Below are 72,089 nucleotides of genomic sequence, written 5' to 3'. Positions count from 1 at the left end.
TGGCAACAACCACATGCATGCAATATACTAAAGCAATAAGTGCTCACCTCGTACTCCAAGGCAAGCCAAAAGAAACAAAAGAGTTAGAAAAAATGCATGATCTTACGGATGCAAAATGACTAATGCAACGCATGCAAAGATGCAACTAATAGGCTCGGCTACTAGCATGTGGTTTAAGCATGTTTTCAAAGAAGTAATAAATAACAATGTTTGTTAGAATGATGCGCCGAGCGTATGCATGCAAGACAAATGAATGTTTTAAACATGGGAAATAATAAACGAAATACGATGCTCTAAACTATCCATCATAAGAGGGTAAATAAAAGGGAGAAAGATATGAAGTTAGAAGACATACACGTATTATTACATATTTGCCCACAAGAGGGTTCGAATGAATGAATTAGCTAAGCTAGCTAATTACCTTGATTTTAATTAACTATTCTAGCTAATTAAATAATTTACAACACAAAATTAATTAATCTAATTAATTACAACACCAAGTTAATTAGCTATTTTAACTAAGTATTTAAATATTACAAGTCTACAAGTTCATGCGCCCCGAGAAATGAGGGAATGGCTTATGCATGCACATGATTTGCTCCCCCAAAAATGCCTCTGCACTGTTTTGCGCCTCAGCGTATGCTCTGCTCTGTGAAAAAAGTGGCACTGCCTGGCTAAAAAAGGTAGCCGGTAGGCCAGAAGTGGTGGACAGCCATACACTAATAGTGGCATGCCGTACAATAAAGGTAGCCTGCCGGCCACTAATTTGTGGTACTGCCTTGCTGCAACAGAGCATAAACAGAGCATTTTCAGGGGACTTCTATCCACCCTGCCTCTCCTCATCATTAGATATCTCAAAGGAGTGGTAAGCTTGATTCGCAAACCATCAATCGATGCGAATTCATTGCATGATGGCCTAAGAATCAAGGGATACAATCTCAATAAATGAAACTAAAGACAAACACGAACCTTTCCCTGTCATGGAATTGATCAAGGGAAGTAGTTGACATTGACTCTTGAACTGTTTTCATCACCAACAAGTATGAAACATGTCAAGACTGAACGGGTTCAATCAACGTTTGATTGAACCCAAGCCATTTTATTATCTTGCTCCATTTTATTCCAATTTTAATACCTCTTTTAATTACCTTTCCATTCCTTAAACCTATTAGTTCAATAATGAAAATTAAGTCCACTAATGGAAAGAAATGTCAAATAACGAGTTATTTTGGGCATGAGAGAGATGTCATGTCGTTGGTAATGAACCTCCGAAGAGATTAAACTATTAAGCACAACAATCTCTATCTCAAGCTTAAACAAACAATCCGTTTGAAATGACTCTCAAAGCAAAGAAGAAGCCAAGAAATGAGAGAAGTAAAGAGATAATTAGAGATGAACACAAGTATGGAAAGCTTGAAATAAATGCTATCAACTCAAATCGATTGGTGTCTAATGCCTAAAACACCAAACCCATGAGGATCGTTACACTACAAGCATGTAATACAAAGCATAAATGACATGAACAATTTAAAACAATCCTAAAATAGGCTAAAACAACACTAAAATTAAGGTAAAAACGTCTACAAAAACAAGCTAAAATAATGGAGCAATTAAGCTGGCAAACAAACCAAAGGAGATGAGGCTAACCCCTCAATTTTTGGGACTTCAAAACCACATTTTAGCCTCTGAAAAACCTCTGAAAATCAGTGGTAAAAGCCTAGAAAGAGTAAATGAAAATGTGGGAAGCACAAGGGTAAAAGCCTAGAAGACAAGGGTCAAAGAGGGGTGGTCCACTCCTTTACCCTTAATGGCTTTAAACGACAAGTTTCAGCCCACAAATATAGGTGAAAAATAGCCCAAAAACTGTAAGAAAAGATAGGAAACAAATGGTATAAAAGAGTTAAGATGTATACCTCTTGAAGAGGAGTGATCCTTTGAATTACAAACCACCAATTTCACACCCTCAAGAGCTAAAATGCAAGCTCAAACACCTCAGCAAAGAACCCTCAAGGTTTGGTTTAGAGTGTCTAGGCAAAAGGTATAGAAGTTACAAGGGAGAGAGAGAAATGTAGAGAGAAATATTTTCTAAAACTTTGCTCCACAAATTTTTCTAACCCTAATTTTTTAGAGGGAGTCATCTATATATAGAAATATATGAGACTATCTCAAAAATATCTATACAAACACAGCTGGTGCAGTGTATGCATCTGTGGAGACAGTTGGCACAGCTGGCAAAAAAATCTGCGTTTTTACACAAGTGGCCAGCAGGCCACTAATAAGGGTCGACCGGCCACTACTAGTGGGTCTGCAGGTCCCTAGATGGTCAGGCTTGAAAAACTACTGCTTTGATTCAAAAACAAGACGCAAGGTTTGTAGATTTTTGAGGCTCAAAACTAAAGTTTCCTGCTGAGGAAATCGAGCATTCGGACAAGCGTATAAATTCATCATTGGGTGATCAATCGGTGGCGCCCAAGTCTTAAGAGTGGTAAAAAATGGGATGTCTACACATGCGCGGTTTCCCACCCTTTATTCAACTCCTTTAGATTAACCGCTCTGAAATTTATATATGTAATAATTAGTTAATTCATTTGGGGATGTAATAATTCGTTAATTAGGCCATTTTGACCCTCTTGTAAAGAGGGCAAATTATAACACTTAATGTATGTCTTCCAACCTCTTTTTTTTTCTCCATTTTATTTACGCTTACCGCAGTTATATAAAGCATTATGTTTTACTTTATCATTTCCATGCTTTGTATCCATTTTTGCATGCATTAAGGTTCGGCTCATCATACTTGATGTCGTTATCATTTCCTACTTGATTATGTGCTCTACCTTTTGCTTTGAGTTGATTCACATATCATGTTAAAAGCCGAATCTAGTAGTTGCATTTTGTATGTGTTGCATTAGCCATGTGGATTTTTAGGATCATGCATTTTTGAAATTATTTTCTTTTCTTTGGCTTGCTGCGGATGAGAACTAGGTGAGCATTTTTTGCTTTAGCATATCATATGTGTGTTTTTGTGCTACAATGTTGAGCATACTACCATGAGGCTACTTGCTTACTTGAAATAACTCTACAATTGCCTGTGGATGAAGACTATTTTCGCTTAAGTTGGAATGACTTTGACTGTTGTATATATGAGCTCATTTTTCCTTTGAGTTACATATTCAAAACTCTTTCAAAATCGCACAAGATTGGAACATTCTAAAGTAAGTGATGTAGTCTATACTTATTTGCTGCACATAGTAATGTTAGCATTATTAATAAATCAGAATATGAGCATATAATGTCTATAAGATTCACATTATGACTTAATCGAGGTCGATCTTTGGTCGAGTGAGTGGAATGTGCAATTCATGACCTTCCCCTCTCATACCTAAGTTCCCAAACCAAGACACTTTGGTTGTGACGAACAAGTGGCTTTTGGCACGAGTCACCAGTTTCTAATTTTTTCAAAAATATTAAGTGGTGACTCTGAAATTTGGCAATGTAGTCTATTTTTGGCATGACTTGTGATTAATGGATTTTTCTAAGATTTGTCAGATCTGGACTCTTATTCATTTTTCTGTTTCACATGGCACTTGTGAAATTAGATTCAAACTCATGGGAGTCTAAATTATAGGGAATCGTACCTAAGGAGACTAAACCCCTCCGAAGAGCACAAAAAACCAGCTATAGTTACTGGCGACTCTGCTAGGGAGTTAGAGAACTTGACTTGAATTTCATGATGTGAAATTTTATCTATATATATATATATGTTCATTGCATTGCATTTGCATAATACTCTTAAGTCACTGTGTTTACCATCTAATATCCTGGACGGGTTGTTAAAGGCTTGCAAAAGGCTAGTCGAACATAGGCAATGTCACGTTGGGAACACAACCCTTGGATCTGGATTATTGCCGTACCACTTGATCCTCTTTTTATTTTTTGGTGTTAGATGTGAGAGATATATTAAATAATCTTCCTGAGGTACCCATTTTGACCAATTGGCCTAGTGCATATAGTAAGCTCTAGTAACCTTTTCAAATTAGGACATGATGCTCTCTCACATTAAGGATGTTGTGATACCGCTTGTTTAAAGTTGTGAAACTCTAGATTGTTCCAAAGCTAGGACAGGATAACCCTACCCCTCATAGGGGTGTTTTGCTTTCTTTACCTGCTATGTGCTATGCATTGGATCTATACAGAGGTTCTTGAATTCACATCAGTGGTTCAGTTATATCAGTTTGCGGGGCAGAATTTAGTAAGGAGTACAATCATTCAGCAATGATCATATCTATTCTGGTGAAATTGGGCTGAGGTGCTGTCTGATTTTTTATTTTTACTTTTCTTTTATTTCTTTTACTAGGTATTCCTGTAATCATAGCTTCGAAAAGACCTAATATCCCCCAAGTTTTGTGGACTCGCACCAGTAGGCTTTGCAAGATCAGAGATTTGGTTAAAGGCCAGCCAGTGTTAGATGGAGAGTAAGATAGAGAGAGAGAGAAAAAAAAAAGTGAGTGAGTGAGTATGGATTGTTTGTATTGGTCTGTGGATGATATATATAGGGGTATTTTGATCATTTTGCCTAAACTTGTCATTTTGGACAAAGTATTTTACCGCCAAGTGATTCTACTTACACTAGTAGTTTACCTCTTTACACTATCCATCTCATTACACCACTAAAAAAAAATGTGATTCTCATTACACCTATTATACTACCAAAACTAACCCTAAACTAAAAACTCTTCAAAACCCTTTCAGTTTTGTCTCTTTACTTTGATAGCTTTTGGTAATACAATACTAAAAAATTTGAATTACTCTAGTGTCGTGTTGCCAAACAAACTAATTTTTTCCAGCCATTTGTTGCTGTTCAATTAAATGATCTTACTTTACTTTAACAAGAAATTAGTTACTGTGAAGTGCATGTTCGGTGATACATTGCTATACAAATTAGATTACTCTAGTACAGTGTTTTTAAAGGCTCAAGGCGTACTAAGGCGCTGAAGGTCTCTCGGGGCCTAGGCGCAAGGCGAGGCACAGCTTTATTGGAGTAAGGTGCGCAGGCTTTATTGAAGTAAGGTGCACAGTCTTAGTAAAAAATAGAAAAATTAATATAGACTAATCATTCATAGTAATAAGATAATTTTTTTTAAAATAAAAAGTAATCGAGATTCAAGACAACATATAGAATAATTCTCAAAGCCATGAAAGTGCATATTACATAACATTCCAATTTTCAAAGACAAAATAACCCACATTTAATAAAATAAAAATAAAAATAAAAATAAAAACATAAACACTAAACATCCAAAACATAAATATCTAACAAACACTAATATATGTCTTAACACTTAAAAACATCAATATCAAAAGAAATGGTAGATTAGGTCGGTCAGTCAATCATCATCCTCAACATTAGTGGCAAGCAAACTATCATCTTCTTCTCCATTAGTTGATTTATATCCCTTAACATCTTCCTCCTCTGTGTCATCTGAGCCCGTTTCCCTTTCATCTATTAATTGAAGTAGAGTTAATCTTGATGATTTAGATATCCTCGGTTGTGCCTTTGAGCATGAACTTGTTGCTCCACTTGCATGGCTACTTTCTTTTACTCCAGAAGCTCTAGCAACAGTGGCCCATATCAAGCCATCATCATCATCAGACACAAGCTCATTATCTTCATCTGATTCTCCATCCATCCTCCCAAGCAACCACTCATTGCTTTCATCAATATTTTGCAAAGATATGGGATCAAGAGTGTTACGCATGTCATACCTAAATCTCAATGTTCTATTATATTTGACAAACACTAAATCATTAAGACATTGTTGTTCCAATCTATTTCTTTTCTTGCTATGAAGCTGCAAGAATTAAAAAGATATTAAATTCTATATAATGAGAATAAAAAATATTTGAATTGAACAAAAAATTAGTTAGAATGTTAAATACTCACATGTTCAAATACACTCCAATTTCGTTCACAACCTAATGAACTACATGTTAGGATAAGGAATTTTATGGCTAAAGTTTGCAAGTTTGGAGTTTTAGAACCATATGATGCCCACCAACCAGCTGCGATAATCACTAGTTAGAAATAATTGTTACCAAGTATTGAGTTTTACTAAAAGTATTACTAAAAATAAACTCTGAATCTATAACATATTACCTGGTGCCCTTGTATTTCTTTGCCTAATCGCAATAGACTTGCCAAAAAGACTCTCAGCCTTCATATAAATACTCATCTCATTAGTGATCAAATCTTGAACAGTGACATCCGGGACCAACCTTTGCATGCATTCATAAAACCCATGCATCACTTCATGACCTTTTTGCACCTCTAATGCTTTTGGGTAAAAGAATTTTGGGCTAAGAAAGTGCACAGCTGCATGTAAAGGCCGATGCAATTGGACATCTCACCTTTTATCGATGATTTCGAAGATTTCATTATACTTCTCTTCTTTATGATCAAATGAACTTGCAATGCATTCTTTTGCCCTATCCATTGCCTCATAAATGTATCCCATGGGAGGTTTCTTCTTGGTATCAACCAATCTAAGTACTTTGACGAGAGGACCCGAGACCTTAAGGGCAAACACAACAGTATTCCAAAATGAAGGCATCAACAAAGTCTGTGCCATTCTTTTACTTTGTGGCTCCTTTGCCCATTTGCTCGAGGTCCAGTCTTTAGAGGTGACCATCTTTCTCAAATTGTTTTTTGTTGATGCATCCTAGACAGAGCCAGAAAGGCGGTTGCAAATCTAGTTTTTACAAGCTTGATCAAATTCTTTAGATTTGTATAGCGCCTCATCATGTTTAGCAACGTAAGCCGGTTGTAAATGTAACCATGTACTGCAATACCCTTTTCAAATGTCTTTTTCAATCTAGGTATCTTGAAAATGTCTTCTAACATAGAGTCCAAGCAATGAGCAGCACATGGTGTTCAATACAAGTGTTCATACTTGGTTTCCAAAAACCTCCCTATAATGTAACAATAACGAAGAATTATTATTTTCAAGTTTTTAAATTTTAAATACAAAACAAACTATGAGTAAACAATTTCGATGTAAGGAATGAGGAAATATTCTTACCCACCAACACATTAGCCGCAACACTATCAGTGATAACTTACACCACATTCTATTTTCCAACTTTCTCCACAAACTTGTCCAGTAATTCAAATAGCTTTTGCCATCCTTTGAATAGCTAGAAGCATCAGCCGACTCAACAAATATGTTTTCTCTTGAACAATTAACTAAAAAGTTAATCAATGTCCTTCCTCTCTTATCAATCCAGCCATCAGCCATTGTGGAACACCCGTATTTTGCACAATCCTCTTTATGATTCTTCATCAAATCTTCAGTATGCTTCACTTTTTTTTTGAGTTGGGTAACCCACACTTCATGGTAAGTTAGTGGTTTCATACCAGGACCATATTGCCCAATGGGTTTAATCATTGGTTCAAAACTCTAATAATTTACTGCATTAAAAGGGATATCAGCATCATACATCCACCTTACAAATCTTTGCACTGCCCAAGCTCTCATTTCTTTTTTGTAAGGGTCATTTGCATCAATTTTGGTTTGCTTCCCTTTTGCTTGGTCTCTTCTATTTTTCACCATTGATTCAGGATTGGGTGTGAAGTAAACATCCATACGCCCTTTTCTCTTTGGCATTTTTGATTTGGATTTGGATGAACCTTCGTTGCTACTTGTCAACTTATGGCGTTGATTAACATTGATCTCAACAACAACATCATTATCATCATCATCTTCTTCATCTTCCATGTCCATGTCATCAAAATCAGGCAACATGTTCATTTCTTCTTTTTGTGTCTTCTTTTTTTACATGAACTCTCTAATCTCTTCTCTTACATAAGCTGGACACTTCGGGCAAGTAGTGGCATTCCTATAACCTCCCGCGAGGTATTGTTTCACCCGATAAGCACCTCCATTTGATACTTTACCACAAAAATTACACTCAAACTTGTTTAAATTATTTTCCTCTACCAAATGGGCATCTTGCCACGCCGGATCTTTTCTATTACTTTCAGATATCATTTTCTACTTAGTACTTACTACACAACACAAAAAATAAATAACAAAAAAACAATTTCAGTATATTGAATGTAATATACGTGATGAATTAATTATTTGTATTTTTTTTAATAGAGACGAGACTCAAAACAAAGGGAAAAAAGAAAAACGAAAAAGAAGAACAGAGAACTAACTAGTAGAATGAGAAAAAGAAAAGAAGCAGAACAAAAAGAAGGGGAAAAAAAATAGAGAGAAATTTCACCCAACAGCCAGCAACGAAGAAGGGAAATGAGGAGGAGGAGGAGGAAAAGAAGAAGAGGAGGAGAAGAAGAAGAAGAAGAAGAGGAAAAAAATTCACCCAGCAACAAGCACAACCAACGAAGAAGAAGGGGGGAAAAAACCCAGCGAAGCAACAAAGAAGAAGAAGAAGAAGAAGAAATTCACCCAACCTAACCCAGCAACCAACGAGCGAAGAAGAAGAAAACAAAAAACAAAAATCGATAGAGCTTCAAACAGCGAAGAAAAAAAAATGCCAACAGAGGTTCGAAGAAAAAGAAGAAGAAGAGTACCTGGTTAGAGAGAGAGAAGAGCCAAGTCAAAGGAGTCGAAGGAGCCCAGTCGAAGGAGACAACACAGATTACGGATTTGATTTGAGTCGTCTTCTAATTTGGGTTGTATTGTATTGTATATGAGTTGTAATCGTATGCATTGGAGGCTTTTGGAACACAATTTTGAGCCATTAGATATGAATAAAAAATAAACACCAAAGCCCGCCTAGGCGCAAGCCTTGCACCTCTCCCAGTCACATTCAAGGCACACGACTGTTCTATTGCGCCTTGCCTTGGCCTCCTTAAGTCACGCTTGCTGCACCTGGCGCCTAGGTACGCCTTTCACAACACTGCTCTAGTGTCATATTGCCGAACTAAAATAAATTTGTCTAGTTACCTATTGTTTTACATGTGTTGTAGATTGTCTTCTTTATTGTCACATTAAAGGCATCCCTTCATTTCAATGTAATCAATATCTCTTTTGGTCGCAGCATACTCTTTGACATGTCAACTAACAACGATGTTTCCTCCTCAAATAAGCTACCAACAAATGCGTGCCCTTCAAGATGTTCAGTAGCTGGATGATTATATTTTCATTGTTGCAATGAATAGAAACATAATCCTTCCAAGCAAAAAAAATAAAAAAACTGAAACAAAAAATGCATGATAATGAGTAAGTGAACAAATTAAAAACGTTCGGCCTTGGTTTATTGGAAATTAATCTTTTATTCACCGGTCGGTCACCAAACATATATCTTTTGTTCGGCAATGTAATTCCGGACTATTTTATTTTGTTCGATTTTGATACATCAAACAAAAGTTGAAGAACTATTTTAAAAAACGAAATGAAAACCTACCAAACAAATAAAAAAAAAATCACTATTTCACTTTTTGATTATTCTTCACCACCGTTTCTTCATCTATTACCTTATTCTATGATAAAAAACTATGATTCTCACTTTTTGAAAAGAGATATGTAGTAGAGGAAAAAAAAACTAAGAAGGAAAAAAAAGCAGTATGGATTGAAGAGTAATAGGTATACAGAGATAATAAAATATACTTAATTTTAGTCTTTTGTTCTTAAAAGTAATTTTACACATGGATAAAACTGAAAAAACAAAAATCTTATAAAAAAAGTGTAAAGAGATAAAGAAAAATGCTTGGGACTCTTTGTTTAGACCCTATAATCCCTTTTAGATCTCAATCATTGATGCATGTGTGGGGCCCACACCATCAATAATTGAAATTCAAAAGAAGTTGTGGGGTCTCCAAAAAAAGGATCTCAATCATGGTTAAGAGATAAACTAGTGATATCTCAAGGCAAACCACTTCTAAAGGCACACCTATAATAATTTGATAAATAAATATTTTTCTTATCACACACCACAAATTTACACATTTATCCTTACTCACACACCCATCATAACAATACACCCACAAACTTCCATCTTTGCCCTCACTCACTCACACACTCCACATCCACGATATTCATCTCCTCCTCCATTCTCTATTCAAACCGGTGAACACCATTGCTCAAAACACTCATCAAAGACGTCGTCGGTGGTGGTGCTTGTAGACACCCCATTTTTGACCGTCCTCAAGACTTGGACGTCACCGTTTGAACACCCAGTGATCATCTATGTTTGTGTTCGTTTGGAGTTCCCAGAGGTCTCGGCTACGCGCCTTGCCTCAAGATCTCCGAACTCGGCTGTTCCGTGCTTGGTTTTGGCACCAAACACTTCTGTTTTTGCCTTGAAGGGCGGGGAATGGCTTGTTGGCCATCCCCACATTCCACCGGCCTTCCCCTAGCATCACCGGCTGTTTAAGGGTGCCACCGGCCATGATTTCTTAAAATCAATGGCCGGTCGGCACTATATTTGGCCGGCCGGCACTTTATTTTGCCGACGACCCCTTTTGCTGGCCGGTGTGACTCCTTTGCACCCTTGAGGCATGGTGCATGCCAGCTGTGCTAGCTGGAATGCACCATCACTCCTCCCCGTGCGGTTTTTGGCTGGTGTGAACCTTTGAACCCCCTTTCCTTCTAGAAGCTTGAACCCTTTGGCCAAGCTTCCCCAAGAAGCTTGGCCAGCTGTTTTAGCTTCTCCAAGAAGCCAAGGCTCATTTGCACCCTTTGCCCCTTTCCTTTAGCTTCCTTGAGAAGCTTAAGTCTTGGCCCTTTGCCTATATAAGCACTCACCCTCTCCCTTTGTCAAGGGTTGGAGCTTTTGAACCAAAAAACCAGAGCTTCTATATCTATACATCTGATATATCACCCTATCGCTCTATATCTCCCTCTCTCTCATCCTTAGGGTGTGTTTGGAAGCCTAAAAGTGCATTTTGACCTTACTTTTGCACTAAAACACACACCATTACACGTTGCTCCGAGATTGAGAGGCATTGAGGGTTGTTTGTTGAGGTTTTGGACTGATTTTGATCAGTAGAGAGTGGCTGGATCATCTGTTCTTCAAGGCTTCTTCAAGGGTGAGACACTTGCTTTAGTTTCCCCAATCTTGCACTAGTTTTCTACCTATCTTGCATGCTGATTTAGGCTTTGTGTTTAACATGAAAAAGTCTTGTAGTTTTGTGCTTAACATCTTTCATTAAGGCTGTTTTGGCATTGGGGGTCGAACTCCTCCCCTTAGGCCTCTTTTGGCCTATTTTGGTGCCCTTTTCTTTAAGCTTTGTTTACTTTGTTGTGTTGGTCTCCTCACCACTGAAATCCAGTGGATTTTCAGCGGTGATGGAGTGATTTTGAAGTCTTGTGTAGGGGAGGGACACCCCTCTCCCCTTTGTCCTTCTTTTACCTTTGTTTTGGCTTAAAAGGGCAACATGCATGCTTGATTATTTTTGGTCCCATTTCAGAAGTTTTTTGGGTGTTTTGGGTCATATTATATCTCTGTCCAATGGTGGTTTGTTAGCCCTTAGCATGCATTTTATACTTGCTTTGTAATTCTCCATCTTGCCTAGAAGTGTGCTATGTGTTTAGCCTAGCATATCCTCTTGTTTTGACTTAACCTTGTGAAGTATTTGGCCATGTTTTGTCATGCTTAAAGTTTTTTGGCCACTAATTTTGTCATGTTTGGCATGCTTGATATAGTTGTTTTGCATTTTGGCTTGTAAGCCTTGGTTGTATGGGTCACCAACATGCTTAGCATAAGCTTGTTATCATCATTTGGCATCATTTAATATCATGTTTCAGTCCATATAATGTGATCTTACATTATCATTCGTGGCTCATTCATTGCCTTGAAGTGTTGTAGTTTTGCTCCTTAAAGGGTGGTCATTATGTATGCTACCATGCTTAAGCATTTGGGCTGCCACATCATGGGGCCGCGGGGACTCATTTCACATGTTAAAAACCTTCTTTTTGTTGCTTAGTTCATGCCATGAGTGGCCTTGTTAGTGGTAGCAAAGTGCTCCACCCTGTGCCTTAGTCCTTGGGCCTATTGGCATGTTTGTTTGCATTTGGTGTTTGTCCACTTTTTTTTTGGACGTTTTTGGCCACTGTTTATGGCAAGGTTGAGGTCTGCCATTTATGGTTTTAAGTCCACCATTGTATGCTTATCATATGCTTGTTGCTTACTTGGCTCATTACAAGTTGTTCCATGCTAGCCTTAGGGCATACTTGTCCATGTTTGCATTACATTTGCATCTCATATGATTAGCACTTTGCATAATTAACATGATAGGTTGCATCATATTTGACATGTTTTGCATCTTAGCCTCATGTTGCATAACTTGAATCACAAGTGTATACATGCATTACATTGTTTGGTTTGGGGTGTCAAACCAAACTTGAAGGATGAGGGGTGTTTGTACTTCGAGTGACAAAACACACCTCAACCTTCGGTCACCGAGGCCCTTGACTTTGGCATGATAGGATCTTGGTCCTCATTTGTGTATTGCATGCATTTTTACATTGAATTGCAACCTTGGCTCCTTAGGCTATCATGCATCAAATGCATAATTGATAGCCCGAGGGTCAAGGGCCATATTCCCTTGAGTCCGTTACATGATTGGGAGAGTAGCCATGCATATACTTGCTTGAAATTCCATGCCATACTATGTCTGTCCTTGTTGCTGTCAAAAACCAGATTCTGCAGGGATCTTTGGCCGACCGACAGTATAGAGTGCCGACCGGCCATTGGGGGATGGCCGATTACTTCATCAGCAGCCGATGGATATTTTCAATGGCCGGTGGACCTTTCCTCCAGCTGATGGTGTTCCACAGTGTTCATGGGACCTGTCCCAGAACTTTGGCAATTTTCAGAGAAGCAGGGCAGTGCAAACAGAGGCGGCAGTGGTATGGTACGGACTTTCCGGGCGAGACGGGTTCGAGCATGCATCATTCGCGCATCCCAAGGCAGGGGCTGTGGCCACCTTTCTTTTTGCATTCATTCTGTTAATTAATTAGAGATTCTGTAATAATTAATGTATTATTTATTCGGACTGTAATATTTTATTTGGACCCTCCGAGTGAGGGCAATTATGTAATAAGTGTGCGTGAGTGTGTGTATGTCTTCCAACCCCACGTCTTTCTTCCCTTTTATTTACCTGCTTATGATGGTAGACTAGGGCATATTTAAATTAGCATACCTTATGCTATGCATGCGCACATTCATACATTTGTCTCACATGCACCAGGCTCGGCGCATCATTCTAAACTGCATTTGTATTTCAATTCCAAATTGAATACGTGATAGTTGTAGCATTTCGCATGTCATTGTGTATTAGCCGAGCCTATCTTAGTCGCATCTTGCATGTGTTGCATTAGTCATCTTAACATGAACTAGGATCATGCATATGATTACTAACTAGTTTTTTTGTTTTGGCTCGGAGAACTCGGTAAGCATTTATGCTTTAGCATACCGCATGCGTGTGAGTGTTGCCATGATAACATGATTACCATGAGGCTAGCTGCTTATGTGATATAACTGCTTGAATGCCTATGGGTGAAGGTTGGATTGTCTGAGTTGGAATGGCTCATTGAAATCCGTGTTTTAGCCTACTTGCGAGTAGCAAATTTCAAAACATTTTTCCAAAACAAACGGATATGCAATGCTTATTTCCAAATTAGGCAATCTAGTCTATACTTGTTTGCTGTGCGCATAACATAGTAATTCTAGGCTAATAACCGGAACAAGAACAAATAAACGTTTTCAAAAACGGATATTACGGTTAGTAGAGGCCGATCTTCGGATCGGGCGAGAGGGGTGCTCATAGCTGACCTTCCCCAATCGTACCCAAGTTCCCGAGCCGAGGCAACTTTGGTGATGACGGACACGTGGCCTTTGGCACCGAGTCAGGGTTTCCTAAATTCTCCCAAAATAAAATATTTAGGTGGCGAGTTTGTATCTGGTAAAGCAGTCCATGTTTGGCACTTCTTTTTCTAAAAATCTGTTTTCTCAAAATGATTTGGCAGATTTGGACTCTTTGGTTCAGATTAAGAACCGTGACACAAATAGAGTCCGAACTGTAGCGGTGAGGCCCACGGGCGCGCTACAGTGCTCAACACAGTTGGAACTTCACATTGGAGATTTGGTAGGTGAGTTATCATTTATTTTAGGGTTTTATGTACTTATCTCCATTGGCATGAAATGTATTTGAATGAATCTATTTCCTATTCGACACTGGATTTTCGAACCCTAAATTCGTTCGGCACTTGGTTTTCGGACAATATCATTTTGTACGGTTGGTGACTGTTGAACATGTTCGGATGCAAATTACCGAACATTTATAATATGTTCGGACAGATACTGTCGAACATGTTTTTTTTTTTTTTTTGTGAACATTAATGTAGGGAGACAATAATGTAAAAAAAACCTTATATTAAATGAACAAATTTAATAAAAAGCCTTGTAAAGCATTTACAATCGTTTGATTTGCTTCCATTAAATGAATAGATTTCTTGTTCTTAATAAGACTCCTATAATGATTTCGAGAAATTTTCAGGTTTCCATTAGTTAGTGAGTATGGCCTAAGAGCTAATTTGATTGCTTGTAAAAATGTATAATTACTTGCTCATGCTATTTAGTATTCCATTCCATATATATTCCTGTAAAAATAAAGTTAATTTCTTCTATTCAAATTATTAACAAAAATAGTCCAAAACAACATTCAAGGAACACCTACATAATGATCATTGGTAGGTACGTGGATCACTTGACTTGAATGCTATAATATACTTATAATATTCATGCTACCCGACAGAATGACCATTGCTAGAATAAATACTTGCAATAATCCTAAGAAATGACTGCTCATATTACCTTAAACTTGGATCACTTGCTTGTATACTAATTTTTGCATACAATTGAACTTAATGACATTAGCATATTACTCGCAACATTTAAAATGATGTGCTTCGCCTCACGACAAAGGTTCATTTTAGTGATTTGACAAAAGTCTCAAAACACACTTTTTGTTTGAAACTCCATTTCCCATTATAGTCATGACTCCATTTCTTGAAGTTGTGCCTTTTAAATGCTAGGGCAAACAAAACAACATGATTTTACTAGTGTAGGATATTAATCATCATTGAAACATGAAAGATATTGTACCTACAGGTTGCCTACAGCTGGAGATTAAAAAAAATTAAAAAGAAAAAAAAGAACGATATTGTGTTCCAAAATCACAATCAACAGTTCTGTATGATAAAGATAATATTCCTGACAAGAATCCTCAACATTTCTTCATCTTAAGCTCAATACCAATTAGAAGGTCAGCTCTCTTACAAGAAAGAAGGACAAATCTAATTCTTAAAACAAAACAACTAGAGAGATAAGAAGTACTAATACAAATCAAATCACTAGTAAAAGTTTCATTTTAACAGTCACAGGAACCCATATGTTCAATATAGTTGCCCAATAAGAAGCAAAATAGACAGAATGCAGCAGCCCCATGAGAATAAGTAAAGCATTGCAAACTCATTTTCCTAATTTGAATTTTGTACATACAAATGCGTACGTGGAATGATTACCAGACACAAAAAGAACAATTCAACTTCAGTACATTAAGTAACATTTAGATGGAACATATAATCCAAACAAAATGTTTGTTTCAGACCATGTTTCCCTCATCTTAGTTACTGTTTGGGCAATCAACTAACCCTTCAATCAAGCATATATTGTATGGATTACACCAATCTGAAAACATCATGTACTGTTTGTAATAGTGTTACGTATGTTAACTTTATTGTTTTCTATTTCATTTTCAGAAAATGGATGACCATTCCTGTTTTCCACCCACTGCCTCAGAGAGACGACATCGTGCATTAACTAATACTAGTCATGGCCGAGGTCGAGGTCAAGGTCGAGATCAGGGTCGGGGTAGAGGTCGAGATGATGATATTGTGTTGGAGGAAGCAGCTCAAATCTTGGAAGATGATGTGATTGATAATGGTTTAGGGGATGATGATGGTGTTACTGGTGTAGATCAGGCTGAGGAGGTACTCACTGGTCTGTTCCTTGGGGGCCATTAGATCCATCAATACTGAAGAGCTTCAAGGCACATATTGCAGCAGCTATATGGGAGCAAAAGGTAGTATATTTTTTTATCCATGTTTGTTTCATTTAATTATTTATTGAACAAAATTATTTATGTAAATTATTACTTACCTTGTAGGAGAGGAATCCCTTAAGGTGTTATAAGCATGCATCCAAGATTCTTGAGTGGCGGTGGTGGTCAAGAACTGACAATAGAAGGTTTAGAGACATTGTGCAGTTGTCAGGCCTATCTTCTTTAGTCCATTGCACATATTGGTTTGTGAATAAGATTGTCATATTTGCATTTGTTGAGCGATGGCAACCAGAGACAAATACTTTCCATTTGACAGTTGGTGAGATAACAATGACATTGGATGATGTGGGTACCATCTTGGGGATCCCTATCACAGGTAGATCAGTTAGTGCTGCAACTTTAACAGATCAACAAGCACATGCACTTGTGATAGATGCCTTGGGAGTTGATGATGCTGAAGCAACTGAGGAGCTATCATTTGCTACGGGACAATCAGTGAAGCGAGAATGGTTATGAAGCAAATTTAGTGGTTGCAAAGATTCAGACACCGAGGAATCCATAGCTTGTGCCGCCAGAGTGTATTTGCTATTTTTATTGGGATGTACACTGTTTAGCGATAAGAGTGGGACGAGAGTTCCTGTTGTGTACTTGCAGTTGTTGATGGATTTGTCTGATATTCATACATATGCTTGGGGTGCAGTTGTATTGGCATATTTATACCGACAGTTGGGATTTGCCACGAGATCAGCTGTTTGACAAATGGCTGGTTACATAACATTGTTGGAGGCATGGATTTATGAGCATTTCCGGCCATTTAGACCTTACCAAAACATGGAATATACTGTATAATTGCCTCACGTGCATCGATGGACTCCTCGTCGAGAAGCTGGCTCAACAATATCACACCTACAGGCGTTATGGGAGGAGCTTGACAGATTGGCATTTGATGAGTTATACCAATTAATATTAGTTTAATTAAGTTTTCTCATTACATGTCACTCATCAAGATTTCATTTGTGTTTCTCTCTTAGGTTACTTAGGATCCATATCGACATTGTCGTCAATATCACCCCTGTCATGAGATCACATTCTATACTGGCTGTTTGAAGTGTTTGGTTATAGTTGAACCCTATCATCCTGAAAGGGTTCTTAGACAGTTTGGTAGGGTTCAAACCATCCCACCTGCGCCACTCGACCCTGTTCGTGCTGTTAGAGGTGTCACAGTAGGCCGATATAGAGTGATGTATCAGTATCTTGATCAGATATATGAGAGTTGGGATAATCATGTTTTATCTGCTCGGAGGAGGAGTACCCCAGTCAGACGTCCAGCTGATTGTGTTGATGGTTACATGCAGTGGTATATAACCATCACACACTTATATATCCAGAACCCCACACATCGGTCTGGTTTTGACCCACGTGCACAGGATAGTCGATCTGACATGCAGGATGCTGAGGTATGACAATATTGCTCACAGATTGTTTACATTTTTTTTTGAAGATGGCACGTGTTAATTGCAATTGTATTTGTTCTTGATGTAGTGTATTGATCACGCACTACGGATTGCCCATCCTATCATCGAGGCGGGCCATAATGCTAGTGTTCGTGAGCCAGATAGGTTATATGAGGCCATTGAGAGGGTGACACGTGTTCTTCAAGGTCAACAAATTGATGAGGCTGGACCTAGTTCTATTCCACTTCGAACATACAATCGTAGGAGAATAGTAGATGATAGGTAGTTGGTTATGTGGTAATCCTGGTTTGTTATTTTGTAATGGAAAAGAAGTACTCTTTTGATGATTTTGTTGGTTTGTAATGAACAAGAATTACTCTACCAATATTTTGTAATGAACAAGTATTCATGGTTTGTATTTTTGGTAATGAAGAGGAAGTATTATGCCATTGCGTTTGATACACAGCAATGAACAAGTAGTACCATGTGCATTAAATTAACTCAAAGTTTAATCGAACTCAACTATTTAATTGTTAATCATTACAAAGATGTATCGGTAACTTTTTGAATTGCGTAACTACAACTCAACTCAACTCACATACATCATTACTCATCAAGGTTAATACAATCAAATGTCTCTCTAGTAGTTACCCCTGAATGAACAACTTGTTTAAAATGCTCAATTCGGCAACTATATGCAGTATCCCATCCAGCCGCACAAGAATGATGAAACTTGCACCAATTGGTAGCTATCAGTGGAACTGGATGACCCGGTAACATGAACACCTACATTGACAAAGCTTTAAGTATGAAAGCGATGCAGTACAAAATGATAAATGTATTACACAGACTATAATGCTATACCTGGATAAAATGATTCCCATTAACAAACCCAATAGCAATCTCACGCCGTTGAACTTGTGATATTGACATTGATCGTAGGGGGAGGAATGTAAGGCATTATTGTGTAGATAGGTGGTACAATACCACATTATAACAAGATGCAATAAGATGACCCATGTCAGGCATAGTCATCGAACGGTGATAACCTAGATTGGGCTCAAAGTATGATAGAATATGGGTCAGTTTTTCAATCCTGTCATGTGAACCATATAGATGAGTGTAATGGTCTATGTGTGTGTGCAATTCCTGTAGGAGATCACGCCTGACTTGACCTCATTCAGCCTCTGTAAACCCCATCAACCCAACAATGGCTCTAAACCCACAATTGCCATTGGCATCTACATCCTTGATAAGATGTATGTACGGCTTCAATCTAACTGGGAGGGCATCAACATATGAATAAGTCGTATTTATATGAGTCCGATATACCTATTCAACAGGGAAAGCATCAACACATGAACAACAAAACACGTAATTTATCATAAACAAAAATGTAAGTAAAAAATGATTACATGTACCTTCTCTTTGGTAGGCCCTTTTCTATGTACTTTGACAGAATCTTGTATGGGGATATGGGTGCCCATAGGTGAGTGGCTATCATGTCTAGACTGAACCAGCTCAAATTCACATGGGTCTCGATGCGTAGATACATCTATCTTCTTATGTCCCTTACCTCGAGGGTTGGGCTTAACATCCTGCTCAATCAGAAAACTACTTTGCGGATCTACAATCTCTCCTAACTTATGAAGAATTTCCAACTGCATAGTGTAATCAGATGTATTGAATCGCTTAACTTTGGTTGACAACTCAATTCCACTTTATCATTCTTCAACTTTTGTACTACCTCAAGAGTCCTCCAGTGTGGGTTAATGCTATCAAGTGGTATTCGACAACCCTGCCGGATGTAATCCGCAATCTCATGGGCACACGGTAACCCATGTGTTCGTCGAACAACACATCCACATACTGAAGCACCAATGCCAACATCATTCGTTTGCTTACTCTCCGCTAAGACATGATCTAATGCAGTAATAAAGATATTGCCTCGGAGCTCTCTAAAATGGGATGGTTTGAACTGGTGTTGTACAACGGTTAAACTCTTCTCAAACGATGCCTTAATATCAATATGCTGCAACTCAAGCAAACTATGGATCTTGGTCCAAGAACACTCAAAATTTACTTGGTTAGAACCAAGTTGCCGTTTCAGTTTTGCATGTGCACTTTCAGCCCTGTGTACAATGGAAACAATTAACATAATTAAGTTTAAATAATCAAAATCATAATGCCTAATAGTGTAAGGTAGACAAATATATATTACCTGTTGGTTGTAACATTCCCGAAGTGCATGCAACTATTTGTCCATACGGCAAAAAACTTATCCTTATATGGAATTAATCAACTTTGTGACACATATTGCACTGCCTCAGGATATGTATGAAAATCCGCAAGTAGCCTAGCAAGGTGTTCATTGTATTCAAGCTCAGTTGACGAGAGTACTAAGAAGTTCCATAAAGAGATAAACTTGTCCCATTCCTCCTTACTCTTACACATTTTCTTGCATTTCGCTAGTACATTTCTACTAATATGCCATCGGCATAATAAATGTCAAGATGTAGAAACTACCCCGTCAATAGCATTCATCAAAGCAAGCTCCCTGTCCATGACAATCACCTCAGGAATAGCAACGTCATCCAAGAGACTACGCAATGTAGTTAACACCCAAACGTAGTAATCAATCCGCTCAAATTGGAGATATGCAAAGGTTACGGAGAATGACATATCAGTGGATGTCATACCAACTATCTCAAGAAGAGGAAGACGATATCGATTTGTCTTATATGTGTAGTCCATGATCAACACCTTTGAAAATGAACGGAGCAAATCTAAACTGACAGGATGTGCCCAAAACAAGTCTGTGACAATCATCGTGTTGTCGTCACACCTATGCCGCTTAATGTTATGCTTTTCTAACTAACCCAACAAATGTTGCATTTGTGATCTCCCAGCTTTCTCAATAACATTATTCCTATGACGTACATTGTAAATGGTTTTCATAGTGGTTACATTCAAAGCATCATTTCATTTCAATGTAACCAAAATCTCTTTTGGTTTGACCATACTTTTGGACATATCCACTAATAATGATGTTTCCTCCTAGGATAATTTCCCTGCAAATGAATGTCCTTCAAAATGTTTAGCAGGAGCATGGTTATGCATTCCACATGCTACAGCTACCATCCAATCATCATCAGCCATCAACTTACGAGCCCTCAACTCAAAGGGAGACCCACATTTCTTTGTACCGTTATCTTCACAATTTTTTTGTTTGAATCATCTCCTTTTAATTTCTTATGAGCTCTGTATTGACCACTTCTCTCACAGGCAAGATATATCCTTGGTGTCCTATGACCACCACCATAGTCCGATGTCTCGATGACAATCACAAACCCATTTTTCCTTCCAACGTCCCGTACCCAACCGAGCAATTCTTCTTTGCTCTTGAAAACTTACAAGTCAAATTCAACAAAGTCATTAAATATTCGAAAAGAAAAAAAAATATTAATTTTCGACATGAGACTACCTTATTAGTAATAAATTGACTCGTGTAGTCAACAAGGCCCCCATATCCAACATTACTGCATTCCATCGATGCACAGTTTTGAAAAAAAAAAAATTATAATTGTTCGGCAATACAGAGTTGAATTAAATGAAATTATTCGATTTTTTAACCGAATATATGAATTATGTTCGACTCTTATCAACTGATTATTTTTAAAATGTTCGACCGTAGTAATTCGAACAAGTGCAACTTGTTCGGTTGTAGTTAGTCGAATAAATGCAACTTGTTCGATTGTGATTAGTCGAACAAATATAAATTGTTCGATTGTAATAAGTCGAACAATGATCACTTGTTCTCTATAATTATTTAATTTAAAGTTAAAATTATAATAAAAAATAAATTAATTAATAATTTGTCTTTGCAGAGAACGTGGTGGATAAATAGAGCCTCCCCTTATCACTACCAAAACATTTAGCTAAACAAAATTGAGATTTGAATTTACTGTCTGAATGACCAATAATAAAGTGGATATTACTCATTGTAATTATTTTTTTTTGAATTACCCTGATTTTGTGATTTTCCGAAAGGAAAACAGCCACAGTGATTCTCTCTCTCTTCCTCTCTCCCAATGGCTCGCGAGTCTTCAAAATTTCTGGAGCTTTACGGTAAACTAGTTCAAACCTATATTGGTATATACATATATGTGATTCTTTATGTATATATTTGTATATATATATATATATATGGATGGGTAGTGACTTTGATGAGTTTGAAATGGTTTTTGCTAGGTTATGATTTGCTTCTGGGATCGATTGCTGCGTTTTACGTGTTTATGGTACCCTACACTAAGGTTGAAGAAAGCTTCAATGTTCAGGTACTTTCATTTTCTGATCAATTTTGTTTCTCTTTAACTTTCCTGTGTTTTCTCGGTAACCAAACGGAGCTTCTTTATCTGTTAGATTAGGTACAGGAGGGTATATAACAATTAAAGCTGGGAGTGTAAGTAATTGGATAATTGGAATCCAATTTTTGACAATTAACCTAATTGTTTCATGTTTTAGGCAATGCACGATATTTTATATCATCGGCATCACTTGGAGAATGTGAGTTTATCTCTGTTTGGTCAAATCTTTTCATGTGCTATTTTGGATTGAATTGGAAGTGATATTAGACCTAATTCTCTGGTTTTTGATATTTGTTTCCAATATCAGTATGATCATTTGGACTTCCCTGGAGTTGTTCCTCGCACATTCATTGGTAAGTTTGAGCTTTTTGTTATGTTGGGACTTCTTTTTTTTTTTTTTAAATAAAAAAATATGATGTTAATGCATTCTTTTGTAATAGTTTGATTAAGCATTACACGTGAGACGCTCTAGAATAAAGATTTTAATGCATGCCCATCAAATTATATCGATGTGAAGAATGATCTGGTGTGCATATCCATGTTGTTTATCTGATACTAGCGCATTCTTTTGTCATGGTTTGATTAAGATTTACATGGAGAGTTTATAGAATAAAGAAATAAAGATTGCACATGTGCCCATCAAATTATTTATAAGAAAATTGTAGTGACAAAAGTAAGGGAGTCTCTTATGAAAGGACAAACATAAAACCCTATAAGGTCTTGTAATATTGGAATAAACCTAAGCTACGACAAGTGACCTTTAGTGTGTACTGAACTCACTACAATTGGTCATGTTTTATTAGTATTTGGCATTGAGCCCTTTGGTGGTTTGTTTGTTTGTTTGTTTTTTTTTTTTTTTGTGTGTGTGTGTGTGTAAAATAAAATTACTTTGCTTATCAAATAAAAAAGTTAAAGATGGGTGTTCTTTTTTTTTTCCTCCCTTCTTTGGGGAGTAGGGGTGGGGGTGGACGTTGGTTCAGTTTACGTTTTCCATTAGTGGAATTGAAAAGTTGTACTTCAAGCTCTATTTTTTTTTTGATAAATAAAAGGAAATAATAAGTATTGTACTTCAAGCTCCACGAGCACTCTCTAAGTTTTGTTGCTTGTAATATTATTTCATTTGCGTGCCGTTATCAACCATTCTTGTATCCATGTTGTCTTTTTAGTATTCTATTTGACTATGGCCTAATAGGAGTAACATGGTGTACAAATTACAATGCAATGTTCCAATAAGGATGAAGTTTAGTTGATTTATTGAATATGATGCAAATATTGAGTGAAGTTGATTTTACTGATTAAAATGGACTGTTTTAACAGGGATAAAGTCACTTCACTCTGAGTAATGTCTTTTTTGTAGGTGCTGCACTTGTATCAATCTTGGCATCTCCCATTGTGTCAGCAATGAGTTTGCTACACTTTCCAAAGATTTTTAGTCTTTTTGCAGGTTAGTTTAGTAGATGCTTGCCATTTGCCTACCAGTGATTATTTCAAGTGCTGTATCATGTGGTCTGCTCTGCTGAACATAAAGTGTGCTTAGTATGATTATATGACGATACCTTTCATCTATGTTGTGTGGTCTGCTGAACATAATACTCATTGTCTTCATTTTTAGATAGAACTTTTTTGTTTGCTTGCTGTAATATGAGTTTCAGTGTATTTAATAGAAAGCTACGAGTATAAATCATGTAGACTTGAGCCTGAGAACTGCTAGTCTAACGGTGTTGCATGGTTGCTTCCATTTGTGGTGCAGTTTCTTCAAAGTAATACAATAGGCTTAAAATTAACAAAAATATTTAATGTACCTTTTCTTTAATTAGAATTGAAAAGATTAAGTTTGTGACACGGAAAAGAAGAGCTCATAAGGACATTTGCTTAAGGTTTAACTTTCTTCCTTGCTGTTAGCCTGTTATAAAGATGTTGCAATCTAAAAACCGGAGCTTCTATTAATTGAATGAACTGATTAATGTGAGTACTGAGTATGTACGCAAGAAAATAATGGGTTTGTGTTCACAACCAAACTAGAATCTTGAGAAAAATAAAAGCATGGAACATGTGATTGTGATTTGGTACTGTGTATATATATATATTTTCTTCAAAATATGCTCTATTTTTCAAAAAATACTGCGTATAAGCCTGATAAATGTCAGCCTTATGCTGTTGCAAGGTTGCTTCCATTTATGGTTTAGTTTCTTCGGAGTATTTCAAAAGGATTTTTGTCATTGACTGAAACCTCAGGAATAACCTCTTCGCATGTAGGGGTAAGTGATGCGGAATATAAGAAGCTCAAAGAAGACTAAATTTAAAGAAGCGGCAATATTTGGAAATTCGAATGGTTTCAAAGAGAAATCGATAGGAACCATACATAATCATGTTTCTAATATTATTATAGTTTTATTTTATGATTATTTTTATGTTTCTAGGATGTTTAGGTGAGGGGTATTTTGGTAATTTTATATTTGCCTACATGGGCTGAAGGTGTCACCCATGGGTCGTCTTGTGAGTCAAGTTATTTAATTAGTCTTTGTTTTTGTTTCTTATTTAGTCTTAAATTAGTTTTGGAAGTTAAAAGATATTTTGGTAGTTCCCTTTTTTAGTTCTAGTGGGTTTAGGAAGTCTCCTAGTCCTATATAAAGTCATGTAATGCTTATAATTTAATGGAGTTGATATTTTATAAAAAGTTAAAGAGCTTTGAAGCTTCTTTTTGGATTGTGTGATGCAATCAAATCCTAGGTGTGATACCTATGGAATCTAGGTATGATGCCTAGACCTAGCTTCTTCTTCTTCTTCTCCTTTCTTCTTCTTTTATGTTTCAATTTGCTATTCTTGGATTACTATTTACGGCCCTCTAAAAGTGCATTTTTGATCCTCAAAAATCCATCCAATCACCCTCAAATCAACCCTAATCCCTTCCCCTGCATATTAGCCTTCAATTTACTCTTGAAACCATAAATTACACACTGTTTAGGCTATCAAATAACCTATGTTTTGAAAATCCAGCGCCTGTTCCTATTCATCCTGCATCAGTAAGTCTGCGTACATGTACCCTCCCTAGACCTGACAATGTCCGAATCATTGTGTACTGGGACTTTAGAATTAAAGAGATAAAGTTTTTGACCTAGAAAAAGAGTTTGTAAATACATTTGCTTAATCATTTAGCTTTCTTCCTTCCTGTTATAAATATGTTGCCATCTAAAAAGTTGAGCTCCTATTAAGTGAATGAATCAATTAATGTGAGTTAACCAAGAAAATAATGAGTTAGTAATGCTCACAACAAACTTAGAATCTTGAGAAAATATAAGCATTCGACATTTGATTAAGATTTGGTACTACCAAACCATGCCAAGCCGACAATCAATTGATTAACGCACATTTAGTGACATTTTTTTTTTCTATTTTGAAAAATGGAAACAAAAATATATTTGGGATCTATTTTCATATCGAAAAATGGAAATAATTTTTAATATTAGGAATTAAGAAAATGGTGTTTTCACTTATTTTCAAGATAAGTTTTCATTTCTTTCTTCATTTGCTCTACCTTCGGTCACCCCTTCCTCTGACTACCCACCACCTCTAGCCACTTTCTAACCACCTTCACCCTTTATCTGACCACCGTTCCATTTCCATTAGTCACAAACCCAAATAAACAATAGAAGTGAAATGGAAAAAGAAAGAAGTTAAGTTCTAGAAAAAAAAAAAAAAAAACTCCGTTTTTTAATGATCTAATTTTCTTGGAAGAGAAAGAAGTGTGATAAAGATGAATCTCGGTAGAAAAGATCGAATATTCCATCAATTTAGGGTTTTTGACGGAACTCCTAAAATCAAATAAATTGGGAGGAAAAATTTATTAATTCCCTCTCTAAGAAGGGTGGGGTCCTTGGTTGATTTTTATCTTTCTTTTATTCCTTCCTTAGATTATTAGTGTTAGGACATGCAATTTGAATGAAATAGATATTTCAAATTCAAATTTGATGAGAAATGAAGAAGAAAAAAAAAAAAAAAGGATCCCCTGGGGAATGAAATCCTGCCCTTCCCTCTGTCTCACCTTGCACAGAAAGGAGAGTTGAATTAATGTATTTATTGGATCCATCGGGATTGAAGGGGCTTGAACCTGCAACTTCTGCCTTGACAGAGCGGTGCTCTGACCAATTGAACTACAATCCCAGGGAAATAAGGGATATAGCAAAAAATTGGATTCTTTTTTATTCCTTCGTATCAGTATTTCTGAAGGACAAGGGATTATACCATCTCATGGTAGATTGGAAAATTATTGGGCCGAGCAGGATTTGAACCAGCGTAGACATGTTGCCAACGATTTATAGTCCGTTCCCATTAACCGCTCGGGCATCAACCCAGGAAGAATCCTTTTTAGGCTTGTTTTTCTTTTTATATATTTTGAAAGGAAAATGCTATTCCACCAGAATTTTTGCACAAGAATTATGTGACAGTGTCAATTGTGTAATTAAAGACATCTTAATGGGCTCTTTGGTCTAAAGTGATAGACTCAAAACCTAGCCAAGTCATTATGTATAAGGTTTTTTTTTTATTTATTTTTTTATTTTTTAATGGATGTTTTGTTTGTATAGCACCTTCATTTTGAAAACATTTGTGTACCTATGTTACATGGAGTCTGCTAAATTTGTGAAGTATTCGTGTTAGCTCAATGGTTAGGTTGCTCCATTGTGACTTGAGCATCTTGGGTTCAAACCAAGGAAACAACCTCTCCTCATGCCAGGCGAAGGTTCCATATATGTGACTCTCTCTAGACCTTGTGTCAGACACTCTATACTTGAGTAAGGATATGAGATATGTGTCTTGGCATGTTTAGTTGGACCTACACCTATAAAATATGCGTAATTAGTCGTGTTTACATCATAACTATGCATAAAACTCTCATTTTATGCGTAAAATACTCTATATTAGGTTATAAAAACCATTTTACTCTAAAAAAAATAAAACATTTATTTTTAAAAATATGAAATCTAGTCGTGTCTTGATGTCATTGTACATGAGAATTAGATGAATTCAACTCTTAGACACACCAGATACTCATATCCCAGACCATGTAACAAAGATGTGCACCAAAATTGATTTTTGTTTTTGTTTTTGTTTTTTTTTTCTGCACAATAAAAAAGTCTCCTGTTTTGTGTAAACATAAAACATGAAATTGGCAATGTTACCAAATGCCACCTTAAGTTACTACTTCTACATTTTGATTATTCATTTATTTTTTCTACATCATTGTTTTGCATGTAAAATAGGGCAACATTTCCATTTAATTTCCCTAGATCATTAGGAAATTCCATTCCTCCCACTTCTCTGTGCATTTAATGATGTTTTTACTAGTTGGAAGGAGAGAGATTATTGTCATTTATCAGACGAATGAGAATTCATCTAATCGACCCCAAGTAATTGGGAAAAGACTTTATAGTTGTATCAGCCTTATGGACTAGCAGATTATTTATAAATGATGGGCCTCTTCATGTGACCTGGTTGCATATGTATATATACACACACACACACACATATATATATATAATTTTATATTTTTTTTGTTGATTTAAAATAAATTGGGCTTACATATCTTCTTTTCTCATGTTATTTATATCCGTACTTTTCAATTATTTAAGGCTATTACATGGAATTTTATTTTTGCATATAGCTTGATTTATTCAAAATTTTCTCCAGTTCGTTTGGTGTTAGGTAGCATCATATTGTTGACGTTGCGGTTTTTTCGTATTCAGGTACGCATTCACTTTTTCATTTATCGGTCTTCTTTTTCTTTTTCCTCATAATCTTCTTCTTCTTCTTCTTTTATATTTTTTAATAACTTAGAAGTTACATTGTTTTTTATATAGATGTTTACAAACACATTTAGGTCTGCACATACGACATCCTTCCTAGAGTTAAGTTACTAATTTTCCCAAAAGCATAAGTTGTTAGGAATGGGCCCAACAATGTATATCAAGCTATTCAACACCTAGCAACCTAGATTGGTAGGACCATGTATGGGCATATGTATAAGTTGTATTTACTCTATAAACAAGATACCACAATCACTATGTTATGCTTGTTTTCACTTCCAAACCTTTCATGTGTTTATCGTATAGGACAAACAACTTTTTACATCACTTGTTGGAATAGTCTGTTGATTGCTCTGGACGAGAGAACATTATCAAGGGCTTTAAAGGTTTGGTGGACCATGGAAAAGTCAATACTAATGTGATTTTCAAATTAGAAGGCGGGAAAAAATGCTTAGGGTTAGTTTTGATAAAATTGAAAATTAAATACTAAATTTATTATATTTTAAGAACTGAAAAAATAATTAGTGGGGTTTGAAATTTAAGCCCTAAACTCAATTAAACAAGAGTGGTGCTATTAGCACCCCATAAATCATTTTGGACCCCCACTTATAAATTTTGAAATCTTTAAAATTTCTTTTTACTCTCTCAATAATACCAAAATTATCCTCACACATTCCACCCATTGAACACCCCCACACCCCTAAAAAAAACCTCTATTCCAAAAAAAACCCTAACAAAATTCACTGAGAAGTAGAGTTTCATCTTTGTCAAAACCCACAAAGAAGAAGAACCCGCGATGAAGAAGAAGAAGAAGAAAAATATTGTCTCTGCCAATTGAACCATTGTCATAGTTGGTAAGCTGTGTGTGTGTGTGTGTTTGTGTGTCTAATTATCTCTCATTCACAGAGTCTCAATCTCTGTGCCTCCTCTCATTCTAATTTCTCTTTCTTTTCACTCATCCCCTCCTCACTTCCTCCCTAATTTCCTACAGACCTCACTCCTCCATCAACTCAAATCCCATGAAAACCCACACATTTGAAGGCGTTAGCAGTGCTATTGACAAAAGGGGTGGGTCAGATATCCTCGCCTGCTGTGCATCCGAAACTTGTTCTCCAACGATCAAATGAAACACGTCATGTATGAGAGACAATGGCGGTGCTATGGATGAAGTCTTGGTGACTTAATAAGATGCTCCCCTTTCAAAGTGTTAACAAATTTTCATGTTCGGACATGCATTCCTGAACAAATAAGGTATGTTTGGGAATGTGTTCCCGAACAAATAAGTAAATAAGCTATGTTCTGGAATGTGCTCCCGAACAAATAAGTAATGTTCGGGTTTGTATTCCCGAACTTGAAAAAATGAAAACTTCTGGGAGTGTCAAGAATTTTAACCATTGAAATTGTTAAATAAATTGAGGGTGTGTAGGTTTTGAATGTGAGATTTGGAAAAGATGGATGGGTGGTGATGGAGGTGGGTGTTTTCATAAATCCTGATTCATCATGTAGTGGGTGTGTAGGTTTAATTGTGAGTGGGGTGTTCCAAAATTAATAATGTCCTTTGTAGTAATTTTATTTGAAGTTATTATTGTAATAAAATAAAATAAAAAAACTAAAAATTAGGAGGTCCAAAATAATTTATGGGGTGCTAATAGCAGTACACTTAAACAATGATAAGTATGATAAGCTTAAATCTGAAAATTGTTAAGCATACATTGTTGCCCTTATTTCTATTATTCGCATCATTTTAAAGGATAAATTTTAAAAATATTTTTGCTATTTGTTGCTGATCAACAAAAAATGTAAAATATTTTGCACATAGATTGAAAAAAAAAAACTAATTGCCACTTGTACTTGTACATGACCATTAAACTTATTACATATGCCAAGAAAGCAATGCCGCACTTGTGGGCAATTGGTTGACGCATGAAGCTATTCTATGCAACAAGTATTGAGTGCTTGCTGAATGAGGTGGCGGAATGCTACTAACAAGGTACAGATGAAGACATTCCGTTTCTCGGGGGACACGCTAATGCAACGCTATAGGCCCACAATGGCCTACAGTGGAAGGTAACACACACGCATGCACGAGGATTATGCAGTGGGCACGAGAGTGGCCCTTTGTGTTTCATTGGGCTGTGCATGGCCTTATGGCTACTTGAGATGCATGACGTTGGGGTGCATGATCCCCGTGGCTATTCGTTGTGCTTGAACAAGACCCGATATGCAATGGAAACTTGTTAGCTTGATCGGGGCCTTTGTTAGCACATGGTTGGACATTTTGTGTGGTTGCGGTATCAATGACTTTCATGGGTTGTCCAATTGTGGGCAGCAAATTCGGTGGTTATTGTTATGCTTAGTTGTGTGGTTGGGTTCCTTGATGACATGAACCTTAGTTGGACGAGTGACGTGGGAGGAGCTTGGTGCCATGTAGCAACTGGTGTTGTGCTTGGTGCATTTGAGACGTGTTGTCTGCTTGTGGCATCTGGGATGCATAATCCTCTCATTGACAACTTATGGGTTTGTTACAGATTAAACGGGTGCAATCTTTAACACTAAGATGATTGAAGAGTATTGGGAATGGGTTTTTCTACTATGGTGGGGGGTTAGCTCCCTCCTTTTCTTGTTAGGTTTTATGCAAGGGAAAGGGCCTAATTTGTGTAACATCTAAGAGCTCCACATTTGAGAATCCATCTTGTTTGCTTGATGGAAAATTTGATGGCAGTGAGAGATTGGGGAAGAACTTGATCTTTAAAATCTAGGCGTTATGGATCTGAATTGTAGGGTATTAGATTTACTATTTTCATAGTGGCTAAGGTTAAGTGGATTCTCAAATCTTTTTACGGGGAGCTTTCTTTACTGCTCAAGTTTTTTGTACCTGCTTCAAATACTTCTGGAAGGCTTGTTTGACCATCCATGAGTGTTTTGGCTGGATTTGTTACTTTTGTACTTTTTCTTATTTTTTCTTTTCTTCATTTGGTTTCTCTAGCCTTTTTTTGGTTAAGGGTTCCTCATCTTTCAAATGTGCAAATGCAAACATGTTATCTTGCATTATTGAATCAATATATTCTTTGCATTGATTATCTCTTTTCAATCTCCTTAGTTCCGTCTGTTAATCTCTGTATGAGCAGATTAGAAATAAGTTTGGCCGCCAAGTTGAAGCTTTCTTTGTGATTCTGACTGCAATTCAGTTTCATGTGCTCTTCTACTGCACACGTCCTCTTCCAAATATACTGGCACTGGGTTTAGGTAATTACTTCATGCTGATTAACTGTATGGATGCTCATCGACATTGCTATTGCTTTTGGCAGTTATTATTGAGACTGTTGACCAAACAACATGCCATTCAACCATTACTGATGCAATTCTTTGCATGCTTTGATAATGTTTTGTTTGAGCTCATTTTTGAAACAGATACCATGAATATGAAAGATTCAAATGAACACTTGGAAACAAGTCAAGACGCTACGGATATTACTATGTAGAGTAAAATTAATTGTTGGGTTTTTAGTTGTTCAAAGACTCTACGCACATTGTTTGAAGTCAACAATGATATGCAAGTGTTAGGGAACTTTGGGTTCATCTTTTAAGGAATCTTTTCTGGATAGTAAATCTGTATTGACTTTGTTGCCAATCAAGAAAGGAATGATGTGCATAATTTTATTAATTAATCAAGATTTTATGTTTAATGTGGAGAAGGAGGTTCTTTGTTTTTTTTTTTGGGAGAAAATTTAGGACCCGGTGAGATATTAATTATGATTGAGTTTGCTATTTCACCTTGAAAGCAAAAAGATAGGGCCTGTTTGTAAGAAATTTTAAAACCAATTCTCTATTCTCAGAGTTACAGACAACAAAGATTGAAAATTTGTTTGATATACAATTCCCAAATATTGTTTTTGAGAAACTGAGTTAAAAGGGGGCACTTTTAAGAACCCCAAAACATGATGATTTCTTTTTCTTTTTCTTTTTTTCCAGTCAAATGTATTAGAATGATTGAAGACATCAGGTGCTCAAATTTTTCACTATTCTAGAAATTTTAATTTAGAGAACTCTTTTCACAAAACTGTATCAAACTTGTCCATAGTGTTTGCCATTCCTTGCCCCAATCTTGCTGCTGATATAAATAGGGTTTGCGCTGCTTGATTGCATGTCAGTTTTTTTGTTTTTTTTCATTCAAGTGTTCAATGGACTTCTCACTCTCTTCTTCTCCTTAATCTTTCTATTTTTTTTTTTTTTTGGGCTGTGAAATGGGATTTGTCCCTTAGGTTACACCTTTGAATGGTTCCTTTTCTACAAATTATTGGGGTATGTATATGTTATAACTTGTCCCACTAATGTCTTCTTATATTCTTGTAGTCAACTTGGCGTATGGGAATTGGCTCAAGGGGAATTTCTATGCAGCACTAAACTGTCTGGTATGTATCCCATCCACTAATGTTTGTTCATACATTTTATATTGTTAAAATTTATCACCTACTTCACCCACTTAAACCTACTCCACTAAACCTAACCCACTACACCCACTTAAACCTACTCCACTAAACCTAACCCACTACACCACTACCACCTCCACTTCACCTACTTCTTACCTACTACACACTCACCCTCTTCTATATATAGGAATCATGAATCATTGTAATATGTATCAATAAACCAATCAATATATCAATCAATAATAATACATACAATTTATTCTCTCTCTTTCTCTATACATTATTTCTTACATGGTATCAGAGCTGGTTTAAAACCTAGTATTTTCGCTTCCCCGGCGGGCGGCAACTTCACCTTAGCCGCCTGCCGGACCTCAACCTATTCCGCTGATAAAATCAACAAAGATTTGTGCAACTGTAGTCATGTGTGAGGCTGATGGAGAAGAATTCTTCACCTCATATGACGAGACAGTCTGGAACTGGAAACACTGCAACATTCTGCTCTGGAATTCTGCAGCAGCTAGATTATAGCTTGGTTGAGTGCCAAGCTTTGATTCTTCCACCCACTCTTGAACTTGCCCAGCAAAGTGTGAAGGTTCATGCTTGTGTTGGAGGGACTAGTGTGCGCGAAGATCAGCGCATTCTCTCTAGTGGGGTTCATGTTGTTGTTGGTACTCCTGGTCGTGTGTTTGACATGTTGCGGAGACAATCACTTCGCCCTGTTTACATCAAAATGTTTGTCTTGGATGAAGCTGATGAAATGCTGTCACGAGGTTTTTAAAAATCAGATCTATGATATTTTTCAGTTGCTGCCACCCAAAAATCCAGGTTGGGGTGTTCTCTGCCACAATGCCACCAGAGGCTCTTGAAATCACCAGGAAATTCATGAATAAGCCTGGAAAGAGAAAAAGCTCATGCTAGGATTTGCGAAGTGATTCACTGCAGGAATTTTGGCTTTGGATGAAACCCTTACCATACTCCACTCATTCTCTCCAACTGTTCTAACTTTTTATTTTTATTATTATTATTATTATATCAAATAATCAATGCACTCATGTTCCCCACTAACAGTGTCCACTTTTGACCCAAACCATTTTCAATCCATCATTTCTCCTTCACCTTTTGCACCCCACTCACCGACTCTCTCTCCACTTTATCACATGGGTTTGTCCTTCTCTCTCCTCCATTTGATTTCAAAAATCACTTATTTTTATTTATTTTTTCCAAGTCACTTTTCCTCTTTTTTAAATACCCCACTTTATTTTGAAACAATCGCACTGATGTTTTTCATATAATCCATCTATAAATATTTTTTATCTATTTTCCTTCTCCCTTGTTTTCTTTCATTTTATTTTTATTTTTTAAACAAAACACTCCCAAAAAAAAAAAAAAAAAAAAAAAAAAAAAAAAAAAACATTTTACAAACTTGTCATTTCTTCATGCCGGGGATCAACCCCGATCAGCATTTTACACCATAAAAAAAAAATAAAAATAAATAAAAATAAAAAAACACAAAACAAAACAAAACACAACCAACACAAATCGGAACAGTGGGATTTTTCTTCTCGCCTATTCCGCCGGTCTTTTCTTCTTGCCACCGTCTTGGGCGGCCCTTGCCGGTGTTGCCTCCGTGTTTCCCACTCCACTGGGCCTGATCACTACTCCCTGCTCCTCCACTGCAGCATATGGCGGCCCTCCAAATCGGAACATAAAACTGGCCTTCCGCTTCAGCTCCTTGTTTTCCGCCTTTAGCACACTTATCTCTGCTCGCGCATCCTTATACATGCGTTGGAGCAGAGCCAGTTGGGCGTTTAAATGCTGCACCTCATTTGTCCTACTCTGCAGCCGGTTCGACAAATTTGTGACCGCCGTCATGGTTTCCACACATGACTTCAGAGTATACTGATTGGCCTCAATATCAGTTTGCACCGCCATTTTTTGCTCCACCGACCGCATCGGAAAGTTCAATGGAGCAAAACCAGAGGTGTTTGGTTGAGGTTCACTGGCCACCGCACCAGTTATTTCTCTTGTGGACTCGTTCAGTTCTGGAAAGAGCGTAAGCAGACCACGGGACGAAGAGGCCATATTCTGGGTAGCTGAACGGGAAGACGAGGCCATGTTATGGGTTGCTGAGTGTTTCAGAGAAGGGTTGGTTACAAAATGGCAACAGAGTGTTCCAGAATCTCTTTCTCAGAAACGGAAGAGTTTTTTCAAAGGATTTTCAGAGGTTTCAGACTGGTTTGATTTCCACATGTTCTCTCAGCCTCCGCATTGATTTATATAGAACATGACGAAGAGGCCGACACGCGCACTGTCGATCACGTGCATCGCCGCGTGTCTGGCGCGCCTTTTGATGGCTCGTCTTTTGATGAATTGGGCACGCCTTTTGATGGCACGCCTTTTTATGGATTGGGCACGCCTTTTGATGGCACGCCTTTTGAAAGATTGGGCACCCCTTTTGAGGGTGCGACTTTTCAGGGGTCCGACAAGACTCTGTAAACTGTCCCGACATTGATTCCGGTTAGCTCCTTTATGGGTCCGACAAGACTCTGTAAACTGTCCCGACATAGATTCCGGTTAGTTTCTACAAGGGTCCGACAAGACTCTGTAAACTGTCCCGACATAGATTCCAGTTAGTTTCTACAAGGGTCCGACAAGACTCTGTAAACTGTCCCGACATTGATTCCGGTTAGTTTCTACAAGGGTCCGACAAGACTCTGTAAACTGTCCCGACATTGATTCCGGTTAGTTTCTACAAGGGTCCAGCAAGACTCCGTAAACTGTCACAACAACTGTCACCACATTGTCTGCTACAACGGTCCGACATGACCCCATAAACTGTCTTCTACAACGGTCCGACATGACCCCATAAACTGTCTTCTACATCGGTCTGACACCGCCATCCAGTGTCCTCTACACCGTTATGACACCACCATACAGTGTCCTCTACATGGTTATGACACCCCCATACAGTGTCCTCTACAACGTTATGACACCACCATCCAGTGTCTTCACCAATGGTCTGACACGACCATACAGTGTCTCTTATCCTCTTTTATTTTTATGTCTTTTCTTGTTTTGTAACTCTCTCCAAACTCAAGTTGGCTAGTTCCTATCCCCCTTGAGTTTGCGGGGGGCTGTTAAAATTTATCACCTACTTCACCCACTTAAACCTACTCCACTAAACCTAACCCACTACACCCACTTAAACCTACTCCACTAAACCTAACCCACTACACCACTACCACCTCACCTACTCCACTAAACCTAACCCACTACACCACTACCACCTCCACTTCACCTACTTCTTACCTACTACACACTCACCCTCTTCTATATATAGGAATCATGAATCATTGTAATATGTATCAATAAACCAATCAATATATCAATCAATAATAATACATACAATTTATTCTCTCTCTTTCTCTATACATTATTTCTTACATATATTTTTCTATGGTTGTGGAAAATTTCACAAGCAGCTAAACTTACAGTTTCTTTTGGTTGGAGTACTACAAATTGTGTTTCTGGATCACTTCTAGATTGATGGATCATGGACATAATCAGCTGTACCCTACATTGAATATGAGCTCCCTGATTTTACTTCTTTCAGCTCAGAGGTTGTGCTCTTTGTGGTGCTCTTTGTGTTGCTGTTCACAGTATGGAAATGTAATTTTGTGCCAAAAAATTTTCTACAAATTGTTTGTTTGTTAATCTTTGTAAGCAATGGATATTTTGTTCCATCTTTGTAACCCTGTCTGAGCTAGCTACCCATTTAGATCTTTCAAAAAAGCTACTGTTTAACTTCCGAAAGCCATCCCTAATGTTGTTTGCATTTTTATTTCCGAACTTTTGTGTACCTTAGGAGCTCGTTTTTTGAAGAATAATGACTAAGGCCAAGTTTGGGATGTTCCAAAAAAGTCAAAAAGTCAAAAAGTTACTCAAAAAGTTAAAAAGTTAACACTATTCACCAAAAGTCAACAATTACGGCTGCACAACTCCCAATTCAAATTTTTCCCTACAAATCAATTTTTACAATTTTTTATTACACATTTTCCAATAAAAAGTCAAAAAGTTAACCCAAACATCCATATTTTTAACCTCAATTTTTTAGTCCAAAAAGACAAAAAGTACACTTATTTAGTCTTCCCAAACTTGGCCTAACTCTAACTCCTTATGCCTTCTTTTCAGAGTATTAATTTCCTTGAGAACAATTGCTGTTCTAACAGTGACATTTGAATTTACTCTTTGCCTGAAATATGCTCTCATGAAGCTCTTCAATCATCTTAACATGGAAGCTAACATTATAGCACTTTTTTCCCTTTTCTTTTGACTAGGGGGCCATTGGTTAAAAATGGGCCTACTAACTTTGAGGTTGTGGGTTCGAACCTAAAGGCAACCACTTTTTGCAAAGTATGCTAGATGTTATGTCTCTATCTAATTTACCCCATCTAGACCCTTACCTAATGGGAACTAAACTAGATGTACTTTTTAAATGATTTCTTAAGAGAAAATGCATGAAAAGAGATGACACCATGCTGGAAATTTGTGTTAATGTATAGAATATGATAGTGGTGTTGGTGGAAGATAGTGGCATGTATAGAATATGATAGTGGTGTTGGTGGAAGATAGTGGCATGTATATAATATGATAGTGGTAGATAGTGGTAATACATAATATGTAAGTGGCATATAATGGGTTATCATGATGTTTGTAATATCTCCTATATAAGGAGTGTCATTTGGTCTTGTAAGATAAGAAGTTTTTGAATATAATTGAAATATATTCCTTCTTCCTCATATTTTTGGAGTTCTTCTTCCTCATATTTTCTAAGTTGGTATCAAAGCAACCAAAAACACAGCAGCCCTAAAACCGTCATAGCCATGTCGGAAGTCATGTCCGAAACCACTTCAATCCCTGCCGCTGCCATTCCGGTGAAAACGTCCAACTCTCACTCTATCCAAATCACCACCATCCGCCTAAATGGTGATAATTTTCTCCGCTGGTCACAATCTGTCCGGATGTATATCCGTGGGCAAGGAAAGATCGGTTTCATCACTGGTGACAAGAAGGCTCCTGCTGTTAATGATCCGCTGTTCGACAGTTGGGACGCTGAAAACTCCATGGTTATGACATGGTTGGTCAATTCCATGGAGGAGGATATAAGCTCTAATTACATGTGCTATACTACTGCACAAGAGTTGTGGGATAATGTTAGTCAGATGTATTCTGACCTAGGAAATCAATCTCAAGTTTTCGAATTAACTTTGAAGTTGGGAGAGATTCATCAAGGAGATGATTCCGTCACCAAATATTTCAATTCGTTGAAAAGGTTGTGGCAGGATCTTGACATCTTCAACACATACGAATGGAAATCGGTTGACGACTGCAACCACCACAAGAAAACTGTGGAAGACAGCCGTATTTACAAGTTTCTTGCCGGCCTCAACATTGAGTTCGATGAAGTGCGAGGAAGAATTATTGGCAGACCTCCTCTCCCATCCATTGGCGAAGTATTTGCCGAAGTCAGAAGGGAAGAGAGCCGAAGGAGCGTCATGCTTAAGAAAAAAGGTACTGGTGAATCAATTGAAATTTCTGCCTTAATTAGCGATGCTGCGGCCAACAAGGCTGCAAATTACCAGCGCAGGTTTGATGATAAGCCACGGGTCTGGTGTGATTTTTGCAACAAGCCTCGCCATACACGCGAAACGTGTTGGAAGATCCATGGCAAACCTGTCAACTGGAAAAGCAGCAAACAAGGAGAGAAGAATCGTGGCTTTCCTACCGCTAATGAAGCCGATTCAGGTCCCTTCAACAAAGAGCAGATTAATCAACTCTTAAAGCTGATAAAATCCAACTCCTCATCCGGTACTCCTAGTGTTTTGTTGGCGCAAACAGGTAGAAATCCTAAAGCCTTCTCTTGCCTAAACTTCTCTCCGTGGATCATAGATTCCGGTGCCTCCGATCACATGACTAGTTTTTCCCATTTATTTAGTACCTATTTCCCTTGTTCTGGTCATGACAAAATCAGAATAGCCGATGGTAGTTTTTCACCTATTGCAGGAAAAGGATTTATTAAACTAACTGAGAAAATTAATCTCAATGCTGTTCTTCACGTCCCCAACTTAGCCTGTAACCTTTTGTCTGTCAGTAAACTATCTAAGGATTCTAATTGTCGTGTTACATTTTTTGAATCCCATTGTGAATTTCAGGACCAGAACTCGGGGATGATGATTGGGCGTGCTAGGATGCTTGAAGGTCTTTACTACTTTGATGAAGTACCTGTTAGTAATAAAAAAGCTCAGAGCTTTAATAGTACTAGTTCAATCTCTGTTCGAGAAAAAATAATGCTATGGCACTATAGGCTAGGACATCCTAGTTTTCTTTATCTGAAACATTTATTTCCAGAATTATTTAAAGGGATTGATTGTTCTTCTTTTCATTGTGAGAGTTGCATTTTTGCAAAATTTCAGCGCTCTACTTATTTGCCAAAACCTTACCAGGCTTCCAAACCTTTTTATTTGATTCATAGTGATGTTTGGGGCCCTTCTAAAATCACTACTCTTTCTGGTAAAAGATGGTTTGTTACATTTATTGATGACCATACCCGCTTATGTTGGATTTATTTGATGAATAAAAAATCTGACGTGAAAAACTTATTCACAAATTTTTACAATATGATTGAAAACCAATTTCAAACCAAAATTGGTATTTTACATTCTGATAATGGAACAGAATATTTCAATGAGCAGTTGGGTGAGTTTTTGGAAAAAAATGGGATTTTTCATCAATCTACATGTCGGGATACCCCTCAACAAAATGGCATTGCAGAACGAAAAAATAAACATTTACTTGAAGTAGCACGTGCTATAATGTTTTACATGCATGTTCCTAAATATTTATGGGGTGAAGCAATTTTAACAGCCTCTTATTTGATAAACAGGATGCCTACAAAGGTGTTAACATACAAAACACCTTTTGATTGTCTTAAAACTTTTTTTCCTGACACGAGGTTGTTTTCTGATTTACCCGCCAAAGTTTTTGGATGTACTGCCTATGTTCATGTTCCCAGTCAATTTCGTTCAAAACTTGACTCCCGTGCTATAAAATGTGTTTTTTTGGGTTATTCCTCAAACAAAAAGGGGTATAAGTGTTTCGATCCTCAAACCAAGAAATTTCATGTGAGTATGGATGTGTCATTTGTGGAAACAAAATCCTATTTCCCCAACACTTCTCTTCAGGGGGGGACAAGTGGAGTAAAAGACCATTTTTGGGATATTTCTATCCCGCTCCCCAATGTCATTTATCCTACACAAAAACCACATCTGTCTGATAATGATCACTTAGGAGAACCAAGTTCTATGGTGCCTAGTCAAGAAGATTCTTGTTTAGGGGGAGAAGTACTACAAAATGATCTAAATTCTGAGCTTCAGGTTTATACTAGGAAGCGATTTCATCTAAGGAATAATGACCCGAATGTCCATCCTAATGACCCGAATGTCCACCCGAGTTCTGGCATCGAAATTTTAGGTAATCCTATTCCTTCTATTTTCGACCTTGATGTTCCTATAGCAATTAGGAAAGGTGTCCGAAATTGCGTTAAACATCCTATTGCAAATTACCTCTCCTATCAAAGACTGTCTAAAAACCATAGAGCTTTCACATCTAGGATTTCACACTTGTTTGTTCCAAGGAATATACATGAAGCATTGGATGATCCGAATTGGAAATTAGCAGTCATGGAGGAGATGAATGCTTTAAGGAGAAGTGGTACTTGGGAGATAGTTGATCTACCCAAAGACAAGAAAATAGTTGGGTGTAAATGGGTGTTTACGATAAAATGTAACGCAGATGGAAGCGTTGAGAGATACAAGGCGAGACTGGTGGCTAAAGGCTTCACTCAAACTTATGGGATCGACTATCAGGAGACGTTTGCTCCTGTTGCTAAAATAAATTCCATCAGAGTACTGTTATCTCTTGCAGTAAATTCAGATTGGCCTCTACATCAACTTGACATTAAAAATGCATTTCTCAATGGTGATCTTGAAGAGGAGGTGTTCATGAGCCTACCGCCGGGATTTGAGCAGAGACTTGGAAGCGACAGAGTATGCAGATTGAACAAGTCATTATACGGACTCAAACAATCACCAAGAGCGTGGTTTGAACGCTTTGGGAAGGCAGTTATCAGTTGTGGCTTCTCGCAGAGTCAAGCAGATCACACAATATTTTATAAACATTCAAAAGACAGTAAAATTGCAATTTTGATTGTTTATGTTGATGACATCATTTTAACTGGTAATGATGAAGCAGAGTTAGCAGCCCTCAAAGAGAAACTCGCAAAAGAATTTCACATTAAGGATCTGGGAGCCCTCAAGTATTTCCTCGGAATGGAATTTGCAAGATCCAAGGAAGGTATATTCGTTAATCAGAGAAAATATGTTCTTGATCTCCTTGGAGAAATAGGTATGCTTGGTTGTAAGATGGTGGAGACTCCGATCGAGCCTAACTTGAAGTTACAAGCTGCTAAGGCTGAAGAAGTCAAAGAGAGGGAACAATATCAGCGACTTGTAGGGAAATTGATTTACTTGTCTCATACGCGACCTGATATTGCCTTTGCAGTCAGCATGGTAAGTCAGTTCATGCACTCACCAGGGGCAGAGCACTTTGAGGCTGTTTATAAGATCTTAAGATATTTGAAAGGAACTCCAGGGAGAGGCTTACTGTTCAAGAAACATGGACATCTTCAAGTTGAAGTATACACAGATGCAGGCAGACTGGGCAGGAAGTGTTACAGACAGGAGATCAACATCCGGATACTGCTCCTTTGTAGGTGGGAACCTAGTTACATGGCGGAGTAAAAAACAGAATGTGGTAGCTAGAAGTAGTGCAGAAGCAGAGTTCAGAGCTGTTGCCCATGGAATCTGTGAAGTAATGTGGATTAAAAGAATTCTTGAAGAATTAAAGCTTTCTCACCCGACACCTATGAAGGTCTATTGTGACAACAAAGCAGCTATATCTATAGCTCATAATCCAGTTCTACATGATCGCACAAAACATATAGAAGTGGATAAACATTTCATCAAGGAGAAAATCAATGCTGGCATAATCTGTATGACCTACCTTCCAACAGGTGAACAATTAGCTGATGTGCTAACGAAGGGACTACACAAGAAGCAATTTGATAAGCTGACTAGCAAGCTGGCTATGGAAGATATCTTCAAACCAGCTTGAGGGGGAGTGCTGGAAATTTGTGTTAATGTATAGAATATGATAGTGGTGTTGGTGGAAGATAGTGGCATGTATAGAATATGATAGTGGTGTTGGTGAAAGATAGTGGCATGTATAGAATATGATAGTGGTGTTGGTGGAAGATAGTGGCATGTATATAATATGATAGTGGTAGATAGTGGTAATACATAATATGTAAGTGGCATATAATGGGTTATCATGATGTTTGTAATATCTCCTATATAAGGAGTGTCATTTGGTCTTGTAAGATAAGAAGTTTTTGAATATAATTGAAATATATTCCTTCTTCCTCATATTTTTGGAGTTCTTCTTCCTCATATTTTCTAAGTCACCATATACAAGCACTAAGAAAAAAACCAAAGAAAAAAACTGTACACCTTGACACTTGACTAACTCAACAAAATCCAAAAATTGCTTTATAGAGGGATACACCGACTCCAACACCCAACTATACAATATAGTACAAAAATTGCTTTTCAGCTTAGAAATAGGCACTTCCACACCTTCAACTGATATCCTATTCCTATCACTCCAAATGATCCACATCACAAACAAAGAAGCCAAAACCCAGGCTTTCATCCTCCTCTTCCCTACTCTTCTGCCTTTCCAAATTTGAACTATGAAGGAGATCCCTAGCACTTCTAGGAAATACCCACTGCATTGCAAAAAGAGCTAAAATTAGCTCCCACGGTTTCTTAGAAACTTGGCAATGAATGAGGAGATGATTAATAGTCTACCAATTGTGTTTGCATCTACAATAGGGTTGTTCACGGGTTGGATCAGCTCGGTTTTGCTGCTCACCGTCACCCGAACCAACTTCTATTTGGAAAAAAATTCATCCGATGTTGACCGAATCATTGTTCAAAACCGTTCGATTCGGGTGATAGAAACTACGGTTGGATTTTGGTCGGTGATATAATCAAGCTTGAACAATAGATTTCAAACCAGAGGGTATCTAAGAAGAGAGAATTTTCAAAGGATGATGAAGATCTGAGGGTTTCACCGCCATGCTCTTGCACCATTGCCTCCCTTTGCCACAATCTTAGGTTGCCGTCATGATTTCAGAGTGAGAAGTGCCAGTCCAATCGTGAGGGAAGTGAAGGAGTATTGAGAGAGTGCAAATTGTGAGATATAAATATGATATAAGAGAGAAAAATAAGCTATTGAGACAAGAGGGAGGGAGCGAGGAAGATAGAGATCGATAAGAGTGTGGGTGAAGAGGGAAATGAAAGTTTGACAGAAAAAGAGAGATGAAAAGCAGTGAGAGAGACAGAGATATAAAGAGAGAAAGAGAGATGAGAGTATGAGAGAAAGAAGAAAGGTTTGAGGGAGAGATGGAGAGAGAGAAACGTGAGGATTGAGGAGACAAAAGAGTTGGTGAGTGGTCAAATCTCTAACTTGGAAAGGTTTTTATTTTTATTTTTATTTTTTATTTTAATATTTAATTTATTGATGGAAAGGGTGTGAAACAGATATAAAGAGAGAGAAATGGAGATAAAATTGGGTGAGAGGAAGATGAGAAGTTTTAAGAGAGAAAGAGAAACGTAAGGATTGAGGAGTGGGGAGACAAAAGAGTGGGTGAGCAGTCAAATCTCTTACTTGGGAATGGCCATTTATTTACTTTTTATTTATTGATCGAAAGGGTCAGTTTATTTATTGTGCATTGGGAACATATATTTGCCTTGAAAAGAAAAGAATTAAAATTGGGATAATGAGCCGAGTCTTGCTCGTTTAAAATATCTAGGTAAACAAAGCTGACACAACTATTGAAGTATAAAAATATATGCATATACATAATTCGGTCGGTTTGGGTTAGGTTGATTTTGTTCTACTTAGCCTGATATCCGACCGAAATTTGAAATTTTTTTATGAAATAAAACCGCAGCTGACTGAGTGTTTGGTGAAACCGTCCGTAGTATTGTCAGGTTGGGTGGGTCCGGGTCGGATCTTTTGGTGATTTGTTTTTTAATCTACAACTTGTCATATTGCTAAACCTAGTTGTCAATGTTCCTTCTTGCTTTTAACCCATATGGTTAACCTGGGGTTGAGTGCAGTCTAATTTGCATGCCTTGGCCTCCTTCGTCCAGTGAATTCCTTAAGCTCCACTCTAATCTTTTGTCACCACCCCCCCCCCCCCCCCAAAAAAAAAGAAAAAACCTGATATTTTGTTGTAAATCTAGAGTTATTCTCAATCAATAAGCAAATGATCTCTTTAATTCTACCTGCATCTAAGTTTGTTGAATGATTCTATATACTATACAGAATTAATAAATGAACAATCACAACAATTGTAGTCAAGGTTCTGAAAAGCGGTTGTGGTCACCGTAAGAGTGGCGGTGACGCGATTGCGGTTGCGGGGTGTAAAGGCTATAGTGTAACGGTTGCGGTAACTGGAACCGTGAATTTTTTTATTTTTCGCACAATTTGAAAAAAACTTACCGATACTCATATTTTTTTTCCATGATCATATTTATTGGGTTAAAAATAAATATTGATCAATTTTTGTAAATTTTTAAGTATGATCCAATATATTTCATTTTTTTAAATCACTATAAATTGAGTTTTTTACATTTTATTTTAATAATTAATGACTTTATATTATACAAAAAATCAATCACTAATTATTATATATAAAATAAACAATGACAAAAGTAAGAGAATAAATAAGAGCCTAAATATATATATACATATTTTAACCAAGTCAAATAAATAATGACCACACTTATTATTATTATTTTCAAACAATATATAGATAAACACACGAACAAAATGGTTTAGTGATAGCAGTTGAATAGAATAGTATAGGTCTTACAACTTCAACAAATCAATAACATGTTCTTCATCTTCCTTCTTCTCTCTCTCTATCTCTTGCTCCTTCATTTTCTCTCTTTATCTTACCTCTTCTCTCTATCCCTCTTCCTCCATTTTTAGCTTTTTTTTGTGTGTTTTTTCGAAAGAAACAGTTTGGAACCGTTACGTAACGGTGCGTAACAAGCCGTTACGGCTGTTACGGCACCGTTGCGACCGCTACGATAGCCGGCCGACACACCTGTGAATCTCAATCACACTGCAAAAGCGGCCGTAACGGGTGGCGGTAACCGCCAAAACCATTACGTATATGGTGGAATTCTTAACCACTTGCTTCCTTTGGAAAGGAATTTGTAAACTTGGGATCTTGGTAATTTGAGGAAGAGGGGTCATTCTCTTTTCAATTGGTGTTGTATATATGAGGAGACGGGAGAGCTACGTGACTGCCTAGTCATTCATTCTAGTTGGGATGAAGTTTAATTTATAAATTTACCTTAGTTATAATAAAAAAAAGAAAAAGAAAACAATCATACTTAGTATTGGAGATCCCCTATTGAATTTTATTTTATTTTATTTTTTTCCCTTTATAAGTAGAATGATTTTATGTTTTATAGGAATACCATGTAAACTGTATAATTACCATCTTCTTGTTGCTTTGTTGAAGTTCTCTAATGGCTTTCTGTGTTTTGGTGGTCAGATTTTCGCTACAATCATCTTTAGGTGCGACATACTATTACTGCTTTGTCTTCTGGGCCTAGAGCTCTTGCTGGTACGTTGTGTGGGTGTTTGCTTTATTGTTTTTATTTTTTCTTGCCTTTTTATTTTTATTTTATTTATTTATTTATTTTTATTGAAACATATTCTGCATGTTGATGCATTTACATTAATGTATCCTATGAAATTCCTACAACTGGGAGGTGGACATTTTTTGTTTTTGACAATATTTTTTACTCATATGTTACTCCACTGAACATTGATTTTGTTTTATTAATTCAATGTATATTGTGTGAAAAGAAGCTAGAGACTGTACTTGTAAAAATTTTTTTCAAGACATAACTAATGCTTTAGAAATATTACCACAATAATTGGCAATACTGAGTTTTTAAAGGCAAATGCATTACTTGAGTCGTTTTACCCCTCATGAGGCGAGGCATAAGCCTTAGGGTGTCGAGGTGTAAGCATTTTGAATTTCAAATTTCAAATATTAATATTTAGTGAATAAATTAAATATTTTAAAATAGTAAAAATAAATAAATATAAAGGTGTAAATATTTTTCTTCTTGAGCCATTACGCATTTCACTGCAAAAAATGAAATTTGCCTTCATTGAAAGTGAAATTGATATTCTTAGTTTTAGTGATTGAGCTTCTCACTTGAGAATTGACTGTGTTTTTTTTTATTGGTCATTTCCTTTATTTTTTCTTTTAGAATATAGTTGCAAAATGGGGTTCTTTTTTATTTTTTGCTTTTTTTGTGTTTAAACAATCTACTAGACTAAGTTTAACAAAAGCCCAAGGCAACCTCTTCATATGAGTACTTCTCATGTGCTTATGCGCAAAAGGCATACAAGGCGTGCACCTGAGGCGCATGTCTCAAGCTGTTATGCGTAAGCCTTTGGGGAGTAAAGCCTAAAAATCAAAGCCTTGATACGTTTTACCTTAGCCTTGAGGCGAGGCGAGCATCGAGTCGAGCCTCAATAAAGCCTTTTAAAACTTAGATGCTGTGGCATGGCCTTGTTTATCAGAGTAGAAAAATGGTACTTAAAATATTTTTAAACATGTTTTCCATAATGAGAAATGACAAAATATTATCCAAACCAATGTTAAGTTATGTTACATGGACTCGGGTACAAGTATCGGGTGCGGGCAAGGTTTTAAAAAGCGGCCGCAACCGTTACGTAACACCGTTACGTAACGGTTGTGGTAGTTACCGCCACCCGTTACGGCCGCTTTTGCAGTGTGATTGAGATTCATAGGTGTATCGGCCGTAACGGCTGCTATAGCGGTCGTAACGGTGCCGTAACGGCCTATTACGTACCGTTACGTAACGGTTCCGAATTGTTTCTTTCAAAAAAACACAAAAAAAAAAGTTGAAAATGGGGGAAGAGAGATAGAGAGAGAAGAGGGAAGATGGAGGAACAAGAGATAGAGAGAGAGAATAGGGAAGATGAAGAATATGTTATTGATTTGTTGAAGTTGTAAGACCTATGCTATTCTATTCAGCTATTATCGCTCAACCATTTTGTATGTGTGTGTCTATTTATATATTGTTTGAAAATAATAATAATAATAAGTATGGTCATTATCTATTTGGCTTAATTAATATATATATATATATTTAGACTTTTATTTATTCTCTTACTTTTGTCATTGTTTATCTTATATATAATAGTTAGTGATTATTTTTTGTAAAATATAAAGTCATTAATTATTAAAATAAAATGTAAAAAACTATGTTTATAGTGATTTAAAAATATGAAATATATTGGATCAAACTTAAAAATTTATAAAAATTGATCAATATTTATTTTAAAACCCAATAAATATGATCATGGAAAAAAAATATGCATATCGGTAAGTTTTTTTCAAATTGTGCAAAAAATAAAAAAATTCACGGTTCTGGTTATCGCAACCGTTACGCTACGGCCTTTACACCCCGCAACCGCAACCGCAACCGCGCCACCGCCACCGTTACGGCGACCGCAACCGCTTTTCAGAACCTTGGGTGCGGGTGTGTATCAAAATGTCAAACCTTCATAAATTTATATCTTAAGATCTTGGGATATATATCTAAAATTGGATATGGGTACGGGGACACGTGATATACACATATATTGTATATTATATAATATTCTCGGATGAGATATTGTAAGTCATGTAGAAATATACTAAAAATTAAATAGGATTCAGGAAAAATATTAAGGCCTTGTTTGGTTTGTGTTTCCCAAAAATTTTTGGGAAAAATTCTCTACAAATAAGTTTTTAAAAGTAATCAAACCAAACAATTTTCCCAAAAAAATTTCTCAAAACTTGTTTGGTTTATAAGTTTTCCAAACAAATCTCTCTCTCATACACATCAAATCAATCACTTTTTCCAAAACTCTCTCTCAAAATAATTTTCCAAAACATCTTTTGAAAAAAACCAAACCAAACAACTTTTCGTACTTTTTATCTCTAAAACTCATCTCCCAAACTCAACCAAACATACCCTAAATTTCTATATCTAATTCATATAAGAGGCTAAAAATATTGCTTTACTAGCAAATTTGAGTTTCTTCTTCATATATTGTAACAAATTAACGGATCCGAGTGTCTAAATTGGGTATGAGCATCGGACACATATTCCACACCCTTACGCATGTCATACCCAATGGACTTGAGAGTCCATGTAACAACACAAATGATTTTGATCTGGCATACTGATGTGGGAAATATGCTCAAAGGGCAACTCTTTTAAATTATGTGTATCGCTAAGATGCAGTTTTTCCTAGTTTTGAAATTTGAATGACATGCCACTATTTTTTCTTTCAAGCCACTAGTTTTAGTTGCTAAACATTCTGAACTTCTGCTGCAATTTTGATTGTCGCATTGCTTTTCTTTTTCCTTTTTTCTAATAGTTTAGTAACCACTATTTCTGAAATTCATGTGATGGCAGCTTTATATTGCGTGAAACATGATTATCTTTACCCACCCAAAAAAAACATGATTATCTTAAAGGTGCAATATATCTGATGATATTGACACTGGAAGGCAGGGGTGTAATTTTGGCCCGTGGCACGCGGGCGGTCCGAGATGAGCCCAGCCCGTTAAGGTCCGGGCCCAAGCCCAGACTGAGGCCTTGGGCTAGGGCCAGGGCCATCGTTTTGAAGCTCGGCCCGGCCCGCTTGGTCTGACCCATGGCCCGCCCAAAAGTCCAGCCCGCTCGAGGCCCAGTGTTATTTTTAATGAAAAATAATAAAATTTTGGTAGAAAAAATAAAAAAATTTAAAAATTGTTTAGGCCCGCCCAAAGCCGAGTCCCGGCCCGAGCCCAGGGACCCGGCCCATTAGTCTGTCCAAAGCCTGAATACCCTTGGGCTTGGGTTAGTTTTCTGGCCCGTGGGCCGGTCCGACCCGGTCCAATTTTTGGCGGAAGCCCGCAAGGCCCGCCATGGGCCCGGCCTGAGCCCGGATGGGCCAGGCTGGGCTGGGCCAAAATTACACCTCTACTGGAAGGCCAATATAGGACTGATTCTCAGAGGTTGACTTCTTGTAATCACACTATGAATATCAAAATGATTCAAGAATTTGAATAATTTTTATTGATACAAGAAAGCTGAAAAGAGATTTCTCTAGCAAATTCATTCCCTTCAATAAATATTATTGTTTAGTTAATGTAAAATTCTAATTGGTTGTTAAGGTTCTATTCTCCATTTCCAACCACATCTTAAGGAAACTTATTTTTAGAATATCATTTCTCCACACTTGTGTGAGGAATGATTGAATCCTGAATGTAGGGAAGAGCTCAGAATGGTTGTACATTTTGTTCATCTGAAGTGCGAGTCCTGCGGCGTTGACTGCTTGCCCTCAGTGCAATATTTATGCAGTCATAACAATGTGTCTGTGGCTACATCTGTTAATCAGTTTCCAGTGGTTCTTTTCCTTCATAATTTGTTGAAACCATGACTGAACAAAATAATATCTGTGAGCTAAAGAAGATGACAAATGCATTAACAAAATCATTTTCTCCACTGTGTCACACATCATAGGCTGCAACCTTTGTGCCCTGCTGTAAAGGGTACTGTGTTGGATGCTTTTCCCTGCAGAACACCAGGTCTATGTGATGCAGAGTATAAGAAGCTCTGTTTTCAAAATCCAGCGCTGTCCCTACTTGTCCTACATCACTATGCCGAAGTCCATGTTTCATAGGTGTACTCCAATTGCAAATTGTATTGCAGTGGTCAAATAATTTTTTTGCTTATATCAACTACTGTTGTTCCTTTGTGCTTGGGTAACAACTAGTGATTATGTTAGTTCAATACATGCTTGAGCTTGCATTTTTTTACACATTTTGGTTCATGATAGTATATTTGCCTCATCAATCTTTGTGCCCCAGCTTGAGAATATTCATTTGTCAATGGCAGACCAAATCGATTTCGTTATGGAAAGCAATAAAATGCTGCATTGGAGCTGCTTTGTTTTGTATAGGTTGGTTGTATATGTTTTTTGATTTTTGTGAAAGACTCCTCTTTTATGGTTCCATAAAATACGTAGATCTAAATTGGTCTATGATATCAACTCCTGTTTTGATAAGTAATGAAATTGTAAAAATTACAGGTCTTACTGTGCTGGTTGATTCAATTATGTGGAGGAGGTTGTTGTGGCCTGAGTTTGAAGTTTTATGGTTCAACTCTGTCTTGAACCGCAGTTCCGAGTGGGGCGTATCCTTTGTCACAAGAAATTCTATTACATATGTTAATCTTATGTGGAATTTGGCAGAGTTTATAAAAAATTGTGTTCAAGTTCCCAGACTTTATTTTATGCATGTTTCTGTCTGTCTGATGTGTTTGTTCTGTGTGATAAGCTGGTGCTGGTGAGTCTGCAAAATGTTTTTGCTGATTTGTATGTGCATCAATATTTATGTCATGCTTTATTCTGAACTTGGGACTTGCATTATTGTTGGGTGACATATACATATGCTTTTCTGTGTATGTTCATGAGCCGTAGGGTTATTTTTTGTCCCCTTGAACAGTTTTGTACATAAATAAGCCAACATATAAGGCTGATGATATGTATTGAGACGGGGCAAGACATGAAAGTATAAAGAAGACTTGAGTGGCTGGCCCCCTTTGCTTGGTGTCGGGAATTCGGGGGGGAGAACAAACTGAGGTCATTTGAAGGAGCCAGGGGAATCTATGCATAAAAGATGTGTATTTGTTTTTGGGAGTCTTATTTAGTCGAATCATTGGTAAGAGTTTAAGCCTTCTACCCAATCGGTTCTGTGTCTTTGTTGATACTTTAGACTCTTCGATTTTGTAAAGTACAGAGTATACAAGGGTTTCAGCCCCATAAGTGCCAATTAGTGTAAGTTACTTCAGTAACAAAAAAAATCAAAAAACCTTCACTAATACCAAAATTCTTTCCTATTTTGTGTTCTCTTCTTAGTGTTCACCTTGCCTGTTTTCCACTTCAAGGTACAGTTAGTGAATACCTGTTGCATGCGACTCATTCACAAAGATTTTCAGAATGTGGACCCTCGAATTGATTAATGTATGCTTACAATTGAATCACCAGTCATAAAGAAACCCTACAGCATTGGGAAAAAAGATACAAAAAGGATGTTCACATTCTTAAAAATTCTCTTCTCTTTACTCTTCTTATCTTAAACGTTTAGTGTGTTCTTTTTCAGAAAGTGCTGGTTTTCTCCTTTTAAACTGAAATTCTGAAAACACGTAGAATTGTGAATGAAATTTGTTGCATAATCAGCTCTCCCTAATAATATTAAACTAATAATCTGTACTTATTAGTATTTTGCGATAATTCCTACTTGGTTTTATGATTCATAATTAATAGTGTTGTTGCCTAATAGGAAATAATTCATGAGGGAATCTGTTATTAATTATAGATACATAGAAAGTTATGCATATATGCATATTCTTACCATATGTTTTTACCTATGTCAATTTAGGTTGCCCCCTCCCCTTAACATTTTCATTTATGATAATCATCACTCTTCTTACCGTTGCATCTACCGGTCTTCGTTGTGCATGACCACACTATCTTTGTTTGTTATCTCTCAACTTCTCTTCAATTGATGCTACTCCTACCATTTCATGAATATTTTCATTTCGGATTTTTTTCTTTCCTTATCTTAACATACATATATCTTAGCATCCTCATATTAGCTACACTTATTTTATGAACGTGTTATTTTTTAGTTACCCAACATTCATGTAGCCGATCCCATTTGATGGGACGTAAGGCTTGGTTTGGTTTGGTTGGTTGGTTGGTATGTTCATTACATAATATGCGAGAAGCACTCCTCTACTTAAGCCAACCTACTTTGATTCTATTGATCACATCATGTTTGACCTCTCCATCCTTATTAATAGTAGAATCCAAGTAACGAAAATGTTCACTCTTTGTTATCTTTCAGTTTTCAATCTTCACTTCTCCACTATTTCTACTTCTATTGTTGCTATAGTTACATTCCACATTCAATTTTAGTTCTCCTAATTTTAAACCCTTTTGACTTAAGTGCTTTTCTCTAGATTTTTAATTTAATATTAATTCCTGCATTAGTTTCATCCACTAGAATCATCCGCATACAATATATACCATGGAACATCATCTTGAAAATGTTTAGTTAATTTATCCATAACTAAGATAAATAGGTAAGGATTCAAAGTTGACCGTTGATGCAACCTTATAGTGATTGGAAATTTATTAGTTTGTTTTGCACATGATTTAATTATAGTCACAACCCCATCATATGTGTCCATCACATAAATATACCCATTGGTCACACCATTTTCCTCTTACACGTACCATATTATATCTCTAGACATCCTATTGTAAGCTTTTTAAAATTTATAAAAACTATATGAAGATCCCTCTTCTTTTCTTTGTATTTTGATTTTAATCTTCTTAGTAAATATATTGCCTCCATAGTGGATCTACTAGGCATAAATACAAACTGATTTTCTAGCAGTGCCTTTGTAACTCTCAACCAATGTTCTATTACTATCTCCTACAATTTTATTGTATGACTCATCAACTTAGTTCCTCTATAGTTGTTACAATTTGAATATCTCATTTATTATTATTATTATTATTATTATTATTATTATTATTTTTCACTCATCAGACATTTTTGTAATAATTAGAATCTTACTAAAGAGACCCCCTCCTTACATATGCATTTCTAAGCCCAATAAGGATGTAATTTGGTCTTAATGTTCTTTTCTCCGTCTTTAATCAAGTATAAAAATGATCGTAACTATGTAAGTTTTTTACTTGGCATCTCTAATTGTCCTTGTAACCTCTTTATTAACCAACTTCTGTCTCCTAAATTTTTTCTCATTTTTACCCTTTTACCACTTTTTAAAGCATTATTTTTTTTTTTTTTGTTTTTAGTAAAACTTTTATCGTCATTCCACCTCCAAGTATTTTAGATATAGGTCCTTTTCTTTTTGTCTATTCAAAGACTTTTAGATATTCTTTTTACATTATATAATTGTATTCCACATATTATTGATATCACCTTTCAAACTTCTTGTTGCGTCACATCTAATTCTCAGCTTTTAGAATCCACTATTTAGTTTGTGAGCTTTTAATATGGGTTGAGAATACCTTTTAATGTATACATATAATATTGTTGACCTATGTTGTGATGTTAATCTCTTTTTGGGGATAAATTTGCAATCTTTACATATTAAAGTTGGCTAATTTTTTTACAAGAAAATAATCTATTCGATTGTTATTTGATTTACTTCTAAAAGTTATTAAGTGTTCCTTTCTCTTTTTAAAGAAGGCTTTAGTTACTATAAGTTCAAATACTATTGCAAAATCCAAGATGCCCTCTCCAGTCTCATTGCGGTCCCCAAAACCACATCCACCATGCAACCTCATACCCTTGCTTACCTTTTCTTACATGAATTTGTCTCCAGGGAATAATTACTTTTTCTCCTGCAACTCTCTCTTGGATTAGCTCATCTAATTGAGCTAATCATAGTACCTACTAATTCCATAGTTTTACCTGTTAATGTTCCCGTCTTCCAAGTTACTAATTTGAACCTACAATTTTGGGCTAACTTCTTTACTTGTGCTCGTCCAGAGAAATGAAAGCACCCTCACCTATTTTTCACTGCATTTGGGTGTCGATGTGGTGCCCCTTACCCATTTTTCAAGGTGCTTGAAGGTAGGAAGAAAGTATCGTGTCTTCGCATGTTCATATTATATTAAGATTCATGTTCATAAGGGGATCTAAGATGAGATTTTTACATGTTGACTGTCAGACTACCTAACAACACATAACCCTTCTCCTGACTTTGGCTTGGGAATGGCAATGTTGAAATAACACCAGTGAAATTGTTCCCAACTTCTTCATCTTAGTCCTGCATCAAATCTATGTAGTACATGTTATATATGTAGTTTCTATTGGGAGTTTATGCATCTGAAAGGGGAAGGGGGAGTATATATTTGTCTCAAAGATGGAAGCAGTCTCACTGCTTTTGATTTCATGAAATTCTCTGGGATGCTCTTAGGTGACACTGTAGTGGAACATGATTCCATTCAGATAGCTGGAACTTGTAAGTGACAAGTTTACCTGCAGCTTAGCTAAATTGAGGGTAATATAGGACTGGTACGTCCTTTTTGGCACCTTGTTCTCGTGCATGCTGATGGTGGTGATGCTTGCTCAAAGTTGATGGTGCTGACTGGACTTCACTTGGTTAATGCTTACATTGTTGTGATTTGGCCTTTCTAAGATTTTAATATGCACCTCTGTATTTTCTTTCTTAATCTATTTGATCTTTTGATTCATGAATGGTGCAGATTTCTATACTTTTTATGTCATAAATTCCTCAAAGCTCTCTTCAAAATACACCCTTGACATAACTAGAATATTTTGTGAAATTCATATTTTATTTGTTCCTCAATATTTACTCTCTAGACACATCCCTTTTATTGGTACTTCACTTCAGCACTTCCCCGCTCGTTGCTTGCTGCATATCCTCTCTTTCTGGTGAGTCTAGAAACTGATATAAAAAGCTGTTTCTTGCCTTGCTAGGCATCTCATTCTTGTGTATATGCTAGTTGTTTAGTTACAGTGTGATGTGATATGCTTGCTGCTTAGATTGGGTGTCTACATTTTTCAGATTCTTCTCTATTGTCATGGTTAACAACTCTGGAGTGCAGTGTAGTGGGTATTGTATCTTACTAGAAAAGTGGCCCCGAGAAATGTTTTTTCTTTTGAGCTCAGTAAAGTACTGATGGTCGTTTCACCTGCTAATCATATTACATGTTTTATAAGCATAAGAACTTATTTAAAAAACTTTAATGATAAATGCTTGTCTGAGTTGGTTTTTGTTTGCATAAATATCTAGCGAGGCTTTTCTTTTTCTTAAACTATTCATGTTTTAGTGTAATAATAGTTTGCAGATCTTTTGATGTAGTGATCTGGTTAAAACTCTATACAGCATACATGTTGCTTAGAATTTGGATCTCTTTGAAATTGTCCAGCTTTAGTTAAAGTACATTTCCCCCTTTCTGACTTGATGCAACATATTTGTTGCAGATTGCGGTTTTTCTTGATAGGAGGGTTTTGTTCTACATTCTTCCAGTTTTCTCATTTGTTTTACTTTATTCCAAGCTTCCACATAAGGTATTGCTTATGAAACTTGAAATTCAGTTTACTTAAGGTCAGCTTTTTGCACAGATTCTATCATAGTTGTCATTGCTGCAGGAGCTCCGCTTTATTATTAGTTCTGTTCCAATGTTTAACTTATCAGCGGCAATAGCAGCTAGCAGAATGTACGTCTCTTTTCTCTAGTTTAATTAATACCTCAATTAATTTGTAGGAATACAGAGTTATTTATATCTTGTTGTAGTTGTTTTAAATGATATACTATATTTTTTTGGGTGTAATACTCCATTTTGACAGCCTGCTCACTGCTCTACCAATATTACTGCAGTATAGGGTCCTTAAATATAGGGTGTTAAAAATTAAATACTAGAAAATTGGTTAGTGTTTATTGATGGCGCATTTTTAATATAAACTCTGATTTTATGGCGCAATGCGGATCCATTGATTGATTGGGTACGTGGTTCATCAATCTTATAGCATGGCCTATTGTAGGTCTGAAAGCATGGTAGAATGCTATGTTCATGCCAACTAACTGTATTAAGTATAGTGTGCAGATAGGAGGCTTTGGCCATGTTTGAATATGCCCAATATCTGGTCATGATTTCCAAAGACTTTCATGCATTTCATTCAGAAATAAGTGCATATTCGGTTATGAGGTGAGAGTGAGCAATAAGGCTTGGGGATTTGGAGGCTTGAAATTTTCAGTCAAGATCTCTCTTAGGAAATAAATTTCAAGATACGGCTGCAAGCGAGATCGATTTTGGAGAAGTGAAGTAGAAATATGGTAGTGTGTTGGGGAATTGGTTTTTGATGGAAATTTTTATTTCATAGTTGATGGGCTTTGAAAGGATATTTGGTTATTGTGGAATGATTTTTGGAGCTGTACTCGGTTTGTTGTTGGAAATGGTAAGAAAGGGCTTAGGGTTTTCTGCTGTCATATATTAATTTTGGCTTGCTGCTTGTAGGAAAGTGCAACCCCTACTGCTGTGTAATCTCAGCCTTTGCCTTCTATCTATGGTCATTGATAAACATTTTACTTAATTTCCAAGTTTTTTCTTGTCCCAATCCCCAATACATGGTCCTATATCTACCTTGTATTTAATATCTTATGCCAATTACTTGCTGAAAATTTGTAACTTGCCAGAAAAATTATCTGAGTCTTGTAATGAAAATCTAGGGATTTTTCCTGAATCTTGTGTAAGTTAAAGTTTGCTACAATTCTGACTGTATATGGCTCTCTTACAAGTCTATATGAGTGTAAAGTGAACCAAGATGCTATAGCTCTTCACTTAGGGGCTCATTTGTGATTGACTTGTGAGATAGAAAAGTCAAGTTGGACACAAATTGAAACTTTGTCTATTTATTTCACTCAAACTCAGTTCAATAATCAAATAAGCACTTAAAAATTCTGTAAAATATGAAGCTACTGAAGTTGGACCCTTGAACTACTTAGTTAAAAGACTTTTTCAAGATCAGCTCAAGCGAAAGAGGAGCCAAGCTTTATCGTATTTTGAAGCTCATTAATTGGTTGAGCCAAGCTTGAGCAACTTGCTACTCAGTGTAACTTGTTTACAGTGCTATCTATGCAACACTTCTGCTGGCTCACATGGATAACAATTTAGAAAGCTATGCTTATACTGCAAATATCAGTACAATTTGTAACTTGTCCATTATCGTGAGATCTTGTTATTGATTATTCATTTTACACAATTGGATTTTGTGATTCCTTCATTTATTTTTGGCTGCTAATAATATTTTATTATTTCTGATGTTACTTGCTGCAGCTGTAATAATAGGAGGAAGAATTTCTGGAATTTGCTTTATGTTGTTTTGCTGGGATTGCTCATGATCAGGTTGGAAGAATAGTCATTTTGTTCTTATTGCAAATATTGAATTAACTCACCTATCTATACTCATTTTCACTTTTTGTAGTCTAGGGTATACGATCATAACTTTTATGGCATCCTATGAGAATTATCCTAGCGGTTATGCTCTAAGAGACTTGCATAAGAATGGTCAGCTCTCTCTCTCTCTCTCTCCCCCTGTGTGTGTGCATTTGTTTGTGTGCCGCGGGTATCTCGTAAGTTTCCGTGCTGGCTGCTACAAAGTCAAACATGTGTGTGCAGAATTTCTCAATGCTTTATTAACCAATGTCTGATGTTTGTGTAGACCTATATGTCCCAAGATTGCAAATCTCATTATGATTGACATTGTGTCATTCTGTAGAAAAAACAAAATGTGCAAAGCTTAGACCATTTATTCGGTTCATTATGGGACAGTCTCTTTGGAAATTATTCACTTATTTAGTCTGTTGACGGTTGACAAGTATAGATTTCATGTCACGTGGTACAACCTAAAAGTTCTGGATTTGCCTATTTTATTTGAATGTTTAAAAAGATGAAAACAAAAATGTGTTCAATGAATTTGCATGATGTGTAGCATTTTGGTTGAATTCCGCAGAATGAATAGGCCTAGCATTGTCCAAGGTCTAAAACCTAATGTGTCTTCTTGTCTTGTTACCCTATTCGAAAGCCTCCGGGCTTGCTACATGTGAGAGGCTTCAATACAACTTTATTCCCTGAATACATTTGGGTGGCTTCAATGCATCTGGGAGGCTTTAAGCCACCCCGCAAAACCCTTCTGGCGAATACCGATGACCTCCTGCCAACCTCTGGCAACCCTCCCGCCAGTGGCCACCATCTCCGGCTATCCCCACTGCTGGCCACCACCTTGGACAACTCACAAAACATGTTTCCTTGTTTTTATATGTTTTTAGAACATTTGTGAACAAACAAGATTTTCATTTTGCTTTTGTGAAAAAACAAAAGCAAAAATATGTTTCCTATTTTTGTAAATAGAAAACAGGAAACTGGCAACCTTACCAAATGCCACTGAGATTGATTCAGGGAAATATGTAACCAAACACAGCCACAACTGTATGAGAGTAAGCCTCGTTTGCATTTGTGTATCCATTGATATAGACATTTAAGTCTGTAACTTAGATACTTGTAAGTGAAGAAATCATTGTTTCTGCTCCTTTCTCTTTTTGGTTGGATATTTATTGGTACTGTTGATTAGCACCATTTTTTTTATTTTAATATTATTAGCTTCATTTATATTTGTATTGCATGGGATGCTCCTTTTTTTATTTTTTTTTCCCCTTTAAAAATTATATTTATGTATACTTGTGTCATATATATATATTATTTTGAATTGTGTTTCTTGGTGACAATTGGAAATGATTATCCTGACAGGCTGTCTCACAAACAATTCAAATGAACAATGGGTTCACATTGACACCTTCTCAGCAATGAACGGGATCTCCCGCTTTTGTGAAAATGATTTCCCTTGGAGGTAGGGTGTGAATTGAATACAACTATTGTAATATATCACGGCCAACAGAGCATGATAAAAACCAAAAAAAAAAAAGAAAACCTAATGGGTTCCAAGAACAAGAGAGAGAAATTAGAGAGAGAGAGAGAGAGAGAGAGGAACCCAAAAGGTTCTAGAGAGAGAATATCTCAATACCAATCAATTATCATATAATGATCTCTACTTCTCTAGATATAGGCCACTAACTAACTACTCACTAACTATCTCACATGTTAGGCACATGCCCTATCAAAGTCCTCAATTGCCATTTCTAGAAGAGAATTTGTAGACGATTTTTCTCTTGCTTTCTAGAGATTGTACTTCACATTATTTGAATTAACAAAATTTGATATGTTCCACTTATCTTGATTTTAGGCATGAAGTTGGTGTCACTGTAGATAACTTAGAAAACAAATCAAAAGTAGTTTATTCACCTTTTACTTGTAGGAAGAATCGTTGTGATAGCAAGGGTACATTGAATTGGTTTAGAGTTGACAATCCATTGTTGATATGAAGATGATGGAAATATCTTCTCAATCTTGAAGATTACAAACTTTAGGTTGCATTTTCTTTAAGAAGACAGGCAATCATCCTGACGTGTGGCCCTCTGTCTATTACTCACCCAGCACACGCTGAAACAAATATTTACTGATGTTAGGGTAACTTTTTGTGGTGCAGGTCATTGTGATGATAGTTGCTGTTAGTTTCACAAATTTAGTAATTGAGCATGGAACTGTTGTGAATAAATTTCCATGTGGTGCAATGGGTTTAATGTGGTTACTTTGCTTTCGAACTTATCTGTTGGCATATTATTTAGTGATGGACTCCTTTAATTTTATGTACATAAACCAAACCGGACCAAACTAAGCTTTATGTCCCACTCAAGTGGGGTCAACTTAAATTAATCATTTTTTCTCCTTTCTCATTTGTCGAAAGCTATATGTTCAGTTAAATTAAGAATTTTTTTTTATATACTGTTGCATTAGGCCTTCCCTCCCCCCAAACATTTTCATTTTATGTTATTTGTTTTTTTAAAAATTTGTACATATTTAAAAAAAATTATCATTTGTATAATTTGTTTGGTAGTTCATAATTAGATCATTTTCTAATGCAGGTATTCTAAAGAAGAAGATATCCCTCTGGAAGAACTTTTTCACAGAAATTTCACATATCTTTTGAAGTGAGTTACCTATAGCATTTTCTTTATTTTTGTCATAAAACATGCACCAAAAGCCACACAAAGAGGAAGAGGCCCCAGTTATATAGACACTCGTGTAGTCAATGCCTCATAATAACAAAGAAGCACAAGCATTTCTAAGAAGGGAGTTTGTGTTTGTGTTAGACGCCGCAATTCGTTAGAGACAATCAGATGTGTCAAATTTTTTTTTCAAATGTTACATGCTTTCAAAACTTGGGAGACACGTCTATGACTTCAACACATTAAGAAGCACAAACACTTCCAGGGTGGCATTTTTGTGTCAGGCATGTATAGGCATTGCCACTTGTTGTACACTTCCAGACACCAAACCAAACCAAACCAAAGCAAGCCTTAAATCCCATCAAATGGGGTCGGCTACATGAATCCTTCTTCTCCACGTGGCCCTATCAAAGGCCATTTCATTAGTCAAATTAAGTAGATTCATATCTCTATTTATAACGCTATTCAACGTTAATTTAGGCCTACCCCGTCCCCTAACACTTCCATCTACCGTTACAGTATCGCATCTCTTCACTACTGCCTCTCTTGGTCTCTGTTGAATATGGCCAAACCATCTCAAACGATTCTCTCTCAACTTATCTTCTATCAGTGCTACTCCTACCCATTCCCGAATACACTCATTCCTAATCCTGTCCTGTCTAGTCTTACCACACATCCACCTTAGCATCCTCATCTCAGCCACACTCATCTTATCTACATGATGTTTCTTGGTTGCCCAACACTCCATCCCATACTTGTACACTTCCAGACACACTTCAAAATTTTAGGGGTCATGTGTCCATTGCTTAGACACATGCAACACAATACAAGTTAAAACAAAATAAATTAAGATCCAATGATAAAAGAAAAACAAAATAGATTTATACTGATTAATTCTTCCTCTTTTAAGCATTAAAAATGAATATTATTTATTAATATTATCATTTTTTGATGAATTATTCATATATATATGATATATAATAATTTGTAAAATTATATTGTTTGTTAATTTTTTTTTTTAATTTCCTGTCAAAATTGTTGTCTTGTTGTACCCGTGTCTGTGCTATTTAGGACATAAAATACATTGCAATTTTGAATAAAATAACTTGGGAACCTATGAATTGAATTATTTTCATATTGGATCAAAATTGATTTAAGTGTAGTTGAAGAGTCTAAAATCGATCAAAATTGTAATTTCTGTTTTTATCCAATCCCTTTTTGTTTGAAGTGATCCTACCTAATTCTATTATTCTCTTTTTGTGACAGTGAGCATGCAAACATCAATGGATTCAAGTGTTTATTTACCACAAGTGGGTTTTCCTGGGTTCATCTTCAAATTGGATTTCCACCCATTTCACTGGTAAGGGCTTCACTCTGTATCTAATTGTTAATTGATTGATAACATTGCTACACCACATTTCCATGATTGTAGTAAACTGCAGGTTAAACAGCCCAAAGTATTTATTCATGGAAATATCAGAAACAAGGATGTTATGAATCGAAGTTGGCTGGGTTGCTCATGACTTGTTAAGGAAGACCTGCCCGTGTTGTAAGATAGAATTTTTGAAATTAAAGAGGTCAATAATGCCCTGTTTGTTTGGAAATAAAATATTTTTCATATTTCATGCATTTGGTACAACGGAAAATAAATATCAACAGAAAATGAACTTATTTGGGCAAAAAATATTTTTTATTTCTGAAAGATAGAAAATATTTTATAGATTAAATTCTAAAAATGTCACCACACTACGGCCACCACTCTACCACCACGGCTACTACTAACACCACCTCCACTCCGCCAACACTGCCACCATCACCTCACCTCACCTCCACCACAAGCACCACCATTGCCGCCGCCGCGACGAAAACCACCCCACCTCAACCACAACACCACCTCCACTACTTCACCACTGACACCACTAACGCCAACACTAATACAACAAAAGTTTCAAAGTCAACAAAATATAGGATAATGTTTTGTATGGAAAATATTTCTGAAAAAAGTTTTTCATTCTGTTGAAAAATGTCTTTTGCCGAAATAAATGGAGCGTAATTTGTTTTGTTTTGTTTTGTTTTTTTTTTTTTTTTTTGTGTCGACATACACTAAATTTTGTAAAAATATGAACTGGTTGCAGGTACCATGTAAGAGAACCTTGACTAGAGGAATTGGAGTTCGTCTTCTAACTACACCTTTGCCCCAATTGTAACTGAACTGTAATTCAGTGAAATTGCTTGACCTGTCCAGGCATAAACAGCATTGTTCTATGTTATGAGATTGACAATTCATTCGGTATCTCAGAGAGATTTCTGTATGAATTCAAAGCTTCACGAGATTTTTTAATGTAAAGTACTTCAAGAAAATTCATCATTGGACCACATATGTCTTGGTAGATGGCAGCTGGAAGGTGTGTTCTAAAGATCTAAGCATGTTAGAGATTTTGTTAAGTAATTAGCTTGAATAAGGTTTTTTATTTTATTTATTTTTTTAAATGGTTGTGTGCTAGTATACGGGGAGAGAAAAGAAAATTAATTATTGCATATACTTTTTTGTGACAGCGCAAAAGACCATGTCGCAATTACTTTTCATGATGGTAGAAGTGTATGCATTGTGTTTTGGCAATGGCAACCTCTTGTGATGGTGTAGTGCAATCGCAAATAGTATATTTTTAAAAATTGGAAAAGCATTTTAAGAATGTATTGTTTGTTTGTCTCATGTATTTATATCATTGGGTATTGATTTTAGATTCTTATTTTTGTCTAGGTTCTGACTATCCAAATAGTCTTACAATGTAACGGTTGAAATTGACAAATAACCAAAAAAAAATAAAAAAAATTGGGAGATCAAAATTACTTAGAACGCGTATTGGATAAATTTACAGGTATATATTTTATATTTTATATCATTTTGTTAAAGTTTTAAATGATTTGTTTGAAATTAGAGTAATTTGACTCAAATTAAAATTTTTAGAGATGTAATTAAAAAGCTAAAATAAAGAATATGAATTGACTGGACAACGACAATGGCCACCAGAGGAAAATTTGTATGAATTTGCGTAGAACTCGATCTCAGCAAACCAGTAAGGCCCAAATTCAAATTGGAAGATAGGTACTGTAACAAAGAATATAAATCCCTACACTCTTTCTGCTTCCTTTGTGGAAGATATTGATGACCGTGAGGAAGCATGCAAAATTCACATCCTTGAGTGTGCGATTGGTGAAGAAAACCATTTCTGACGGAGGAGTCACTATCCTAGCTTTGCTTGAGGGCAATGGTAACCTGCAACAGGAGAAAGGGGAAAAGGCATTTGGCCCATGGATGCTGGTAACCAAACGTAGTAGAAAACCAGTCCAGACTACAGTAGGTTATACCCAGCAGCGGAGCGCAAGAAATTCAAATATCTAGATGAAAGCCAAAAAGGCTATGGAGACCTTTCTAAGCCCACCTCACATCTCGGTCTAAGCTAATCCAAGGATTCGAAAGGTAAAACCAAGGTTAGCACTATGCAAACAAAACCCAAGGAACTAGACTCCCAAATACACATACAAACAGGTTTGATTTCAATGGGGGCATGCTCATCACATCAACCTAGAGATCCTATGGCAGATTCACTAACTTATGAACAAGTCAAAATTTCTAGTCGCACCAATGGCCATCAGACACACCAAAGTTCAACTGACATGACCTGTACCTTGGCAAGCACAATACACCAAGACTCAAACATGGTAGAAGCAACCTAACCACAATCTTTGAACACCAACCCAACCTCTGCTTCCCTTAGTGTTATTATTCCTAAGGCACTGTTAAGCTAGGAAACAAAGCCACCAGACCCAGGAGATTTAAAAAATGGAGGATCAAGAAGAGCTGAACCCAGAGGAGTACAAGATCGAGGTGAAAGAACACTTGAGACAGAACAGAGCAGCGGATTTTGTTAGATCCAGAGAATGAAGTTCTTGTCGCTTTTGTTTGATGGATAAAACAAATTCATCTGACAGTAGAACCAAATCTAGGGGGGTAACCCATTGAAACCATTTCACTCAATTCAGATGGTCTCCATGAGATCAATGGAGGACAATCATCAGAGGATTTGTAGCATTGTCAAAGAGTAGCAACTAACTCGTCTCTCACCTATCCTCCCATGGATTTGTTAAAATTATTATTCTAGAATTGTCGCGGTGCCAACAATAATACTTTCAAATGCAATCTTGTGGAGATCATTCGTGTTCACAAACCTGAGATTTTGATTCTAATGGAAACCAAAGTGGCTTTCAGCGAAATGGCAAACTTCTTCAACAGGCTAGGATTCAAAGCTTCTACCATTGTTGACCCAGTTAGCAAAGCATGGGGCATCTGGATTGTTTGGGACACAAATCATGTCAATGTTAGAACCTCATCAAGCCTCAAGTCATCCACGCTACTATCCACAAAGAAGACTATGAGGAATGGGGTCTTAGTTGCGGGTTACGCTAGCCCAAACCATATCATTAGAGAAGCATTGTGGAATAACTGGAAGAAGTGGCAGACATCATGGACAAACCCTCGTTAGTTGCAGGAAACTTCAATGATTATGCAAGCCAGAGTGAACGAAGGAGCTTCTTTACCAGCCAAACCTCTCCTAGAACCCATAAATTCCTTGATAGAGTTAACAATTGCAATCTAATAGACTTGGGTAGCTCTATAGGCAATGACTTGCTAACACTATGGAAAGACTGAATAGAGCAATGCGTAATGAAGACTAGAGAACCATGTTCCTGGAAGCCACTATAAGAGTTCTCCCCAGAACTTATCAGACGATTCCCCCTTTATTGTGCTCACTCAAGGTATGCATTCTCTTAACCCTCTCAATAGACCTTTTAGATTTGAAGCTGCTTGGATGTCTCACCCTAGTCTTCTAAATGTTGTTAATTCATCTTGGAATGATATGAATAATAACCTCCTTAACTCTAATAACTCCATTGTTGAATTCACTATTAGAGTTAAAGAATGGAATAAATAGGTTTTTTAAAAGAAAAAGACATTTACTTGCTAGAATTGAGGGCATCTAAAGAGCTATGACTAATAACTTCACCCATAGTCTTCATACTCATGAAAAAGAGATTGTTAAATAGTATAATGCTACCTTGTTCCAAGAGGAAGTCCTTTGGTTTCAAAATCTAGATCTAATCAGATTACTTGGTGATAAAAAATACCATGTATTTTCATGTTTCCGCCATCACCAAAAGAAGGAAACTAAAAATCAATGCGCTTAAAGATAATAATGGTAAATGGATTATTGATGTTGAGGGTATTAAAGAGAATATTTTTTATTATTTTTCTACACTCTTCAAAAGAGAGGATATCCATCCTCTTGATCATTGGAGGAATGTTGCTTCTGCCTGTTTCACACATGAAGATAATGATAGGATGCTAAAACCTCTTTCCAATTTTGAAATCTTAAAGCGTTGTAAAGGGTATTGGAGCTTTTAAAGCACTGGGTAAGGATGGGATGCAAGCTATCTTCTACCAAAAGTACTGGAGTACTGTGGATAAATCTGTGTGATTTTGTCAACACTTGTTTCCATAATAAAAAGGCCCTTATGCTGTGTTTGGTTGGGGGATTTGGAGAGAGATTTGGAAAGAGAAATGGAAAAGGTAGGTGAAATGTGAATAAATCATGCCTATATTTCACATAGTTTCACACACTTTTTCCCTTTCTCTTTCTAAATCCCTCCCCAAATCCCCCAACCAAACACACCATTAGTGAAGTGAATGAGACCCTTATTGTGCTGATTCCCAAAATTGATAACCCTGAAAGCACCAAACAATTTAGGCCCATTAGCCTCTATAATGTCACTTATAAGATCATATCTTAAACTTATCGTGGGAAGAATTAGACCACTCCTTGATAATCTTATCAGTCCCAACTAAATTAGCTTCATTCCTGGTAGAAACACTACAGATAGCATCATTATCACGCAAGAAATCCTCCATACTTTGAGATTTAAAAAGGGCAAAGAGAGTGGTATGATCTTTAAAATTGACCTTGAGAAGGCTTATGACAGATTGTCTTGGGACTTTATCAGAAATTCTTTGATTGAATTTGATCTTAATGATAACTAGGTGGAGTTGATAACGAGTTGTGCCACCAATAACCACTCTTCCATTCTCTGAAATGGCGAATTGATTGAGGGAATCCATAATGAGAGCGGTCCCATTGCTTGACGGATTTGCAGCTACAGAACAATCTCCGATTATGTTCCAGTACCAGAAAATAAGCCATGAGAATGCTACAAAAAACAACAACCTTCTTTCTCTTGCTCTGTGCAGCCACATCTGTTCATCAAAGCAACCCATGTATGATCTCTTGAACTGGAGGGCACAATGGCTGATCAACCCACACAAAAAATCCACAAACACTATACATTTGAGCAACTTAGCCATTATACACTTACCCCAATTTGGAGACATCCCAAAATCACAGTATTATACAAATTAAGAGGTAAAATCTAACAAATTAAAATTATAATATAAATTGCAGGAACCATTTATCTTATTTATCTTCTTTTTTTTAATTTTTTTTTTTTTTTTTTTTTTTTTTTTTTTTTTTTATCAATAATTACATAATAGGTTATGTGTAAACTTTTAATTTATTACCAACTAAACTATTTATGTTATTGTGAGTGAAATTGTTGATGAGTCCTATTCTAAGTTTTTTAAAGTCTTACATGAGGGCCTCTAGGAGGCAATATTGGAAGAATTGTCATGTGGGTTGCTTTCATTATTTTGTTTTGGTAAACAAAGAAACTTCATTGCTTCATATAAAGCAGTAACAAAAAAGAAAAAGAAAAAAAAAATCTCAAGATCCCTAAGCTAGCTAGAGGAGAAGATTTGAGAACCTATATTCTAGAGAAACCTAAGCAATATGGAGCATGAACCAGACTAACTATAAAACTGTTTTTTGTGATTAATATTTTTAATAAATTCTCAAGCATGTCATTAATTTTTTAATGTTCTTACACCATAATCAGCCAATAGTGATTCGTATCTTGATGTTATTATTTTAAAATCTTATACGTATATATATTATGAGAGTAAATGATGAGTCACAGAAGAAGTGAATTTACATTAGTGTTAAGTGTTAATCTGTAAATGTAATAGAATATTGCTCCAAGAGTATTGCATAATTTCTTATCACATGGAGACATGGGTCGGCGGCCAATACAAAGAGAGGTTGGAATTAAATTATTATTATTATTTTTTTTTTGTAAAAAGAAAAAAAAAAAGAAAAAACTAGAGAGATGATTTTATTTTCAATTGATAACAATTTGAGAGAGAGGGAATGAGATTTCTTAATTATTTTTAATGGATGTTCATTTATTCTAGGGTGTAAACTCAGCCCAAGACACATGGGCAATCTGAGCCCAGCCCAGAGTCAGGCCCAGATCCTCAGATACTGCTTGGCCCAAGAGGCTTGAAGCCTTGCCCAAGGCTCACCCTCAAGCCATACCTTTTTTATTTTTTATTTTTTTTGGGATTAGGGATGGTCATTTTTATCCACCCTACCCTGCACGGGGTTTAGGAATGACCATTTATTAGTATTTTTATATTCTAAGTTATAAAATTAACCTGCTCCCAGCCCTTCCTCGCCACCAACCTAATTTTTTCCACCCCGATATAATACAGGACAAGAGCGAGCAATAAGAAACCAGCCTATCACCATTCTAGAGGAAAAGGTAAATAAATGAGAGAGCCTTGTTCCAATGCCAATTGAAAGAGATCAAGGTAAACAATATATGTGCATAGAGGAAAAGGTAAATAAGCGAAACACCGAATAAAAAAATTCAAAAACTTTTCTCAAATTGATTTGTTAGTCCAAATATGTAACTGGATGGGCATCGCTAGTCTCCGGTCCTCGGATTTGAAAAATCTCTCTCCTCCTTACCTAATAGAGTAGGGTTAAGTGATTTTGTCAAAACCTAATTAGCAACTGCAGAGCACAGGATAAAAGATAACGAGATTACAACATTGCAAGATCAATCAGAATGTGCGAACATAATATTTCAAAGTAATTTAGCCCCGTGAAGAAAAAAACTAAAGAGTCCCTTGATGACCTCCTTTTTGGAGACAGAAAGAAAGTAAAAGCGGGAATTGACCCTACCTAGGCAAGTGAATTGGACTAGTGTAGTTCGTTCATGAAAAAATTTAAATTGATCTAATAATCGTTACCAGATTTTATTATATTTAATTTCAAAGAAAAATTGAGAAAGTAGGATAATGAAAATAAATTATCCGATTTAAATAAAATAAAATCACGCACTTGTAATTATCATGACTAATCTAAACCCAAGTTTATGATTCCCTCAGAGACAAGGTGTGCCTGGCAAAACACAAATAGCACAGCTACAAAATGTAAACAAAGCACAATTAACATATATGACAAACTTTGGGAACAACAATTTTCACAAGAAAAATTACTACCCCTACAGGAGGTGGTATTTTTGTGTAAAGGGTATATTATCATGGCGTGTATCCCTCTCATATATACATGGAGCCCACACTTGGGAAGCTCATGTCTATGTGAGAGAAAAGATATGACATCATGATGTACCAATTATACAATAAACAGTCTCTTTTTGCAGGCTTAATAGTTGCACTAAACATCTACATCAAACAAGAGTTCAACCCGGATTTGTTTACCCTCAGCGTCTTGAGCCATGAAGTTGTAACATCGATCTCCACTGGAATGAGCATTCTCCTCCCTTTTAACCGTTGGAAATACTTTTTTAAATATCTTAACTATCACAAGTCTTACTGCAAAAGGCACTGCAGCAGCAAGATATCGAAACTTAACTGACTCAGTTGGTGTGACGGCGAAAACTGCAGAGCCATAGGTTACAATCTTTGAAGCCATAGCTACTAAGATTTCAAATTTGAAATGGAACCTAGATTTGAGATAAAGACAAAGGAGGATAAGGATGGACGTAGAGAGTGCCAATGTGTTAGAAATCAAGAACACATAAAAGGGTATTTGTTCTGAAATCATAAAGCATTATAAATTAACGCAGCGGATAAAATGATTTGGATCATACCTTAATGGCACAACCTTGTGGATAAATCACGTGCTTCAAAAATCTGATCAGTCAACGAAAGCAGTGGAGTGATACTACAAAATGAGTATCACCCACACAAGTCACAGTGCAAAATGACTTGATCGTTGTTTTTGGAAGAGAGTCAGAATATGAGAAATTTCTGTGTCTCTTAGACTTAGACTTAGACTTGACAGGAGGGTCTCAATTTATACATGTATAGGAGAGAGGAAAAACCTCTAGCCTTTATGGCTGGTCATTAATGCACCATTAACCTCTGCAATAAAGGCAGGAGTTACAAACTCCATTAATGCATGAGTTACAGTTATAAATTCAAAGCATTGAAATGGCCATGCCACATGGGCGCCCATTTCTAACATCTCCCACTCGCACATGAGTGGCATGACACTGCCACATCTCTATCTCAATCTCTCCAGAAAATGAACAGTCTCATACTAGCCAATGCATCGTGCGACCGCTGAGAACACCTGCAAGTGGGAGCTCTATACTAGAAACTCAATATGAGTCAGCATAGAGACATCAACCCAAAAAGAACAGAAATAGTGTCTCATATACCCCAGACCCATTTAATTACACCGGTCCAAAAAACATCTCTAATCCCTCAAAAAGAGCATGTTTGACCCTCTTAATTCTTGCAATATATTCACACTCAATTCGCCTCTCATACAAAGCGATGTGAGTTGCCGGCAGTGAATATACAACAGTGGTGTAATACTAGATGATCTTCCCTTTGCCCTCATGCCATTTAGTTTAGGATTGACCGCTTTCCCAGTGATGTCCCTTAAGACCGAATCATACATGACCGCAGGCAACATACCAAAGTAGCAGAACATCAACCTCTTACCTTATGACATAGTCAAAAGTCACAAAAGGGTACATAAATGAAAATCATATCAATAATAACACGTAAGACTCACACGGTGAGGAAACAGGGATCCATTCTCTCACCTCATTACTCAGTCGCCAAGCACGTATAGTATGAATACATGTTACGGTGGAGTAACTCTTCCAAAAGAGTGACGTCATCCTCGATACACCGTACAGATATAAGTCTAGTCTCTTTCTAGCGCCTAACCCGAATTCTCTATTTGCTCGCTTTCTAGGCGCCAAATGAGATCTCGCATCTGGCTAATCATAATAGGCACAACATGGAAAGTGGTACTAATATCCATGTTTGATCCTTAACACGACCTCATCTTGGTTGTAACCAAGGCGACATATATAGTGGATTATTTAAGCCTCTCTTGGCTCCAAATAAAAATAAACCACTAGTCTCATCCTTGCTCGCTCCTAAGCGCCAATGGCGATTGCTCGTGTGAGTGAGCCAATCTTGCCTGCTGACATCATCATCTGCTAATCATTATGACACAAACCATAATAGTGTCAACATCCCATCATCTCAAAATAAGTGATCGATTTAAAAAAAATTGACCACAGCTTGCGCAATTATAGATTCCAAACATAAGCCTTATCAGCACCTCTTGCGATAAGTATATACAACGGAACCCACCATGTGCGCCTCACATGAAGTGATTCAAGATCACAATTCTAGATTCCAAACATAAGCCTTATCAGCACCTCTTGCGATAAGTATATACAACGGAATCCACCATGTGTGCCTCACATGAAGTGATTTAAGATCATTACCTCTTGTGCAGTAACCTCTCTAAAGATATTTTGGTGACCAATTTGCGTTCATTCTTAATGCGCCCAACTAGCGCATTGAATCTTACGAGGAGCAAATTAATATGCTACTAGTAAAGCATTTTATCCACAGTCCAATGAGTAAGGTTAATGTCTAAACAACTCAGTTGACCATTTACCAAAGATAACACTTATCATGCCGAATACGCCCACATAGCGTACTTTAGGCTCCCACAACAAAGAAAAAAATAAGGAATATAGGTCATCTGTTTTTTCCAAAGACAATCCGAGGATTCACTCAATAGCTAAGGCTCTGGCTTTTACCGATAGGTAAGTCAATGGGTTTGCAATTTTGCAACTAGAATCATTCTAGGATATTCCTTATGTAAGTCATCGAAGATAAACCGAGAATTTTCCCAAACAATCCCTAAGGATCGTACATTCGAGCATATAAATTACATCACCCATGTCCATCATATCTAAAATAGAGGACTGGCCACCCTGGGTGGCGACAACCTTATAAATTCCTGGCTCATAATGACTAAGTAAGGAAAAACTTCTTTTGGACCATTGATCATGCCTCAACGGTCTTCGTCGATCATCGTTGGCCTATCATGGCTTGACGAAATCTAAGAACCACTATTTGGATAACTGTTTTAGGCTGTAAAAGATTTATTGGAACTAACAACCTTTTTGCGCTCTTAACTTTTCACCATAAAAGCAGAAGGTAAATACCTACGGATCTACTTATCCAATTCTCCAACGAGAAGTTGGGTCACAATGTCCACAAATCAATGTTTCGAACTTATGTCAATCATAGCTTTAGTCGAAATAACCTCACACCCAAAGAGGAAGTCTTCTCATAGTCTACACTTTCCTCAATGGTGCGACTTTTCGGTATCTAGCGAGCCTTATGCCTCAACAATGACTATCCAAATTACGCATAACTTTAGAACAGTTTCGCGTCATAATGGAAAGTCAACCAAATTATAGAAATGGTTAATCCTCAAAGACTTTGTCCTAAACTGCGCAACATTAATCCATTTTCTAAAAACAGGGGACTAGAGCCTTTGGCATTATCCTAGGCTCTTTATCATCTTGCGGAGCAATCATGAATGTTTCCCTCTCAATCACCCAGTGATGACGTGGAAAATTTTCACATTCGCTGCCACGCAACTAAGAATGTAGAGTATTCTTCTCTAATGGAGTAATCCATTAGTAGGCACATCGCTCCCACTGTCCCTAGGATATTGAAAATTTATTTCCATTCTCAACTAGGCTACATAGAGTGCTATGCTTAGAATCTCTATCTTGTAGAGTTCCAAAACTCTATTCACGTCACCTTTACTAAGAAAACTTCATGTGACTTAGTTACACTACCACAAAGCTGCTTACCAATATGCACATGACCCAAAGGGTTTTCATGACCGCATACAATAATGCGCCACACGACCCTATGTGTTTAGAAGACAGCATACAATAATGCGCTATTGAACCCTAGGTCTTAACTTCGCAATCTTATGAGAAGTAAAATAAAGATAAGCTGCTTAACGGTTACAGATCGCCCATAGATGGCTCTCCGCTAACCTATTACTCAAAATGGAGTGTAAAATCTGATATGGAGGGCACTTAGTTAGGGATATAGGCAACAAATTAGTGCAATTTCCAATTGGGAAACATTTTGCGCCATTATCCACCTAACATTAACAATATTTAATTCCTTATTTCTACTACACCATTGTGTTGTTGAGTACTAGGAATAATCAATTTTCTAAGCATCCATCTCTCTTCACAGAGTTTTCTAAAAATAACTCAAATAGATACTCGCCACCTTGGTCAAAACTAAAAGCCCGAAAGCTGTTATCTAATTGATCTTAACCTTATATGTGCAATGTCAAAAATCATCTCAAAACTTTTGACTTATGGGAGATCAAATAGTCTTGACTCAGATGTGTATCGTAATCTATAAATGTGTCGAGATTGAGGCTTAGCTATCATACCCATACACATATCTAGTCACAAATATCATAGTGGACTAAATGCGCCAAAACAAATGACCTTCTACAGCTTTCCTACTTACTTGTGCGCACCCATTGCGAACAAAGTTATACATTCACATGAGAGCAGGATGTCATAAGCGAGTGGGCCCGAGAAGGCCTACTCAAACCATCGTGTCATCATCTCATTAATGTGATTAAGTATAATAAGCCATTGGTTCATGACCAATGTCATAAACCAATTCCAATCATCTTA

The 72,089-nt window shown here is 36.7% G+C and overlaps 2 protein-coding genes and 1 long non-coding RNA gene across 15 annotated transcripts; 1 reads left to right on the top strand and 2 right to left on the bottom strand.

The window, feature by feature from the left end:
* Positions 1 to 18,717: 18,717 nt before the first annotated feature.
* LOC114276448 (uncharacterized) lies at positions 18,718 to 21,091 on the bottom strand. The gene is made up of 7 exons (XM_082871923.1): positions 21,026 to 21,091; positions 20,748 to 20,942; positions 20,068 to 20,304; positions 19,763 to 19,824; positions 19,289 to 19,673; positions 18,963 to 19,202; positions 18,718 to 18,873 (listed from the first exon to the last, which is right to left on the bottom strand). The coding sequence occupies exons 1-7, from the start codon at positions 21,089 to 21,091 to the stop codon at positions 18,718 to 18,720; spliced, it is 1,341 nt and encodes a 446-aa protein (XP_082728049.1).
* Positions 21,092 to 21,468: 377 nt separating this feature from the next.
* ALG12 (homolog of asparagine-linked glycosylation 12) lies at positions 21,469 to 61,671 on the top strand. Of its 13 annotated transcripts, none has more exons than XR_003634250.2 (21): positions 21,469 to 21,669; positions 21,793 to 21,878; positions 22,066 to 22,107; positions 22,216 to 22,261; positions 23,266 to 23,352; positions 27,594 to 27,649; positions 30,838 to 30,955; positions 32,063 to 32,121; positions 44,894 to 44,965; positions 49,317 to 49,380; positions 49,510 to 49,613; positions 53,846 to 53,917; positions 54,470 to 54,556; positions 54,638 to 54,705; positions 56,323 to 56,391; positions 56,471 to 56,553; positions 57,793 to 57,892; positions 59,025 to 59,090; positions 60,375 to 60,468; positions 60,551 to 60,685; positions 61,244 to 61,671. XR_003634250.2 is itself a non-coding variant. In XM_082869390.1 (21 exons), exons 1-20 carry the CDS (start codon positions 21,633 to 21,635, stop codon positions 60,629 to 60,631), a joined length of 1,491 nt encoding a protein of 496 aa, XP_082725516.1. In that variant the 5' UTR covers positions 21,469 to 21,632; the 3' UTR covers positions 60,632 to 60,657; positions 61,244 to 61,671. The 13 variants fall into 13 exon arrangements, 4 of the variants coding, with proteins under 4 accessions (XP_082725516.1, XP_082725517.1, XP_082725519.1 ...); XR_014329890.1 differs by having other exon boundaries at positions 60,541 to 60,657; XR_014329889.1 differs by having other exon boundaries at positions 60,541 to 60,685.
* Positions 35,190 to 35,487, bottom strand: LOC145790756 (uncharacterized). Its single transcript, XR_014329897.1, has 2 exons — positions 35,427 to 35,487; positions 35,190 to 35,384 (listed from the first exon to the last, which is right to left on the bottom strand). It is a non-coding gene; the product is annotated as an uncharacterized LOC145790756 (long non-coding RNA).
* Positions 61,672 to 72,089: the final 10,418 nt, after the last annotated feature.

This window comes from Camellia sinensis, chromosome 5, assembly GCF_055761805.1.
Source record: "Camellia sinensis isolate YWXY chromosome 5, ASM5576180v1, whole genome shotgun sequence".
In the NCBI taxonomy this organism is placed as follows: domain Eukaryota; kingdom Viridiplantae; phylum Streptophyta; class Magnoliopsida; order Ericales; family Theaceae; genus Camellia; species Camellia sinensis.
This window is presented reverse-complemented; position numbering and strand designations above follow the sequence as displayed.

Bases quoted from the DNA above. Each gene is read 5' to 3' on its own strand.
- LOC114276448 (XM_082871923.1), bottom strand. From the start codon at position 21,091: ATGGAATGCAGTAATGTTGGATATGGGGGCCTTGTTGACTACACGAGT. The intron at 20,305-20,747 runs GTACAAAGAAAT...TCATTTTCAAAG, and splicing joins AAAAAATTGTGAAGATAACG to GTGTTGATCATGGACTACAC. The intron at 19,203-19,288 runs GTAGTACAAAAG...TACACTATGCAG, and splicing joins CACACTGGAGGACTCTTGAG to TTGGAAATTCTTCATAAGTT.
- ALG12 (XM_082869390.1), top strand. From the start codon at position 21,633: ATGGCTCGCGAGTCTTCAAAATTTCTGGAGCTTTACG. The intron at 21,670-21,792 runs GTAAACTAGTTC...GGTTTTTGCTAG, and splicing joins AAAATTTCTGGAGCTTTACG to GTTATGATTTGCTTCTGGGA. The intron at 53,918-54,469 runs GTGAGTCTAGAA...TATTTGTTGCAG, and splicing joins CTGCATATCCTCTCTTTCTG to ATTGCGGTTTTTCTTGATAG.